The 72089-nt window shown below is 42.1% G+C and overlaps 1 protein-coding gene across 1 annotated transcript; it reads right to left on the bottom strand.

The window, feature by feature from the left end:
• Positions 1-19776: 19776 nt before the first annotated feature.
• Positions 19777-62762, bottom strand: LOC144691508 (sodium/potassium-transporting ATPase subunit alpha). Its single transcript, XM_078559651.1, has 23 exons — positions 62615-62762; positions 43844-43960; positions 43658-43717; positions 37917-38120; positions 37691-37804; positions 37462-37596; positions 36263-36380; positions 35462-35730; positions 34878-35076; positions 34062-34171; positions 32494-32628; positions 31644-31836; positions 30724-30899; positions 29227-29363; positions 28511-28661; positions 26683-26851; positions 25633-25787; positions 25163-25286; positions 22563-22708; positions 21546-21676; positions 20781-20882; positions 20531-20622; positions 19777-19983 (listed from the first exon to the last, which is right to left on the bottom strand). Exons 1-23 carry the CDS (start codon positions 62624-62626, stop codon positions 19955-19957), a joined length of 3078 nt encoding a protein of 1025 aa, XP_078415777.1. The 5' UTR covers positions 62627-62762; the 3' UTR covers positions 19777-19954.
• Between the last annotated feature and the right edge of the window lie 9327 nt (positions 62763-72089).

The raw sequence follows: 72089 nt of genomic DNA, 5'->3' as shown, positions 1-72089 counted from the left end.
AATTGTAAACTGGTTTCACGCCCGCCATGATGCCCAACGGCAACGAGCACGGTTGATTCAATGACAAGTGTCTCTCAGAATCCAAATTTAGTAAAAAAGTATGAAAGCAGTTTATGTGAATGATCTTTTGATAACTTCTGGAAAATTAATATGATCTATTAAAGGAAATTTAAAAAGCAGAGTAATTTACCCAAGTTCAATTGAAAGAACACTTAAAGTTTATTTCTTGTAAAGTTGTTAACATTAAGGTTGAAATGAATACAGAACGAATAAAAATTATTCAAGATTGGTTTTCAGGATTTTGGCGGTGGGGGGGTTGGGGTTTGGGTGGAATGCTGCACAGAAGAAATCAAATTAAAAGAACTATTTAAAGGGAAGAATGTGGAGGGAAAATGGGAGTATCTTGAGTGGATTTTTTTAATCAAGGCAATTTATCCTAGAAACAAGTTGACTGCAAAATGAGAGAATGAAACTGTTGTGGATGAAATAAAAGATTATGGTGTCCCTCAGTTGGTCCATTATTTCTAAATGCCTCAGATTGTGAGAAATCCTGATTAGGACACCTACGCTACCAGTAATGATGCTGGAAGCAAAGAAAAATACACTAGTGGACACAAAAGGTCCTAGCTGAAGAACCCTGGATACAAAGACCTAAGTACCAGCAAGAACAAATGAAAATTAGGGCAACCTTAAAACTGTTAAATGTATATTTTTATCTGACTCTTTAAAATGACTGACATTCAACTCAGCACCGAATAACACTGGGCAGCTCTGGCTAAGCTTGATACCCGAAATTGCTTCAGAAGGTACAGTCAGGTTATTATAAAACCTTGAGATTCCTGCATGTGTCCCATGGGACAAGCACATCAAACACTAAATAGTCAGAAACCCAGCTTACAAGTATGACCTTTTCTTTGGCTGGTCTGTTTTGTCCATTGAACTGGTGCATTTGGACATTAACAATATAATTGACCCAATCATCTTCGCTCTCCAAAAACTGTTGCTTTCTTTTCCTTTATAGGTTGTTTTGAAGATCAGGATCCCCTGCTCAGTTGGACCGTTTCTACAGTTCTTGATTGGACATAATTCCAGACTTTAACAGAATTCCAAAACAGGAAGGCTTAAAACATATCCTGTCCTAACAGTTAACAAGCAGCTTTGCTGCAATCAACTTAAAGCATTTTATGTTAGGCCCTATTAATTTTACCTATCATATGTGCATGTGAAAGGAACTGTACATTAAATTCAATGTTACAGGACATTTCAAACACATATAATACATCCAGTACCCATTTTGCTTCTTTTACTGCTCAGATTGAAAGAGGTTTCCTTTACAAGTTTTAACTGTTCTATTTTTATAGTTAGCCTCTGCCTTCTGAACATTCCTTATAATGGAGAAACATAAGTATTTCTTCTAACCCAGAGAGGTATGGTAGATATCACATTTCTCTCGAGCTCCTTACATAGGAAAAGACATCTCAGCGGGCTTCCTATCTTCATGCAGTGTTCCTGGTTGTCCAAAGGCTGCTAATGATGGCTCTCCACAGTCAGTGGGCTTTACATGGTGTGAAAAGAGAGTCAAGACTGAGCAGAAGGGAGAGGCAGATGTTAGGGGGTAAAACCCTGGTTAAAAACAGGATCCACAGATTTTTGAAATTGAGGTGGGAATGACAAGACATTGAAGAAGGTAGTTCTATGTGTCAGCAACTTTGAAGGTACTTCATTGGCTGTAAAATGCTTTATACATAGAAACATATGTAGAAAGTAGGAGCAGGAGTAGGCCATTTGGCCCTTCGAGCCTGCTCCACCATTCATTACAATCATGGCTGATCATCCAACTCAATAGCCTGCTCCCGCTTTCTCCCCATATCCTTTGATCCGTTCCACCCCAAGAGCTATATCTAACTCCTTCTTGAAAACATACAATGTTTTGGTCTCAACTGCTTTCTATGGTAACGAATTCCACTCTCTGGGTGAAGAAATTTCTCCTCATCTCAGCCCTAAATGGTCTACCCTGTATCCTCAGACTGTGACGCCTGGTTCTGGACTCCCCCACCATTCCTGCATCTACCCTGTATAGTCCTGTTAGAATTTTACAGGTTTCTATGAGATCCCCCCTCATTCTTCTGAACTCCAGCGAATGTAATCCTAACCGACTCAATCTCTCCTCATATGTCTGTCCCGCCATCCAAGGAATCAGTCTGGTAAATCTTCGCTGCACTCCCTCTATAGCAAGAACATCCTTCCTCAGGTAAGGAGACCAAAACTGCACACAATATTCCAGGTGTGGTCTCACCAAGGCCCTGTATAATTGCAGCAAGACATCCCTGCTCCTGCACTCGAATCCTCTGGCTATGAAGGCCAACATACCATTTGCCTTCTTTACCGCCTACTGCACCTGCATGCTTACCTTCAACGACTGGTGTACGAGGACACCCAGGTCTCGTTGCACATTCCCCTCTCTCAATTTATAGCCATTTAGATGATAATCTGCTTTCCTGTTTTTGCTACCAAAGTGGATAACCTCACATTTATCCACATTTTACTGCATCTTCCATGCATTTGCCCACTCACTCAGCTTGTCCAAATCGCACTGAAGCATCTCTGCATCCTCCTCACAGCTCACTCTCCCACCCAGCTTTGTGTCATCTGCAAATTTGGAGATATTACATTTAGTTCCCTCATCTAAATCATTAATATATATTGTGAATAGCTGGGGTCCCAGTACCAATCCCTGATATTATTTTTATTATTAATAAATAATAATTATTATTATTTAGGAATCCTTGGAGCTACCCACTGAGAAAATGTTGTCCAGAGAAGGGAGTAATTTGTTAAGAGATAAAACAGAAATATAAAGCAAATAGCAATCTATGCCATGTTAAAGGGTGCCAATTAACATTCCTTTATATTATAGCTTTCAGTTAACTGGATATTCAACGGAGCAAGATTAGAGAAAACAGCATTTAAACAAAGAGAAAGATTGGGCACATACCACTGTAGGGTGTGGAATAATGTGGAAAGCCATAAATGTGGTGCATGAAGATTGGTTGATGGTTTCTTTTAAAGGTAACTAGAGAAAATTATTTAAGCTTCAAGCCCTGACTATGCAATAATGGAACAAATGCTAAACATACATCAAATTGTAATGTGCTGTATAAAGAAAATACTCATTTTGGAAACAAACAGAACTGAATTCAATTTCTGAGAGCAGTTTGTTTTAGAGAGAAATAATTAATTTTGTAGCTAGATGCTGATACACAGGACAGGTTTATAGCATTTTATAGCTGTAGTTTTAATTTTTACATTTTGCATACACTACAATAAAGTTGTTTATTGTAAAACGGGAATTATTTTAAGGGATATTTTGATAATACAGAGACAGTTTGTCCCCAAAACACTAAGGGCCTAAAGTTCAAAACATTGTTATTGTATTTAAAGAGGAATGAAAATGCATGTTTTTAGTTCTTGGAATACATACCTGACTGCCCATTCCTCAATATCTAGTACATTTTGCATCTTGCCGGTCAAGAATACACTGATCGCAGGTCTTTATATAAAACAGGTAGGTGTGTAAGCACAGCCTGGAATGGAAGGCCTTCCTAATATTTCCTGTACCTGGACTCTATGTGAAAACAAACTTCAGAAAAATCCAGGAGCATGATGGACTCTAATCTGTGTGCACCCATTCCTACTGCATATTGGAATTCCATCACATAGGAACATAAAAATGTAAGAAAGCAGAACAGGAGCAGGCCATTTCACCCCTCAGCCCTGCTCCAACATTCAATACAATTATGGTTGGCTTGATTTTGGCCTTAACTCCACTTTTCTGCTCCCCGCCCCTCAGATAATCCTTGACTCCCTCCCCAGATCAAGAATCTGTCTAACTCAGCCTTGAATATAGTCAATGACCCAGCTTCCATTGATGTCAGGGGTGGAGAATTCCAAATGTTAATGACCCTCTGAGAGAAGAAATTCCTCCACAGTTTAAAACTCTGCCCCCTGCTTCTAGATTCCCCCATGAGAGGAAACACCCTGTTAGTATCAACCCTGCCAAGCCCCCTCATAATCTTATATGTCTCAATAAGATCAACTCTCATTCTTCTAAACTCCAATGAGCTAGGCCCAACGTGCTGACCCTTTCCTCATAAGAAAATACCTTCATCCCAGGAATCAACCTAGTAAAAACTCAGCAGGTCTGACAGCATCTGCGGAGAGGGATACAGTTAACGTTTCGAGTCCGAATGACTCTTCATCAGAACTAAGGAAAAATAGAAAATAGGTGAAATATAAGTTGGTTTAAGGGAGGGGCGGTGGGACAGGTAGAGCTGGATAGAGGGCCTGTGATAGGTGGAGATTGCCAAAAGATGTCGTAGACAAAAGAACAAAGAGGTGTTGACGGTGGTGATATTATCTAAGAAATGTGCTAATAGGGACATTATGGGTAGAAAGCAGGATGAGCAAGGGACAGATACCCCTAGTGGGGGTGGGGTGGGGGCAAAGGATCGAAATAGGCTAAAAGGTAGAGATAAAACAATGGATGGAAATACGTTTAAAAATAATGGAAATAGGTGGGAAAAGAAAAATCTATATAAATTATTGGAAAAAGGGGGGATCGGAAAGGGGGTGGGGATGGAGGAGAGAGTTCATGAACTAAAGCTGTTGAACTCAATATTCAGTCCGGAAGGCTGTAAAGTGCCTAGTCGGAAGATGAGGTGCTGTTCCTCCAGTTTGCATTGAGCTTCACTGGAACCTTGCAGCAGGCCAAGGACGGACATGTGGGCATGAGAGCAGGGTGGAGTGTTGAAATGGCAAGTGACAGGGAGGTCTGGGCCATGCTTGAGGACAGACCGAAGGAGTTCCGCAAAGTGGTCACCCAGTCTGCGTTTGGTCTCTCCAGTGTAGATGAAACCACATTGGGAGCAGTAAATGCAGTAGACTAAATTGAGGGAAATGCAAGTGAAATGCTGCTTCACTTGAAAGGAGTGTTTGGGCCCTTGGACGGTGAGGAGGGGGGAAGTAAAGGGGTAGGTGTTGCACCTTCTGCGGTTGCATGGGAAGGTGCCGTGGGAGGGGGTTGAGGTGTAGAAGGTGATGGAGGAGTGGACCAGGGTGTCCCGGAGGGAACGATCCCTGCGAAATGCCACCAGGGGGGGTGAAGGGAAGATGTGTTTATTGGTGGCATCATGCTGGATTTGGCGTAAATGGCGGAGGATGATCCTTTGAATGTGGAGGCTGGTGGGGTGATAAGTGAGGACAAGGAGGACCCTATCATGGTTCTGGGAGGGAGAGGAAGGTGTGAGGGCGGATGCGCTGGAGATGGGCCGGACACGGTGAGGGCCCTGTCACCCACCGTGGGTGGAAAACCTTGGTTAAGGAAGAAGGAGGACATGTCAGAGGAGCTGTTTTGGAAAGTGGCATCATCAGAACAGATGCGACGGAGGCGAAGGAACTGAGAGAATGAGATGGAGTCCTTACAGGAAACGGGGTGTGAGTAGCTGTAGTCAAGGTAGTTGTGGGAGTTAGTAGGCTTGTAACGAATATTGGTGGACAGTCTATCACCAGAAATTGAGACTGAGAGGTCAAGGAAGGGAAGGGAAGTGTCAGTGATGGACCACGTGAAAATGATGGAGGGGTGGAAATTGGAAGCAAAATTAATACATTTTTCCAGATCCAGACGAGAACATGAAGCAGCACCGAAGCAGTCATCGATGTACCGGAGAAAGGGTTGTGGGAGGGGGCCGGAGTAGGACTGGAACAAGGAAAGTTCCACATACCCCATAAAGAGGCAGGCATAACTGGGGCCCATGCGAGTACCCATAGCCACACCTTTTGTGCAGAGGAAGTGAGACGAGTTTAAGGAGAAATTGTTCAGTGTGAGAACAAGTTCAGCCGGCTGAACTTGTTCTCACACTGAACAATTTCTCCTTTAACTCGTCTCACTTCCTCTGCACAAAAGGTGTGGCTATGGGTACTCGCATGGGCCCCAGTTATGCCTGCCTCTTTATGGGGTATGTGGAACTTTCCTTGTTCCAGTCCTACTCCGGCCCCCTCCCACAACCCTTTCTCCGGTACATCGATGACTGCTTCGGTGCTGCTTCATGTTCTCGTCTGGATCTGGAAAAATGTATTAATTTTGCTTCCAATTTCCACCCCTCCATCATTTTCACGTGGTCCATCACTGACACTTCCCTTCCCTTCCTTGACCTCTCAGTCTCAATTTCTGGTGATAGACTGTCCACCAATATTCGTTACAAGCCTACCGACTCCCACAGCTACCTTGACTACAGCTACTCACACCCCGTTTCCTGTAAGGACTCCATCCCATTCCCTCAGTTCCTTCGCCTCCGTCGCATCTGTTCTGATGATGCCACTTTCCAAATCAGTTCCTGTGACATGCCTTCCTTCTTCCTTAACCAAGGTTTTCCACCCACGGTGGTTGACGGGGCCCTCACCGTGTCCGGCCCATCTCCAGCGCATCCGCCCTAACACCTTCCTTTCCCTCCCAGAACCATGATAGGGTCCTCCTTGTCCTCACTTATCACCCCACCAGCCTCCGCATTCAAAGGATCATCCTCCGCTATTTACGCCAAATCCAGCATGATGCCACCAACAAACACATCTTCCCGTCACCCCCAACCCGGCGGCATTTCGGAGGGATCATTCCCTCCGGGACACCCTGGTCCACTCCTCCATCACCCTCTACACCTCAACCCCCTCCCACGGCACCTTCCCATGCAACCACAGAAGATGCAACGCCTGCCCCTTTACTTCCCTTCTCCTCACCGTCCAAGAGCCCAAACACTCCTTTCAAGTGAAGCAGCATTTCACTTGCATTTCCCTCAATTTATTCTACTGCATTCACTGCTCCCAATGTGGTTTCCTCTACATTGGAGAGACCAAACGCAGACTGGGTGACTACGTTGCGGAACACCTTTGGTCTGTCCGCAAGCCTGACCCAGACCTCCCTGTCGCTTGCCATTTCAACACTCCACCCTGCTCTCATGCCCACATGTCCGTCCTTGGTCTGCTGCAATGTTCCAGTGAAGCTCAATGCAAACTGGAGGAACAGCACCTCATCTTCCGACTAGGCACTTTACAACCTTCCGGACTGAATATTGAGTTCAACAGCTTTAGTTCATGAACTCTCTCCTCCATCCCCACCCCCTATCCGATCCCCCTTTTTTCCAATAATTTATATAGATTTTTCTTTTCCCACCTATTTCCATTATTTTTAAATGTATTTCCATCCATTGTTTTATCTCTACCTTTTAGCCTATTTCGATCCCTTGCCCCCACCCCACCCCCACTAGGGATATCTGTCCCTTGCTCATCCTGCTTTCTACCCATAATGTCCCTATTAGCACATTTCTTAGATAATATCACCACCGTCAACACCTCTTTGTTCTTTTGTCTACGACATCTTTTGGCAATCTCCACCTATCACAGGCCCTCTATCCAGCTCTACCTGTCCCACCTCGCCCGCTCCCCCCCCCCCCCCACCCTTTTGAACCAGCTTATATTTCACCTCTTTTCTATTTTCCTTAGTTCTGTTGAAGAGTCATACAGACTCGAAACGTTAACTGTGTTCTTCTCTGCAGATGCTGTCAGGCCTGCTGAGTTTGTCCAGGTAATTTTGTTTTTGTTCTAGATTTCCAGCATCCACAGTATTTTGCTTTTATCAACCTAGTAAACATTTTCTGAACTGCCTCCAGTGCAAGGATATCATACCAATTCAAAATTTCTAACAAGCTGATGCAGAAGGACATGAGTATGGTAGGCATTTTGATTGCCACTTTGTTCACACCGCTGTTGAAGGGAAGTATATTTTGTGTAAAATTTAACAGGAATACAGTCAGTTTGGTGATTTTCAATTTTTCCCTAATTTCCTTCTTTCCCCCTAGGATATACCTTACCCCCAGATACACGTTTCACAAGTGTTGATGGCCCACTTAGTGCTACTTACTGACACTTTTTATGTATGAGCAGGGCTGAGCAGACAATACTGTACTATTATATTCAAATTTAACTTTGAGGCATTCTCCCCTTTTTCATTAACATTATGCTGTTGAGTGGATTTTAATTTAATAATGTTGATCTTTTCCATGGGTAACTGTGTGGAAAGTGTACCTGTAATACGAACAGTGCAAACTGCTCAGCTGTCACCTTTGGATGTAATGATTTGCCAAAATGATTAGAACTAAATTCTACTTTAATTATGCTACACATGACCTGATTTAGGCTCAAACTAGTTGTTTACTAACCAGCTATTTAATTTCCTGATGTGCTTCCTCAAATTGCCAATGCACAATTCAAATGTTTCTCCATGAAAAAGACAAATCTTATTTAATTAAAATCCGCTAAAGGAATATTAAAAAATTAATGAAGTAAAAAATGTCCAAATGTGAAATTCAAATGGAAATGGGATTTTCTTCATCAAACCTGTTCACCATCTGCTGGTAAACAGTACCGACAGCAGGCAATCCCATTACTCCTCAATTTAACTTATAAGCATTCTTCCCTTGAGAAAATCAAACATTTTTTATCTATCATGCATCAAGTTATTGGTTTCTTTTTATCTCCCTGGCACAATACATCAAACTTTAAAAAGCAGATTAATATACAGGAAATGTTTGTTTTCATACATATTCACCCCAGAACAGACCTGGGACCTTACAATCCAAGGGGGATGGGAAGCATCCTAGTGTGATCTAATTTAGAAGATTCAGGCTTAGTCTTCTCATCATCATGTCAATTGTGGATGCCAGAACCCCCTAAGAAATAATTGAGGATGATCCCGTTGACTCTTTTGTAAAGGGCTGCAAGCTGTATTCCCCTGGGAGTACAGTATCAGCTTCCATTCTGGCATGAATCCTCAGGTGAGACTTATTATCTGATGTTAATATTCTTTCTGCCATTTAACCATCTTCTAATTTCCAGTTCAGCACTTTACAGGTCATTCTGTTCCTTTTTCACACGTTTGTGTGCATGAATGTGCTTTTCCTTCCAATTTCTTTTTCAATGCTGTACATTTGTACTAGATAACAACTTGCACTGTGTATTGCCTTTAAGATAATGAAACATCCCAAGGTGTTTAGAGCATTACAAACATTTGACACCAAGCCACATAAGGTGATATTAGGGCAGTTGGCCGAAAGCTTGCTCCAGGAAGTTGGTTTTAAGGAACATGATAAAGGAGAAAAGAGAGGAAGCAAGGTAAACAAGTTTAGGGAGGGAACTCTAGGCTTGGCAGCTAGGGGCACAGCCGCCAACAGTAGAGCAATTAAAATCAGGAATAATCAAGAGGCCAGAGGTAGAGTGTGGATATCTTGGAGGGCTGAAGGAGATTACACAGATAGGGAGGGACGAGACCATGGAGAGATTTGAAAACAAGAATGAGAATTTTAAAACTGAAACATGTCTGACCAGGAGCCAGTGTAGGCCAGCAAGCAGAGGTGTGGTAGGGTGAGCAGCACTTGGTGAGAGTTAAGACATAGGCAGCAGAGCTTTGATGAGGGTGTTCTGCATTCTAAATGTTAACTGACCTGTATTATTCCCTGGGTGTTTACAGCAATTTCTCGGTTTCAGGTTTCCAACATTTACAATTTAAAAAGCTTTTTGTCTGAATGTGTCTGTTTTAACAGTGGATTATCATGTTGGACCCCAGTAAAGCTTGAGGCACAGGAACAACTAACTTTGAGAGTCCTTACTCCTCTTAACACGACGACATTTGGGATAGTCAGATGATCTGCTCCACACGGAATAGTACAGAATCTCCAACCTAGTTTCCTGGTTTTTCAATATACTCAAAAAGTTAGAATGAAAGTCTACCAATATGTTTGAACACTTGAGGTTTTTATTTGAAAGGGAGAAACCAAACCCTTCAATTCAAATGCAAGAATCCCACTGGTTTTCTTAGAATAGATTTCATTGACAGCTTTTGAGTTTCAGAGATACATTTTTAAATTTCCTTTGTCCTGAACAAATTATGTTCCAATTAAGTAATTTGTCTGAAATCATTTGATTTCTAGATTCTAAACATTTAGCAGTGACCCACCATTTAAGAATGATATCATGGATTAATGGAGCAGAAGCATTTGTTTATTTCTAGCATCCGAGGAGGGAAAGTAAACCCAGTAAAATCGATGGTGCATCACTGCTTTGGTATAAAGGTAAAATACTGCAGATGCTGGAAACCTAAAATAAAAACAGAAATTGCTGAAAATACGCAGCAGATTTGACAGCATATATGGATAGAAAGAGTTAGCATCTCAGGTTGATGACTTTTAATCATGTAAGGTCACAGACCTGAAACATTAACTCTGTTTCTCTCTCCACAGATGCTGCCAGACCCGCTGAGTATTCCCAGTATATTTTTACTTTTACTTTACGGTGTTTTGGTATATGCAACTATTTACTGCTTAAACACATTAGCTTAAGCTATAAGCTTCCAGAGTTCAATGGAATGTTTATTCTACCACCTAATGAATTTGACCAATTAAATTTGACCAAATTGATTGAATTTTTCGAAGAGGTGACCAGGTGTGTAGATGAGGGCAATACATTTGACATGGCTTACTTGAACTTCAGCAAGGCTTTCGATAAGGTCCCACATGGGAGACTGATAATGAAGGTAAGAACCCATGGGATCCAAGGCAATTTGGCAAATTGGATCCAGAATTAGCTGAGTGGCAGGAAGCAGAGGGTGATGGTCGAGGGGTGTTTTTGTGACTGGATGCCTGTGTCCAGTGGGGTTCCACAGGGATCGGTGTTGGGGCCCTTGCTGTTTGTGGTATATATAAATGATTTAGACTTGAATGTAGTAAGTTCGCGGATGACGCGAAAATTGGTGGGGTGGTAAATCGTGAGGAGGATAGCCTTAGATTACAGGATATAGATGGGCTGATCAGTGGCAAATGGAATTTAATCTGGATAAGTGTGAGGTGATGCACTTGGGCAGGACAAACAAGGCATGGAAATACATGATGAATGGTAGGACCCTGGGAAGTACCGAGGATCAGAGGGACATTGGTGTGCATGTCCACCAGTCCCTTAAGGTAGCAGGACAGGTAGATAAGGTGGTTAAGGTGGTATATAGGATACTTGCCTTTATTCGCCGAGGCATAGAATTTAAAAGCAGGGAGGTTATGCTAGAACTGTACAAAACGCTGGTTAGGCCACAGCTGGAGTGTTGCATGCAGTTCTGGAATCCGCATTATAGGAAGGATGTGATTGCACTAGAGAGAATGCAGAGATTTACCAGGATGTTGCCTGGGCTGGAGAGTTTTAGTTACAAGGAGAGGTTGGATAGACTGGGGTTATTTTCCCTGGAGCAGAGGAGATTGAGGGGGAACATGATTGAGGTGTATAAAATTATGAAGGGCATAGATAGGGTAGATAGGAAGGAACTTTTCCCCTTGGTGGAGGGATCAATAACCAGGGGGCATAGATTTATGGTAAGGGGCAGGAGGTTTAGAGGGCATGAGAGGAAGAATTGTTCCATCCAGAGGGTGTTGGGAATCTGGAACTCATTGCCTGAAAGGGTGGTAGAGGAAGAAACTTCTGTGCTGTAGACTTCTATGGCTCTATGAAGTCAGGATAGGTCACACAGGGCAACTGACAGCCAGTAAGTTGAAATAGGGTGACAAGGACTATCTATCTGTTCTGTCCCTAGGCTTCCTACAAATTAACTAGACTTTAAGCCAGGTAAAGGTACATTGATTCATAGAGAATGAAGAATTGCTTACAGGAATGATCTGAGATGCTGAACTAGAGACAAATCTGTGAAGTAAAAGTCCCAAAAAGTAACTTTTTACTTCCAGCTTTTTTTCATTCTTTCATGGAAAGTGGGTGTCATTGGCTCAACTTGATCAGTACAGCCACAGGAAAAAGGCATATATATGAATAGATTTTTGGTTAATTCAGTTGGTTATAGTACCAATTATTCTGCTTATACCATATGTGGGAAAGAGTGGACTTCTAGGACAAAGACAGAATTACCTGGAAAAACTCAGCAGGTCTGGCAGCATCGGTGGAGAAGAAAACAGTTGACGTTTCGAGTCCTCATGACCCTTCGGCAGAACTGAAGTATAGTTAGGAGAGAGGTGAAATATAAGCTGGTCTAAGGTGGGGGGCGGGGGGAGAGAGAAGTTAAGGGTGGGGTGGTTGTGGGGATAAGCAAGCAGTGATAGGAGCAGATAATCAAAAGATGTCATAGACAAAAGGATCAAAGAGGTGTTGAAGGTGGTGATATTATCTAAGAAAAGTGCTAATTAAGAATGGATGGCAGGATACTCAAGGTACAGCTCTAGTGGGGGTGGGGTGGAAAGACTAACAAAGTATTAGTTGGAGATTTAAAAATAATGGAAATAGGTGGGAAAAGAAGAATCTATATAAATTATTGAAAAAAAAGGGAGGGGGAAGAAACGGGGTGGGGATGTGGGGAGGGGGAGTTTAAGATCTAAAGTTGTTGAATTCAATATTCAGCCCGGAAGGCTGTAAAGTGCCTAGTCGGAAGATGAGGTGCTGTTCCTCCAGTTTGCGTTGGGCTTCACTGGAACAATGCAGCAAGCCAAGGACAGACATGTGGGCAAGAGAACAGGGTGGAGTGTTAAAATGGCAAGCGACAGGGAGGTTTGGGTCTTTCTTGCGGACAGACCACAGGTGTTCTGCAAAGCGGTCGCCCAGTTTGCATTTGGTCTCTCCAATGTAGAGGAGACCGCATTGGGAGCAACGAATGCAGTAGACTAAGTTAGGGGAAATGCAAGTGAAATGCTGCTTCACTTGAAAGGAGTGTTTGGGCCCTTGGACAGTGAGGAGAGAGGAAGTGAAGGGGCAGGTGTTGCATCTTCTGCGTGGGCATGGGTGGGGGTTGAGGAGTAGGGGGTGATGGAGGAGTGGACCAGGGTGTCCCGGAGGGAACGATCCCTACGGAATGCCGCCGGGGGGGTGAAGGGAAGATGTGTTTGGTGGTGGCATCATGCTGGAGTTGGCGGAAATGGCGGAGGATGATCCTTTGAATGCGGAAGCTGGTGGGGTGATAAGTGAGGACAAGGGGGACCCTATCATGTTTCTGGGAGGGAGGAGAAGGCGTGAGGGCGGATGCGCGGGATATGGGCCAGACACGGTTGAGGGCCCTGTCAACGACCGTGGGCGGAAAACCTCGGTTAAGGAAGAAGGAGGAAGGAGGACATGTCAGAGGAGTTGTTTTTGAAGGTAGTGTCATCAGAACAGATGCGACGGATGTGAAGGAACTGAGAGAATGGGATGGAGTCCTTACAGGAAGCGGGGTGTGAGGAGCTGTAGTCGAGATAGCTGTGGGAGTCGGTAGGCTTGTAATGGATATTGGTGGACAGTCTATCATCAGAAATTGAGACAGAGAGGTCAAGGAAGGGAAGAGAAGTGTCAGAGATGGATCATGTGAAAATGATGGAGGGGTGAAGATTGGAAGCAAAATTAATAAATTTTTCCAGGTCCCGACGAGAGCATAAAGCAGCACCGAAGTAATCATCGATGTACCGGAGAAAGAGTTGTGGGAGGGGGCCGGAGTAGGACTGGAACAAGGAATGTTCCACATACCCCATAAAGAGACAGGCATAGCTGGGGCCCATGTGGGTACCCATAGCCACACCTTTTATTTGGAGGAAGTGAGAGGAGTTAAAGGAGAAATTGTTCAGTGTGAGAACAAGTTCAGCCAGACGGAGGAGAGTAGTGGTGGATGGGGATTGTTCGGGCCTCTGTTCAAGGAAGAAGCTAAGGACCCTCAGACCATCCTGGTGGGGGATGGAGGTGTAGAGAGATTGGACATCCATGGTGAAGAGGAAGCGGTTGGGGCCAGGGAACTGGAAATTGCTGATGTGACGTAAGGTGTCAGAGGAATCACGGATGTAGGTGGGGAGGGACTGGACAAGGGGAGAGAGAAGGGAGTCAAGATAACGAGAAATGAGTTCCGTGGGGCAGGAACAGGCTGACACGATCAGTCTGCCAGGGCAGTTCTGTTTGTGGATGTTGGGTAGGAGGTAGAAGCGGGCCGTCCGAGGTTGGGCGACTATCAGGTTGGAAGCTGTGGGAGGAAGATCTCCAGAGGAGATGAGGTCAGTGACAGTCCTGGAAACAATGGCTTGATGTTCTGTGGTGGGGTCATGGTCCAGGGAGAGGTAGGAGGAAGTGTCTGCGAGTTGACGCTCAGCCTCCGCGAGGTAGAGGTCAGTGCGCCAGACAACAACAGCACCACCCTTGTCAGCGGGTTTGATGACAATGTTGGGGTTAGACCTGAGAGAACGGAGTGCAATGAGTTCAGAGAGAGACAGATTAGAATGGGTGAGAGGAGCAGAGAAATTGAGACGGCTAATGTCACGCCGACAGTTCTCAATGAACAGATCAAGAGAAGGTAAGAATCCAGAGGGAGGGGTCCAGGTGGAGGGAGAATATTGGAGGTGGGTAAAAGGATCCGTTGAACGGGGAGAGGACTCCTGCCCAAAGAAGTGAGCACGGAGACGAAGACGGCGGAAGAAGAGTTCAGCATCATGCCGAGCCCGAAATTCATTGAGATGAGGGCGTAAGGGTATGAAACTAAGTCCTTTGCTGAGCACTGAACGTTCAGCATCGGAGAGGGGAAGGTCAGGGGGTATAGTGAATACGCAGCTGGGGCTGGGATTGGAAGATGGGGTGGGGACGGAGGGACAAGCAGGGGTGGAGGGTCCCAGATGGGTGTTGGTGTCGATGAGTTGTTGGAGCTTGCGTTCCTTAGCACTTGAGAGAAAGATAAAAAGTTTCTTGTTGAGGCGACGGATGAGGCGAAGAATAAAATGAAACTGGGGGCACGCGCAGCTTTGAAAAAGGGTGCGGCGGTGCTGCTGGAGGGAGAGGTCGCGTGTGTTCATATGGCGGCGCATGGCACTGAGTCTGGTACATCGATGATTACTTCGGTGCTGCTTCATGCTCTCGTCGGGACCTGGAAAAATTTATTAATTTTGCTTCCAATCTCCACCCCTCCATCATTTTCACATGGTCCATCTCTGACACTTCTCTTCCCTTCCTTGACCTCTCTGTCTCAATTTCTGATGATAGACTGTCCACCAATATCCATTACAAGTCTACCGATTCCCACAGCTACCTCGACTACAGCTCCTCACACCCCGCTTCCTGTAAGGACTCCATCCCATTCTCTCAGTTCCTTCGCCTCCGTCGCATCTGTTCTGATGACGCTACCTTCAAAAACAGCTCCTGACATGTCCTTCTTCCTTAACCGAGGTTTTCCACCCATGGTCGTTGACAGGGCCCTCAACCGTGTCTGGCCCATATCCCGCGCATCCGCCCTCACGCCTTCTCCTCCCTCCCAGAAACATGATAGGGTCCCCCTTGTCCTCACTTATCACCCCACCAGCCTCCGCATTCAAAGGATCATCCTCCGCCATTTCCGCCAACTCCAGCATGATGCCACCACCAAACACATCTTCCCTTCACCCCCCCGGCGGCATTCCGTAGGGATCGTTCCCTCCGGGACACCCTGGTCTACTCCTCCATCACCCCCTACTCCTCAACCCCCACCTATGGCACCTCCCCATGCCCACGCAGAAGATGCAACACCTGCCCCTTCACTTCCTCTCTCCTCACCGTCCAAGGGCCCAAACACTCCTTTCAAGTGAAGCAGCATTTCACTTGCATTTCCCCTAACTTAGTCTACTGCATTCGTTGCACCCAATGCGGTCTCCTCTACATTGGAGACACCAAACGCAAACTGGGCAACCGCTTTGCAGAACACCTGTGGTCTGTCCGCAAGAAAGACCCAAACCTCCCTGTTGCTTGCCATTTTAACACTCCACCCTGTTCTCTTGCCCACATGTCTGTCCTTGGTTTGCTGCATTGTTCCAGTGAAGCCCAGCGCAAACTGGAGGAACAGCACCTCATCTTCCGACTAGGCACTTTACAGCCTTCCGGGCTGAATATTGAATTCAACAACTTTAGATCTTAAACTCCCCCTCCCCACATCCCCACCCCGTTTCTTCCCCCTCCCTTTTTTTTCAATAATTTATATAGATTCTTCTTTTCCCACCTATTTCCATTATTTTTAAATCTCCAACTAATACTTTGTTAGTCTTTCCACCCCACCCCCACCAGAGCTGTACCTTGAGTATCCTGCCATCCATTCTTAATTAGCACTTTTCTTAGATAATATCACCACCTTCAACACCTCTTTGATCCTTTTGTCTGTGACATCTTTTGATTATCTGCTCCTATCACTGCTTGCTTATCCCCACAACCACCCCACCCTCAACTTCTCTCTCCCCCCGCCCCCCACCTTAGACCAGCTTATATTTCACCTCTCTCCTAACTATACTTCAGTTCTGCCGAAGGGTCATGAGGACTCGAAATGTCAACTGTTTTCTTCTCCACCGATGCTGCCAGACTTGCTGAGTTTTTTCAGGTAATTCTGTTTTTGTTTTGGATTTCCAGCATTCGCAGTAGCTTTTAGCTTTTTGTTTTTATCTCTGTGGACTTCTAGGAGTCTTTTTAAAAAAAAATGAAGTTGCAGGTCAATTCAGGGCAAGGAAAGGGTTCTGGGAAATTCCTCTCCAACCTCACCCCAAAGACGATCAAAAATTAGTTCCAAGAGATAACAATCATTTACCACAAGGTACATTACCCAACCTTCCACCTATCTTTTATATGCAGCAAATCAACCTCCACCATGAACTTGCTCAGCTCCCTACTGAACGTTCACAGTAAATCTGCAACTGCTGCACAAGCAGCCAACTATTCCAAAGGTCAACAATATTTAGGAAAAGAAAAAAATCTAACACCTAACCTAATTCCAGGCTTAGACAACTTGTACACATGCCCTCTCATTCTAAAGTCTAATTCAAATAATCTGTCCACATTCTGTCTAGTCCCTTAATCAGTTTAAAATACTTTAAGTCCTGAAGTCTATTCTTTTCTACGGTGAGGAGACCCAACTGCCTGAACGTATTGTGGTAGCAAAGGAGTTTTAGGCACGGTACTAATCTGGTGGCCTTCCTGTGAACCATTTGTAGGACTTTGAATTGTACACTGTATGCTAGATGGGACCTAGCCAACTTCATTAAAATAGACGCTATGATGCTCGTCATGTTGTATTGTATCATCCTAGCTGTACAATCAAATACACTTATTGACTTTGCTGCAGGCTGATGCAGGTTGTGCATCTTTAGAGGCTTGTGCACTAGGACATCCAGATTGTCTCGTTTCAAGAGGCTTTAGAGCTCATAATTAGCCCTGTCCGCATTCATCACACTGCATTTCTATATATTAAATTACATCATATTTCTCCATTGTATCATTTTTGTGGCATCCACAAACTTGCAGACACCTTTATCCAGATGACTGTATATCATGAAGAGTAACAAACCCACCACCGATCTAAGGGATTCCAGTAGTAACTGGTCTCCACAAAGAGCCACTACCATTAATGATAGTCCTTTTGTCTAACTCAATTAATTCCCTATCCAACCCAGGATATGCCAGGGCTCTAATATCACAGTCTGGTGCGAGGCACCTTGTCAAGTTTTTTTTTGAAAGTCCGAACCTATAATGTCTACCACTAGGCTAACATCTATCAATCTATGAAGACCTAAGAAGAATTCAACCAGATTGATAAGACATTAATCTTTTTCAAAAGCTATGTTTGTGTGCTTCTAATAATCTCTTCTCTGTCAAGATGGTCATATATGGTGCTCCTACTGACGCCTTCTAGCAACCAACCTATAAACTGATGTGTAAAATGAAGTACATCTCAAAAACTGAGACATCTCAAAAATGAAATATTGGGAAGATTCAGATTTGATCTGATTATATGGAAGTTTGAAGATAAAGTTAGTCAAATTCAATTGAGGGAGACTGTTAGAAACTGCTTGTAAGCAGAGGCAAAAATAAGTAGAAGAAAACTTAATGCACAAACATCAGTTCTACACCCTACAATGTGCATATTTAATCTGAAGGGGTGGGTGGTGTAAAGCTACACAATAAAACTGGATAAACATCCAGCTAATCCAGAATACTGGTACATCACAATGCATGTTGATTTCATGATTATGCAAGGTTTCAAAAATGAGTGTTAATGAACATGAGAGAAGTCCAGAAACTGCAGTCAATGCAACTTTTGACATTCCTGTGTTCTTAATGAAAGCACATCTCCCAACAGTAAAAATACATCATTCCATCCATTCATTGCTGAAATGCTCAAAATATTACTTTCTTTTCAGGACAGCAGCTTGTGAGTCAGACATAGAATCAGAAATTGATGGCACGAAAGACAGCCATCTTGATCTACATTGGCTGAAAAAAGCTTTCCAACTTAATAAGACCGTAAGACATAGGAGCAGAAATTAGGCCATTCGGCCCATCGAGTCTGCTCCGCCATTCAATCATGGCTGATAAGTTTCTCAACCCCATTCTCCCGCCTTCTCCCCGTAACCGTTGATCCCCTTACCAATCAAGAATCTATCTATCTCGGTCTTAAATACACTCAATGACCTGGCCTCCACAGCCTTCTGTGGCAATGAATTCCATAGATTCACCAATCTCTGGCTAAAGAAGTTTCTCCTCATCTCTGTTCTAAAAGGTCTTCCTTTTACTCTGAGGCTGTGCCCTCGGGTCCTAGTCTCTCCTACTAATGGAAACATCTTCCCCACGTCCACTCTATCCAGGCCTTTCAGTATTCTGTAAGTTTCAATCAGATCCCCCCTCATCCTTCTAAACTCCATCGAGTATAGACCCAGAGTCCTCAAACGTTCCTCATATGTTAAGCCTTTCATTCCTGGGATCGTTCTCGTGAACCTCCTCTGGACCCTCTCCAGGGCCAGCACATCCTTCCTGAGATACGGGGCCCAAACTTGCTCACAATATTCTAAATGTGGTCTGACCAGAGCCTTCTAAAGCCTCAGCAGCACATCCCTGCTTTTATATTCTAGTCCTCTCGAAATAAATGCCAACAATGCATTTGCCTTCCTAACTACCGACTCAACCTGCAAGTTAACCTTAAGAAAATCCTGGACGAGGACTCCCAAGTCCCTTTGCACTCCAGATTTCTAAATTCTCTCCCCATTTAGAAAATAGTCTATGCCTCTATTCTTCCTACCAAAGTGCATGACCTCACACTTCCCCACATTGTATTCCATCTGCCACTTCATTGCCCATTCTCCTAACCTGTCCAAATCCTTCTGCAGCCTCCCCGCCTCCTCAATACTACCTGTCCCTCCACCTATCTTTGTATCATCTGCAATCTTAGCCAGGATGCCATCAGTTCTTTCATGTATAAAGTGAAAAGTTGTGGTCCCAACACTGACCCCTGCGGAACTCCACTAGTCACCGGCCGCCATCCTGAGAAGGACCCCCTTATCCCCACTCTCTGCCTCCTGCCAGACAGCCAATCTTCTATCCATGCTAGTACCTTGCCCCTAACACCATGGGCTCTTATCTTACTAATCTCACTTTCCAGCTCGTGGTCTGTACTCTTGTATGTTATAGAACTTCAATTGTATATTCATGTAATTGTAAAATGCATGTTCTTTTGGCTATCAGGAAGTGATTTCTACATGTATTAATTTTTCTTAAAGGCAGTACTGTTCAGTCTAAGGATGCATAAAATACCTATGGGCCTATTTCAGATAAGATTGATAAATGCTGGAAAGTAAAAAAAAAAAGCATGCAAATATCTTAAAATGGTTTAATACCCAATGCAGATGGTTTATATTAAGTGATTGTAATTAAGTAAAACATAAAAACATGGCACGCAAAGACTTTGACAATCAATTTATTTAAATTATACTTGTAAAAAGTTTATATAAAACCAGACATTTTCAGTTTTGTTTCTTACAAAACAGTCTATCTCCATTCACCACAATTAGCACTTTAGTAAATGTTTAATAGTTAAGGCAGACAAACAAACTGATGAAATGTATTAGCATTTGTTCTTCTAATAATACGTTTCCTGCTCCACCCAACCTAGTAACAAAAAGAAAGAAAAGTCAGGCAACACATTTTTATAAAATGTAAAGTACAGGGTGAGCAAAACTCTGAAGCAATCATGTCATTACGTAATTCTCATTTTTGTTTTGACAGTTTTATTGCCCCTGTTCTGTTTTTGTCCCCTTTGCTCTCCTGAAAGAACAGTGTGGTGATCCTACAGTCATATGGGTATTGCCCAGTAGGTACCTATGTGGCAGCTTTTTATGCCTAAACCCCGACAGCAAATGTCAGCAGGTAGATTGCAGAGGAATTTCCCAGCGAGCTGATCATGTCCTCATTCAACATCCACATTCATGCATTTCCAAGCAGACTTCACTAGGCAACAATTGGGAGCCAAGCCCTAGGTGATTTCCTATGCCCTCTGCCAATATCCCTAGCCCAGGGAAGCCAGCAGACAACCAGATTCAGATCAGCGCAGAACAGGAACACCTGATTTATATATCCCATACCATAACTCGCTAGCTTATTTACAAATCTACATTGAATACTTTCAGGCACAATGTCACAAACAGTTTTAGATTACCTCCAGGGCTCCTACGGATGATGAACCTTCGCATTTCATCATAAAGAAATATGAGGAGACTGTATGGAAAGGCACAGAACCACCAGTTAGGTCTGAAAGAAAGCAAAAAGACTGGATTAAAGACCTAACAAGGAGGATGTTAACCTAACAAGAAGGATGCTGCAGCACAGAAAATCTGAACACTAAAAGGCTCTTGTTAGGAACTAAAAACAACCACTACTCCAGGAACCAGGACAGCTTTGTTACTTACTTGAGTGGGTACATCCTCAGTGCTACATCAGTGCCAGGGCAGTATGAAAGGAAAGCAGCAAGTGCTGTTTCTTCAAACAAACCAAAGATGAGAATTTTGTTCCTGTGAAACATGGAAATATGTTATTGAGGCAAGGCAACAGAAAACACTCATCACCCAAAATACCTCTAGGATTCCCATTCCTGAACACAAACTGAAAACTGGGGAGTTTCACTGGTGCTGGCAATTTGGGGTAACAAGCTGAATGACCATTACCCATTTATGAGTCCGGGTACCAACAGGTTATTCCAAGTGGCACTAAACATGACTTTGACACTATCCTCACATTACATTCACCTACGCACTTTACTAGAAGAGCTGGGGACAATAAAAACAAAGGATAGTGACCAGTTGCAGGAAAGCTGATTGATTCTAACTCTGCCTAGTCCAAGGTGAAGATGCAAATTACAATAGAGCAACACAGGTTAGATAATTTAGTACAGACTTAGATATTGAAATTATGACATTATATGGCAACATACTACAGTATAAAAAACATTCACTTGCAAAATAAATGGGGGCTTCACATCACATTTTAGCAAGTTAATCCTCTGGTCCATAACAGATTTTTATCCAGCATTAGTCTCATTTACACAGAATACAAGAGAAAGAGATGATTTAATTCTGAAATTCTTTAGTCAAAGGTGCCAAATGTTATGACTACATTTAATGCCATTGATTGAGTGTAACCTCCCCCTCTCCTGAACATATTGGTGAAATACTTACTTCATTCCCTGCTGGAAGACAGAGTTCCTTCTGGTCTTACAGATTATTAAATCAGCCCACTGCACAATCACAATGCTGACAAAGAACGAGGTGTGGCATGTGAACTCCACAATTTTCCGCTGCTCGTAAGTCTGCAAAAGGACAGAAATATTAGAGGGAAGTTACTTTAAATTTTAAATGTGCTCAGGAATAGTCAGGGAACTCAAACTTGATATACCAAAGAAGTGTGATAAGATTTTAAAAAGTATTCATTTTATTTCACTGAGGCACACTACAGAATGAACTCTAACCCAATAATGGAAATTTACACTCACTAGAGGAAGAGAATACAACATTCCAGCTCTGTCAAGAAAGCAGTTCACCCATCTAATTACATTTCTCCTTTTGTCTTGGATCTTTTCTGAGTGAAATTATAGCTCCTTCTCTTATCTCCATTCATAAACCTTCTCTAAATTATGAAACCTTGATTATTCACTCTAGTAGAGGGAGCCTCCCACAGGAACACAGTAAATTGTTATTTGCTGATTGATTATTACACAAGCAAGTGCCTATTGACCCCAATTTTTCCATCTTAGAGACATCAAAAAATGAAATTACCAGCATCCCCAATCCCACTGTTTTCCTAAAGCCCCAAGGCTTGACAGCAGAACTGCACTGAATTAAATTCTACCAGGTCCTGGATATCCAAATAACCATTTGAATTGAAGGATCAAGATCAAGAGTCTGCTTAAATTAATTGTTTGTTTTTGTAAATTAGGCCCAAACCCTACAAAAGATTTTGTGGGTAACCCAGGTTCCATTGTAAAAGAATACAGATCCTTTCAATAAGCTGCTCTGGGTGTCGCTCGAAGTGGTTTGATGGAAAATGTGAATTGTGCATCATGGGCTCAACTATTGCAATAGTCAGCTGCCAACATTACTGAGGGATTATATTCCCCAAAGTCTAAACTGACTACATTACAGGAAACCAGCCTTTGGTTCTCACCAATACATGGCAGTAAGGGGGCGTGTACGTACCCACTGTTGACCATAGCTGTCTTCCACATCACTTAACCACCGGTCATCCCAAAACACACGCTTTCCAATTAGATCCACTGGGAGGAATCCATTTTCAGCCAAGATCACAAAATACGTGAAGAAACCACCCAAGGCCTGAATCATTCCTAGATGGAAGTAATTACATATTTGTTTTAACTCTTGCCTCTACTCATACAAAGAAAAATTGAAACAATGCATCTTCTTCAAAAAAATTAGATTGCACAGATGAGGGAAATTGGGAAAGGAAGACAAGCAACGTTGCTAAAATACACTATTACAGCAGTTGAAAGAAGATATATCAGGAAAGGTGAGCAGGCAGTGAAAACATATGCAGAGTTAAGAAACAGCAAATGATATAAGGCTAGATAATTGTCTACAGACCACCTGATGGCAGTGCTGTAGTAGGGGTGCATAGATTCGGAGATCAGAGGTGTGGCAAAAGCAATGTGGTTATAATGGGAGACTTTAATTTTCACAGATTAGGAGATACAGAATACCACAGGCAGCAAATTTCTAGAGTATATATGGAACAGTTTTCTGGGACAATGTTTGACTCCAACAAGGGTGCAGGCAAAATTGCTGTGTAACAAGCCAGAATGAGCAATCTGACAGTAAGGGAACATCTTGTAAGCAATTACCATAACATGATCAAATTTAACCTTAGTTTGAGGGGGAGAAGAGTCTCACATTAAGGTATTAAACTTAACCAAGGTTAACATTGAAGGGCTGAGGCATAAACGGACCACAGTACACTGTGCTAACTGTGGGAAATATTTGATACAGTGCAAAACTAATATATAGTCCTATAAAGGCAAAAGCACTTGTGTAATTAGGCAAATCATGGTCAACAAATGACGTTAAGATACAGTATAAATCTAAAAGAAGCTTATACAAATGAATAAAAAGTAAAAATCCAGCTAACAGATGTAAAAAAATAACAAAACAAGAAAGTTTTAAGAGTTACAAAAAGAAATATGAGAAAAAAAAACTTGCAAAGGCTAGAAAGACAAAACAGTAAAATCGTTATAACAATATTGATAAAGAACAATGTGGGCTTATAAAAGATAGACTGATGTGTCGCAATAATTGACAATAAGGGAAAGGCAGCTTGTTAAATAATTACTTTGTATCTGTCTTCACAGTAAAGGAAAAGGACAAAATAAATCAATGGGAGAAAATTGATTACAATCTGTCATTGGGGACAATGACTCAGCTGATCAGAGAGTCAGTGTGGATTTGTGATAAGCAAGTATGTTTGAATAATCTGGTTGAAATTTTGTGAGAAGATTATTAACATGTTGAATAGGGAAGTACTAATAAGACGATGTCTTATACGTACTTACAGAAAGCATTGGTTAAGGTTCCACACAAGAGATTTACTAACAAAAATGAAACCACACACAAATGGAAGCAACTACGCACCATGAGCTGGAAATTAGTTGAGAGGTGACGATACAATAGAGAGGATTGGCAGGGTGTGACAAATAATGTTCCCCCAAGAATCTGTATTGGAGCCTCAGCTTTTCACCAGATTTACCTCTTCTCAAAACATGCCACTATTAGGTCTGACAACATTGATTAGGTTTGACACATCTCACTTCTTGTTGCAAAACAGTAACATCTGAGAAAGATATTTCAGGTACTTGGAATATTTCTCAAGTTTCACTCTATACAACAGGACCATTTTAGAGAAATGGAATGAACTTCTAGGTTTAACAGCCAACACATAGCAAATGTAACTGTTTCTATTCGACAGCCATTACAGGATTATTTACTGTATCAATTTTCACTCAGCAAATTCCAACTGAACTACCTGGTGAAACAACATCCGAACATAACAGTTATAAGTGCACGTCGATCATACTTGGGGGAAATTATTTGGCATGAACACGGTGTTCCTGAGTACAAGGCAATTTTGTGCAGGCATTACAATTTTGTATAAATTGGTCCAAAAACAAATGAAAAGGGGATTTTAGTCTGACCAATACCAAGTCATTTGACCGGAACAAATAATTTGCTCCATTCAGGCGCTGCTCACTGTTCATCTTCAACAATAAAGAGTGCCTTTTGTCTCTTCCCTGGATTACATGCATTCCCCCCTTCCATCTCAAATGCTGACCCTGTACTTAAATGTGATTACCTCCATTCAACTGCAATTTGCTGTAGTGGTATTGTTACACACCTTCCAAGTACCTCATCTAAATGTCCATTCTTTAAGCTTGATAGTCCAAAGTGAGCAAGAGCAGCATATTTGAGTGTAGTGCTCTATCCAGTCCTCATGTGACAGTCACTCCAAGGGTCACTGAGCTGCAGCCCAAGGATGGACACTTTGACTAACATTCCAGCCCAAAGTCTAGTGTCATTCAAGTCAAATATAGCACCACTGAGCTTGGCTAGATTCGTCCCAGGCTCAAGTTTAAAACAGTCATTCCTGCACCAAATGGAGCTTTGAGTTTTGCCATGTTGACTGCCGAAGGCTATGTGTAACAAGTTTACAATTTTACTGTGCACAATATTTATATATTTTTCAATTTAATGAGAAGAGAAATGTTAGAATGGTCAATCAAACCATTGCTTACCAATCTGTCCGTAGGCCATACTGATCAATCTCTCATTCACCAGTTTATCTGTCCTGGGATTACGTGGCTGTCTCTTCATTATATCACTTTCAGCCTGTTCATAAGCAAGAGAGATGGCAGGGACCTGCAAAGGACAGCAAATCATTGGTGAAACGACTGTACCAAACCTCACTGGGGTAGCATCATTTATTTACATGCAACTAGTTTCAACATTTTGCTGTAATGCATTTAATTGGCAGGGCGGTAGAACAGCGGTGTGCAGGTGTCATGCAGTGCTAGCCTCAGGATCACTGCAGACAGGGAAAATAGTTAATGGGTCATTCTCCTATCACTGGCTCAAAAGAAGGATTAAACAGCCTAAAAGGAGGACATCCACAGGTTGAAGGAGGGAGAAGAAAGCACCAACACAATCAGAGTTTTAAATATCCACCTCAATAAAGTAACTACAAAAATAATTGATAAAAACTCACCATGTCAGTACCCAGGTCAATGCAGAGGATAGTAACAGTTCCAAGTGGTAGTGGGACGTTTGCAATGATGAAAAACAGAAAAGGTGTGATTTCAGGGATATTGCTGGTTAAAGTGTAAGCAATGGATTTCTTTAGATTATCAAAAATCAGGCGACCTGTGAAAAGATCACATCAAAATTTGGAGAAGCAATTAAATAATACACCCCATATCTGCAGAAACTGGGTTTTGGAAGCTGTAATTCTTATAAAACAGGAAAGTACTCTAAAAACAATTGCCAATGGACAGTTCCATGAAACACCATGGCAAGATAGACCATTGAATTCTTAATTGTAAAAAAAGCACAGACAGTTATTCAGTTCGAGATGTGATAGTGACTGAATACTCCATAGGTTTAAATATTAAGGAGCATGCCTGGACCACTCATTGTACGATCAAAAGAAACCTCTTATTTCTTTCCCTTCCAACTTTCTGCTCTTGTCCTTTATTTCAAGGTGGTATATTATGCTGGGTACATTTCCACAACTGACAGCAACCCTTCAGGACCTTGCTTCGAGGCATTCTTCATGAGGCCAGGCAGTCAAGAAGTTATTTAATCATTGAAACATCACAGCTGAGTCAATGTTATTCTGATTAAGTCACTACATGCACGCTTTTTTGCAGAGTTACTGAACACATAGGAGGAGCAGCAACTCTGCCAAATGACTTCCACCCTTCCTCACTGAAGCCTGAAACATGATTAATGTCCCACCGCAACCCAAGTTACAGTCAGCCAACTTATTCAAGTTGCGTATTCCCTATGTATTAAGCCCATTTACGTATTCTGTACTCACCTAGACCAACTAGAATACATGTGTTAGCAGAGGACTAAAAAGAGAAAAATCTACAGGTGCTGCAAATCTGAAATATAAATGGAAAATGTTGGAAGTAAACAGCTCCTTTTAAATGCTGCTGGACTTGTTCTACACCTTTAGCATTTTCCCCTTGTACATCAGAAATGCAGAAATCCCAAACACCAAAACTTTGACATTAGCTCAAAATATTACCCTCACCTTCTTCCACACCAGTGACAATGGAAGCAAAGTTATCATCGAGCAGGATCATGTCAGCAGCTTGCTTGGACACATCAGAGCCAGCAATACCCATAGCAACACCAATATCAGCCTTCTTCAGAGCAGGAGAGTCATTCACTCCATCACCTGTCACAGCTACAATGGCACCCTGCAGAAACATTAAATCAAATATTATCAAACCACGTGTCAACCTTGGCTCAATTGGTAGCACTCTCACCTCTGAGTTGCAAGTTCAAGTCTCACTCCACGACTTGAGCGTAAAACCCAAGGGTGCTCTCCACTGCAGTACTGAGGGATGGCTGTACTGTTAGAGCTGCCTTCTTTTGGGTGAAATGCTAAACCAAGGCCCTGTATACTCTCTCAGGTGGATGCAAAAGATCCCATGACACTATTTTGAAGAACACCAGGGGATTTAGCTGTCCTGGCCAATATTTGTCTCTCATCAAACACTGCATTTTTCTGGTCATTATCACTTTGCTACTTGTACCATGCACAAATTGGCTGCTGCACTTCCTACATCATAACAGTGGCTGCAGTTCAAAAGTTTTTCATTCACTGTAAAGTGATTTTGTGACATCCTGAGGTTGTAAAAGGTGCAATATAAAGGCAAGCTATTTTTTTGGTGTGATGTCCTTTGTGAGGAAAGTACACCATCAGAGGTGCCATAATTTGGATGAGACGTTAAACTGAGGCTTAACCAATCCAAGCATCACAAAGTTACATTATCTGGTCATTACGGCATTACATGCTTGGAGGAGCTTGCTGTGTGCAATTTGGCTGCCTTATTTCCTACATTACAACAGCGACTATACTTTGCCATGGAGAATGCACCATTGATGGTGACTGACAGTTAACTGCCAAGCATTGTTCGCAATTTAAACCAGGTAGCTTGACCCTGATTGACCCTTGACCCTGGTCAAGGAATTGCCCTGAGGAATGAGTCAGCGAATGGCTGTCACTTAATTTGTTTAGCTGAAACAGGTGCAATGTATGTACATGTTCTTTCTGTCTGCAAAGAACAGGGCCCTGTGCATTAATAGCTATTTCATTGGTTATAAAGCATTTTGAGATGTCCAATGGTCATGAAAACAGTGATATAACTCGAAGTCTTTATTTTCAAATAAAAATCTGCTAACTTCCTGTTTTGTAAAGCTTTATACCTCTTCTCCTAATAACAAACTTCTAACCTTTTCAAACTTGCAATCTTTCATAACTACTTCCTTTTTGAGGGGTTACATTTTAGGGGAAAAATTCCAACTTCAATTTTTTTTTCAAGTTCAGAAAGCCTGTGCAATGGACCTCAAAAACCTGTGCAGCTGAATTCTACTAAATAAACATTCTAAGTTTTACTGGCAGCTTAGAGGCTGCTGAATGAACCACGATGCATCATGGCTTAGAAGCCTACTGGGAGTGTTCTTAGGCCTTATACAAGACTGGCTCTGCAGCAAATGTTGGGAATCCCACCAAAGTGATGTAAATGACTCAAATTGAAAAGCGCATTAAGATGGGAGGCTCATCTATGCCACTGACACAAGTTCTGCCACATGCAAGATGTGATCCAAGAGCAAAATCTAGGATTTAGCATTGGTCATAAATTTCAAATTTGACACTTGCATTAAATAAATGCTGCGTGGACAAATTAATGTTCGAAATGTAAGATCATTTAAATGCAAGTCTTTCTTCTGCCCTTCCATTCTCAACTGCTATGTGGATTAAGTTGCAATATGACAAAATCCTACACAAATCATTTGATGAATGACAAGGGAAAACGAACTGCATCTCATTCACAAGTGTGACAGTTCCCTACCTGTCGCTGACAGCCTTCCACGATAATCAGTTTCTGTTGGGGAGAAGTTCGAGCAAAGACTATCTCTGTATGATAGTATAAGATGTCATCAAGCTGTTCTGAGGTTAAGTCTTTGAGTTCTGAACCATGGACAACACAAGCTTTGGCATCCCTGTGTCACAAGAAGTGCAACATGAGGTTCAGTAACATGGCAATACATATAGAAGCTATTCGTGACCATCATTCATATTTTAACTTAGGTTGTGATCATCAGGCCATCAAACCATTGAAAGAATTGCAGATGAGACTGATCCTGCCCTCACCTGACATTTTCCCACCAGAGGTCACTGGATAACAATCCTGGTTGATTCCCTCCCACTATCTCGCTTTCAGGGACAAACCTAACTTCAGTGCTGCTATCCGGAGGTCAGCTAAATCAGTTTATGCCAGGAATGGAACCTTATGATCTGTTGGGTCCAGTTACTTGCGCTTTTATTTATCAAGTCATCAGAGGAGCTACAGTGAGCTTTAAATGATAAAACACTAAGAGCTCTCTCCTCCAGTGGCTCTCAGCAAAGAGAAACTCTGCTTTGTACACTGAAAGAACTCTACCATACCCATCCAGTTCTGATTTAGTCAGTCAATCTCAGTCAGGGCGGCAAAGATATTACTATTGGCTTCAGCAACACTGAACTACAAAGGGAGAAAAATCAGCCAGGATTCCAGCTTCTTCTTACCTGGGATTAACTTGACTACTTGGAATATTCAGACGAGCAGCAATGTCTTCTACGGTCTCATTTCCTTCGGAGATGATACCCACACCCTTAGCAATGGCTTTAGCTGTGATTGGATGGTCACCAGTTACCATGATAACCTATACAGTACAAATTGAAAATATGAATCAGGAACAAAGAAAAAAATGACAGCAGCTACCTCAAAGGAACCTACATCCATATATCCTTGCTTAGAGGTAATTGGAGCAGCCTACAGAGATTTAAAAAACTTTTGATAAAGTCCCACACAATAACTACTTTATAAGATAGAGTGGGATTGGAGGAAAGATTATAGAATTATTTGTATTCTTGTAAGCAGGTGGTGTGGTTGTGTGTGACACCAGTTACCAATAGTGTCCCACAGTTATTGTGTTTCAAGTTTCTCACAATCTTTGTCAGTAATATGGATGTTGGCTTTGGGAGAATTGGTCATAAGTTCCCGATGATATGAAGAATTTAAAAATTTGGGAGAAGAAATTACCAAAATCAAATTCTGATGCAATGATGGAAATTGGCATTTGTCTGACGTCATTTAACACAGATTAAATTTAGTGTCATGTCTGTTAATTGGGCTGTCAATCATGTTTATAACATGCAACGTTCAAAACTAAAGTCTATCGAGTAAGAAAGTGATCTGAATGTTACAGAACATTAATGTTTAAAGGTTCATGAGTTGAAGCATGAGGCTATTGCAAAAACAAATGAAGTATTAAGATGTATTACAAGGATGATTCAATAGAAAGAAAAAAACACCATATTGTCCTTTTCTATTCAATACTGTGTCCAGTTTTTACCCTTTCACATAATAGATGATTGAGGCTGCTAGAAACGGTTCATGAGAGACATTGGATTAAAACCCCTAAATTTAGCACAATCAGATTAGAGTTGGGTCTGCTCTAAAAAGTGTAAACGTTAGTGAAATATAAAGGAGGTCGTTAAAAGGAAGGGATCAATCTATGTCCAACAGGCTATTTGTATTAGAAATGGGAGAGAGAGAAAAACAGGGGACATGTGTGTAAGTTATGCAAGCATAGAACAAGGTTAATGTCAGATTTTTCTTTCTCACAGGGTCACTGACTTTTGGAATGAGTTACCAGGTGGTGTAGTGAATGTGGATACAGTGCAAATATTCAAAAGGGAGCGAAATACCTCCAGCTCCTACTGAGCCTGATATCACAGTATAAAAAACAAGAGAAGTATTGGGCGGTGTGATGCATGGAACTCGTTTTGATCGCCTTTAATTGTCAGAGATTAATTTCACAGGTGCTTTTATCTTTGAATTAGCCTAGTTTTCAAAACTCCATTACGTTTTGTAACACAGGAAAACTGACCCCAATATCCAAGCTTCTTTGCTACTGTACAGTTATCACATGGCTAACCTCTAGCTAAGTAATATGTAAAGTTGCAAAGCTCATCTTAAGTTAGTTTACAGTGCTTTTGGTGTAACTCAAGAATTTTTACCTTGATCCCAGCACTTCTGCACTTGCCAACAGCATCTGGTACAGCAGCACGTGGTGGATCAATCATAGACATCAGTCCAACAAAGCATAGGTCATTTAGGGGGAAATTGGGTTCATCTCCATCAAACGGAAATCCTTCTGGATATTTATCTTCAGGCAATGGGAAATGGCAGAACCCTACAAGAGAATAATGAGTGTTCAGCAGGGAAAATTGCACTTGATTTCTCCATTATTTATACAGAAGAAATACTCACAAGTTCAGCTTAATTTATTCTTCTCTGAAGACAACGCTATTTAAAAGGTATGAAGATGTGGTAGCGAGTGAGAATTGTGTTTCGGTGGGATGTGGATTGCAACCCATTTCAGATAGAACTAAAGTTTCTCCTGCCAGCAGTTAGACCCTATATGCATTCAATTTAGGGAGTTGCGACCTAATCCCAATCTGGTACGAGATCACAGTTCATAACTACTGACAATTTGGGATATTTCAAACAGCCGCAAAAAAATTTTGCCTGCATAACATTCATTGCATGTCAAAAAAATCAATCCATTGCGAGATGTCTTGATCTAAAAGATACTAATATAATTGCATGTATTAAATTACAAATGTTTTAAAAACGGACCAATTTCCTGAAAATTCTGGCTGATTTTCCTCTCTGGCCTGGTTGCTGAGGTCAAAGGTGACAACCTTCGTTTTATCAGATCAGCTTAATGCAGCAAAGACTAAGAAACAAATCTACGACTTTGTGTGGCATTGTTACTTTTACAAGAGCATTTAAAATAATTTAATATGTTAATTTTCCTATGTTTTAGATTCAATAGACTGTATTGTGACTCAAGTGCTCAAATGTTCACTGCATTTGTGCCGTTACCTCCTCCAGCACTTCTACCCCAACCACAGACTCAAGCCTCACTCCTTACCTAGCACTCGCTCTCCCAAGCCACCCAGCTCCAAGTAAGCATTCTGGAATGCGTCTTTCATCTCCTCAGTCAATGCCACCTCTTCACCGTTCAGGAGGATTTTGGAGCAACGGTCTAGGATTCGTTCTGGTGCTCCCTTCATTACCAATAGGTAGCGGCTTTCACTGGATTTTTCATTCTCATGGATAGATAGCTGAGGGCAAAATTATTGAAACTTAGAAACGGTCAGGAACACCTCTAATGTGCACCTGCTAAAAATTGTTAAACAGAAAACCACAGTAACCCATTCACCAGGTGAAGATTTATTTAACCTCACCAAGGTCTTACAAGTTAGTTTTTGGAACCAGGAGACAGAGCAAAGAATAAACAAAATAGAACAAGTCTCCTTAAAATAAAAACTCCTTGGTTCTTGAACAAAAATGTGAATTAGTCTCTTTGCAACTGTGAAAAGATTACCATACCTGAATACAATTGGGAAGAAAAAAAAAGCAAAAAGGAAACGGTTCTGTATTTCTACCCACAGGGCCAAGTCAGTTATTCAAATAAATTTAAATGCAATTGGATGGCCCACATTACAAGGGTTGTCTTTACTCCAATCCTAACACTTAAAATTAATTTATGCTCGATTGTTAAACCTGGGTAAGAGAAGCTTTCCTTCACTAACACATGCTACTTGGTTTTGTTGAAAGAAGTAGTTGGTCTTCAGTCTCACCTCCTCAATAATCAGCAACTACAGCTGCACAGTCCCAACCTTTTATTTGCCACCCCCACCAGTTACTTAGCATAGCCTTCTACTTGTTTCCGGGCCGCCCCAAAACAGGTGCTCAGCTCTTCAGAATTTTCTCGGTACCTGATATTTATTGGTGGAGTTGAAAGGAATTTCCACAATCTTCGGGTTTCTGTCCCTCATTTGCTGAACTGACCCACAGCACAGTTCAATACACTTCAGGAGGGCAGATTCAGAAGCATCTCCAGCAACACTTCGCTACATGAAAATGAGAAGCACAATTAATGGTGGTCGATTAACATCACAGAACAAACAACTGCACGCAATGGGTATAAGTAAAACTTCCAATGCAGTAATCAAGTGTTTTCTCCCAGGAAATCCTCATTACTCAAAATCAAATGTAATAGTACATCAAGTTTCACTATGGCCTGAATTCTTCCCGCATTGGGCGGGCTCGGCAGGAGCGGTTGCGGAGCTGACCGCTGCCCACAATTGGCTCTGCACCGCCATTTTACGCAGGCGGGACTCCAGTGTAATACACGAGCGGTAGGCGCTACCTGTGCGGGCCGGGGGGATGAGGGAGAGTCGGGGGCCAGCGTTCTTTCGCGCATGTGCATGAAAGAGCGCTTCAATCTCCCTGAGTTGCGGAGCTGCCTCAGGGAGATTGAAGCGTTTTTAAAAAAATAAATAAATGGAATAAAAATTTAATGAAACATGTCCCATCTCATGTGACAATGAGGGGACATGTTTTTATTTTTCAGAAAAACTTTTTATTTAATTTGTGAAAGCTTAAGGAAACCTCATCCTGTTGGTGGATGAGGTTTCTTAAAACCGCCTGGCCTTTTCACTTGCCTGTCAACCATTACGTTGGACGGCAGCTTAACATTCATGTTAATTACCTGTTTAATGGCCTTAATTGGCCTACCAATCGTCGGGGCATGCATGCCGAACGAAACATCGAGAGACAGCGCGATGATGTCGGGACGCACGCCTGACGTCATCACGTGTCATTTTACACGTTGGCGTGTCGGGCCTGCCCCCACATGCCGACTGTAAAATCCTGGTCCATGTGTTCATGAATATAGGAGTTTTGCATATTTCAATATCTACCCCCACAAGTTATTATCTAGTATATAGAATGCAAACATGTGCAACATTACACCAAAAGCAGACAAATTGGAATAAAATGCAAAGCCTAAAGCTGCTATTATATTGGCACCACTCAATTCTGATCCTGGCATTTATGCTGCTAAACCTGACTCCTTTATCTCAATGGCACATCACTAAGAGTCTGGAAGTCTGCTATTGAGAATTCAGTTTAAAAGAGAGCAATTCATGTTGTTTTTCGCACTGCAGGAATTCAAATTCAAACAGTATCAATATAAAAGCAGCTTATATCAGCCTGTGTAAAATCCAAATCAAAAGGCTTTTGAACCACGCTCAGACGACCATTTTTTATAAAATCTCTTAATAACACAATTTTATTGATCAGAACAGACTGACAGTAACAACCAATTCAAACTTAGATCTTCCTTACAGAGTGCACCCTAGATACTTAACCATCACCTCTGGGTGGAATCTGACAAACAGTCCTCAAATTTGAGCTGCATTGTTTGTAACCTAAGAATTTCCACAGTTGTGAGCGCACAGGTTTGACACCATTGGAATTCATGTCACAGAATTAAACTCACCTTCAGAATTGGCACATTTTCTTGTCCTGCCTGGAAAACGGCACGGTTGCACAATGCAGCAACACGAGACAGTGCAGACCAAGTGGGAGAAGTCTTGTCAAAAGCAGCACCTAAAAAAGCCAGGCATAAAGAGTTAAATCTCTACGATACCACATTTTTTGGTGTTTCAAATTTTTACAATTTCAGAGCAAGCAAGATTTATGCCATTTTAACTTAAATAACTTTTTATCTTTAATTTGTAAGGAGAGTATTTAGGTGCGAGTTTTTTTTTAAAAAGGAACAAGCCAACATGAAGTAGTCTTCAGGATAGTTAACTGCACTTGCCTATGCAGTTAGTTCACATGTTTATACAGATAACAGAACAGTCCTGTGAAAAAGGAAAGGCAGTTAACTCAGCTATCCTGAGTGCTGAAAGTTTGCAAGATTCTCCTGCATTACATAAACGCTGCACGTCAACAATTCTGACTGGTTAAAAAAATAAATTTAATCTTTGCTCATCCTTCTTTTCTTTTTCGCACTCAATTGCCAAAAATGACTGCCAACTTCGCATAATTTTTACTCTAAGTTGCAGTTCAAAATTTGGAAGCTGCTGAGGATTCACTTAAACTCGGCAGCACTCGGGTAAAAGGCTCAAAGCCACCTACGATTACTGGGGATTTCTCCCCAATTAAATGCACGCACCAACTTAACTCAGTGTTAAGCAAGGAAGCCCAAAACCTTTGAGATGAGAACAGACCTGCTTATCTAAAGAGATGCAGCCAGTGAAATCTGTGAACGATACTGCACTTTGTACAGAAAAAAATCTATTCCCCTAACCTGACTGGTTTTCAGTAGTATCAGCTTCATGGATCTGGTTGTCAAACCACATGTGAGCGACAGTCATTCGATTCTGTGTTAGTGTTCCAGTCTTGTCAGAACAGATAGTGGAGGTTGATCCTAGTGTCTCCACAGCTTCAAGATTCTTCACTAGGCAGTTTTTCCGTGCCATACGTTTGGCAGTCAGGGTTAGGCACACCTTGAGAGGAGACAAAATTGATATATGAGTAGCTACTTCAGACTGCCATTATATTAACTAATATGCACGCAAGTGAATCAATTTAAATAATTACTACCCCCTTTGAAAATTGGCCAAACCTTCTTTATCCTCCTTTTATTAAAAATGTTTCAGTAAGTCAGTAATTTTTTATTACTTCAGTAGACAAGGGACTTTTATGTCAATCTTATTTGCCTGGCTTCCCTGATCATTTTATCCCTCCTACTTCTAAATTTGCCACTTGTACTTTTGAAATCAATGGAATGAACATCAGGCAGGTTCTACAACAGGTGAACAATCTGGTCCACCAGATTACTTCCTAGGTGAAGATGAAAATAAGTCCAGAAAGTGCAATGCTATCTCATACCGTGACAGTAGCAAGTAAGCCCTCTGGCACATTGGCCACAATGATTCCAATCAAGAAGATGACTGCTTCAAGCCAGGTGTATCCAAGGATGAGGGACAGAACGAAGAAAGTCACGCCAAGGAAAACTGCCACTCCAGTGATGATGTGGATGAAATGTTCGATCTCAACAGCAATTGGAGTTCGTCCAACCTCCAGTCCAGATGCTAGAGTTGCAATCCTGCCCATGACAGTGCGGTCGCCTGTACAGATGACAATACCTCGAGCAGTACCTACACGAAGAGCAAGTTTGGCATCAATATTTTAAGAAAAATCAATATATTTGTTTATAAAATGCCTTTCAAGGTCTCAGGTTGCACAAAGTACTACATATCCAATTAAATGCTCTTGAAATGTAGTCACTGTTAGATTGCCTGGTAAGCAATTTTAACACAAACCCTGCCACTAGCAGCAGTGAGAAATCACAGATCTTTTTGAGGATGTTGGTTGAATGATAAAGGCTGGCCAGGACATCAGGAGACCTCAGTGATCTTCTTTAAATAAATGTCAAGGAGTTTTTGTGTCCACCGTAAGAGATCCATCAAAAGGACATGCAGCACTCCCTCAGTACAGTACTATAGTCCCAGTCAGAATATGCAGCACTCCCTCAGTACAGCACTATAGTGCCAGTCAGGTCATGTGCTCAGGTCTCAGTATGGCTGGAACCCACAATCTGTTAACTCAGAGGCAAGAGTGCTACTACTAAGCCAAATATGACATAAAAACCAAAAGCATTCATTACTAACAGATGATATTTAGTCATACCTTCAACACAGTTGGTGGAGAAGAAAGCAATGTTTCGTGTCTCTAGGGGGTTCTCACTGGTACATTCTGGTGACCGAGTCTGAGGCTCAGATTCGCCAGTCAATGAGGAATTGTCCACCTAGGTGAAAACATAAAAAATGATTAGGTTTTGGGTAGGATCACATTGGTTTTATACAACTGAACTGCGAACTGGAATTCCAAATTCACTCGTAGGCCATATTCATATCCTCTGCCCTTCGCAAGGAAAACCTAGACCCCTTTGTAGTAGCGCTAACTGAATCAGGAACATATAGAGCTGCTTAGCATAGTTATCATGGTAACATCCTGGGGGTTACCACTGACCAGAAACTGAACTGGAGCAGCTATATAAATACTGTGGCTACAAGAGCAGTTCTGCGGCGAGTAGCTCACCTCCTGACTCTGCAAAGCTTGTCGACCATTTATAAGGCACTAGACAGGAGTATGATAGAAAACTCCCCACTTGCCTGATTGAGTGCAGCTCCAACAATACTCAAGAAGCTTGACATCATCTAGGACAAAGCAGCCCGCTTGATTGGCACTCCATTCACCACCTCAAACAGTCACTCTTTCCACCACCCATAGACAGTGCACACCATCTACAAAATGCACTGTAGCAACATGCCAAGTTTCCTTCGGCAGCACCTTCCAAACCCGCAACCTCTGGCAGCTAGAAGGACAAGGGCAGCAGATGCATGGGAACACCACCACCTCCAAGTTCCTCACAGTTCCTTTGCTGTCACTGGGTCAAAATCCTAAAACTCTCCTAAAAGCACAGTGGGTGTGGGTGTACCTACACCACATGGACTGCAACAGTTCGAGGAAGTGGCTTATCACCTCAAGGGCAATTAAGGAAGAATAATAAATGTTGGCCTAGCCAGCAATGCCCACATCCCGTGAACAAATACATTAAAAAAAAATCTGAAGCCCAGCTAAACGAAGGAAATACAAAAGCTGCATACATCGACCCCTCAATTTGTTGCATTGCATGGCCTACCCTAGAGATGACACTCTTCATTTTGAATTGTCAGTTTGGAGCTTGTTTCAATGATGGTTCCTCCATTTTAAAGAACACTACAGGTCAAGCTCAATAGAGTCTACAGCCATACTTCATTGATATGATTATTGCAATGGGAAGGCAGGGTGGGGACAGATTCTCATATTGCATCAGCCATACACACCTTGCAACCATGTGCAGAAATGATTCGCAAATCTGCAGGGATCCTGTCACCACCTTTTACCTCCACCAAATCTCCAGCAACTACTTGCTCAGCATTGATGGTACTTTTCTCACCTTCTCGGATGACAAGGGCTTGCTAGAGTGAAGAGAATCAAAATGTCACTGCAGATATAACAATTTACACTTTTCAGATCAATATCCCTTGTTTAGTTGGATCAGGCACCACCTACCTGAGGCACCATGTTCTTGAAAGAATCCATGATTTTTGAGCTCTTAGCTTCTTGGTAATACGAGAAACAGCCAGTTACTATGACCACGGTAGATAGTACAACTCCCAGATATAACTGCAGAAATCACAAAATATACAGAAGAACAAGAAATATATCAAAACCAAGATGGCAACATAATTCTCTCAGCATAATTTCAACTTTAGGGCAGGAAAATGGTTTTACTCACATTATCATTTGCTGGCTCATCCTCCATTGCAGCCTGAATACCATATGCTAGAAAACAAAGAATTGCACCAATCCACAGTAAGATTGAGAAGCCACCAAAGAGCTGTCTACAGAACTTTATCCACTCAGGAGTGGTGGGTGGAGGTGTTAGTGCATTGGGACCATCACGAGCAAGAACTTCTCTGGCACGAGCATTGGAGAGACCCTAAAAGGACAAAAATCAAATAAGCACCAATGAAACAGCAGTTTTCTTTCATAATTTCAATCTTCAATTTTTAAATACTTTTTCTCCCCTCTTCTAATGGTACGACATCTTTATTCATTTGAGTTCCAAAGGCATCAGATGCCTCCCTCCAGCTGGTCATTCTTCATGGATAAATCCAAGCAGTTAAGCGTCGCCTTGCTAATCAACCACTAGGTCTTCACAGTCGAACCCAATTCTCATTCGCATCAAGGCATGCTCTTTTGCAGCACCAATCACAGGAAAACGATAAAGATTGGGATCCTTAGCCAATTCCACCCTTGACCCTAGCTCATGAGCTCTGTGGTGCCTCATCAAATTCTTAGCAGTGTATGACTAAGGATTAAATTTGGGATCTTCATGGTCTACATGACATTGTTCCACAATGGGCAATGTATTTATCAGCGGAGTCATTAGAGCTACAGTTACCAACTGAGTAAGAACTGCTCCCCTGACCCAAATAGTCCAATGGGAAAAATAATAGTAAGCATATGCTGGTTGGACAAAATGAATTAGGACAAAGGGTGCAAAAACAATGCTGTTCTTTCCCCTCCTCCCTTCACAACAAACACACAGAGATAATCCCTAGTGCGTTTGAAGTTTCTTTGGTTGGCTAACCTTTAGCAGAACTTTACTGAGTCGGAGGCCAATAATCAATATCACCCAACCAAGAACTGACTGCAGAAATATTTGTTTTCAGTTTGAGGTTTAGGAATGTTATTCTGAACAGTTGTAACTTTCCTGTGATAGAGGCTGAAAAATTTGCCCAACTAGATTCAAAAGAGTTATGACAGTCAATCAGTCTCTGTTTTAGCTAAACAGAATAGCTTAACCTGCAACAAAAACAAAAACAGAAATACCTGGAAAAACTCAGCAGGTCTGGCAGCATCGATGGAGAGGATTGTTTTTTCCAATAATTTATATAGATTTTTCTTTTCCCACCTATTTCCATTATTTTTAAATGTATTTCCATCCGTTGTTTTATTTCTACCTTTTAGCCTTTTTAGTATTCCTTCACCCCACCCCCACCCCACCCCCACTAGGACTATCTGTACCTTGTTTGTCCTGCTTTCTACCCTTAATTAGCACATTCCTTTAGATAATATCACCACCTTCAACACCTCTTTGTCCTTTTGTCTGTGACATCTTTTGGTTATCTCCACCTATTACGGGCTGCATGTCCCAACAACCCTCCCCACCCTCCTTAAACCAACTTATATTTCGCCCCTTTCCTATTTTTACTTAGTTCTGTTGAAGGGTCATGAGGACTCGAAACGTCAACTGTGCTCTTCTCCACCGATGCTGCCAGACCTGCTGAGTTTTTCCAGGTATTTCTGTTTTTGTTTTGGATTTCCAGCATCTGCAGTTCTTTGCTTTTATAGCTTAACCTGCAAGATTAGTTTTCCAAGATCGTGAACCAAACAGTTTTTAATGATAAATATCACAGTAAATCATCACGGAGTGTGACCAGGCAACAAATTAGATAAGGGTGAGATCTGACAATTTTTTTGAGGTCCCACTTAGCATGTGTGATATAAAACTGACTATACATTGCAAACTGATCTGTAAGACTCCATGTCAAGAAACTTCCAAATATTGAAAACAATTCTCCCTTAACTAGGCAATCAAGTTAAGAAGCAGAAGGTAGTCTGTTGAAATAGCCACTAGCTTTAAAGTTCTCAAACGGGATTACAAGGATTTAAACTATTTTGCAATAGATAATCAGCAGAACTAAGCAGGAAATGATGTGCAATACAACAGGTTTCAAAATTCCAAATCACTAGGCCAGGAAGTCTTATCATGGCTGAAACTACTGACACAAACTTAATTGTGCATGTGATTCTTCAAGTAAGAGGACACAATGGCCTTGAACTCCTGAACCCTCCTGTCATTGTATAAATAGAACTGCACAGGCAGTTTTCCTTCAGAGGTGAAAAAACAGTGTGACTAGAATTGCGGTAATTCTTGAGGTTAGAAAACATTCCGTTGCAATTAGTCTAGCTTAACCTGCACATTGCAATGTCTCAGTAAAAACTGAAAGTCAATGAGGATTCTGCAGTACACACATTACATGTGAACATCACTGAACTCAGTCAACAACAAATTCTTTGGTTTGATTTTAAACCGTCATTTTAGTGACACTGTAAAAGCCTGCCCCTATGGCTGCCTTCTAACTGGAGTAGAGTACTAAAATCACACACTTAAATAGATCACGATCAATCTTTGATTGGTGCAAGATACAAAACACCTAAACAACTAAAAAGTTCCTGCTCCAGACCACAAGCCCCTACTGAAGAAAAACATATTTGAACATCAGGCAAGGGCAGGGCAATGCTCAAATGTGGTGGCTCCTCAGAGTGAAACAGGTTCACATTTACAATGAGGCCACTTGGGGAAGATATCAGAAGATTGCCAATGCTTGTGCGAGTCGCCTTCTGCAGGAGTGGGAAACATAGTGAGAGGACAAAAGGGGGAAGCAACTGCGTTTTCCACCCCACACTTTGCTGTTAATAACTTATAGAAACCTGACCTTAAATGGTTTTCAAAGTTAAAAGAACAATTGGTCTTGGTAAAGTAGAATCATATGAATCATTATATATTTAGTTACTAGATTGGTGTGGAATTGTAAATCAAGATTCCTGCAACCCACCAATGACACAATTTTAAACGAGCTTAATATAAAAAGCAGCTATGCACCCAGATTTCATCCTTTTAAAAAACATTGTCAACTGACATTAAACTCTCAACGTATTCATCAGACATTAAAGACCACACATGCATTTTGTTAAGAAAAACAAAGTAGGTAAAACTTAAACTTTAAATTACCGCCAATAATTTTCATTTATTCTTGAGCAATTAAGTATGTTAAGGCATTTTGGGGAAATGTAATTCAACAAAAGTGTAGACAGCCACAAAGGAAGATATTTGGAGTTAGGCTTTAGGGTCTCAAAGGAAATAGGTCAAGAAGTTTTGTGAGTGACTTTCGACTTCTAATGGCAAGGCAAAATGACAAAGGTTGGAGGAGGGATGAAATGCACTACAACCAATTAATGCAGAATTCTGGGAGAGGGGCTGGAGAAGGTTACAAAGATAGGGAGGATCAAAACTCAAAGGAACTTCAAACTCAAGGGAAGAAATTTTAAGTAGGTGGTGTTTGGGATTCAGGAATCAACCTTGGTCATCAACGACCAAGGTGATGGGCAAGTGGACATGGTGCGAAGACAGGATATAGACATTTTGATGGAGTGAAGATGTAAGCAGAGGTCAATGTGGAACAGGATGCCAGGCTTGCAAACTGCATTGTGTTTGGGCAATAATCTCTGGGTTACTATCTTAGCCATGAGCAAATTGGCATAGGATAAATAAGATCATAGAGTTGAATGCGTGGCTCAAAGGTTGATGTGGGAGATTGGTGTGGTTTCAATTCATGTAGCACTGGCAGCAATACTGAGGAAAGGAGGAGCTGAATTGTTGGGATGGCCTTCATCTGAACCATGTTGAGGCCAGTGTAGTGGCAAACTAGGGCTGTAGAGAGAGCTTTAATCGAAGTCGTGTTTGTTTGGCCCGGTGTGGGGGGGGGTTCACGTGATGGGAGGATGGGAGATTTGGAAAGCTACAAAGGACAAGGCAATGGTGCAGGGTAGCGATCCAGATAATGACAACCAGAGTGTGACAGGAAGGGACAGAGTGTACAATCATAAGAGTGTGCCGGCAAATAAGGTCAGAGTAGGGAAATCTGGTAAAAAGACACAATTAAAAGCTCTTTATCTGAATGCACACAGCATTCCTAAAAAGATGGGTGAATTAATAGCACAAATAAAAATAAATAAGTATATGATAGCTATTACAGAGATATGGTTACGTAGTGACCACAGTTGAGACCTGAATATTTATGGGTACTTGACATTTTGAAAGAACAGGAAGAAAAGAAAAGGAGGGTGGGGTACTTCTATTAATCAAGGGTGAGATCAGTAGAGAGAAATTATCTTGGCTTGGAGGGTCAAAATGTACAGTTTGGGTGGAGATAAGAAATAACAATGGAAGTCAGTCACAGGTGAGTGCAGTTTATAGTCCCCCTTACAGTAGCTACACTGCAGTGTTAATCAAGAAAATAATAGGGGCTTGAAGAAAGGTACTAGTGGTGATTTGAATCTTCATTTAGTTTGGGTGAATCAAATTGGCAAAGGTAACCTGGAAGATGAGTTCATAGTGTGTTTTCAGGACAATTTCTTAGAACAATATGTTCTGGAATCAAACAGGGAACAGGCTATTTCAGACTTGGGTAATATGTAACGAGACAAGGTTAATAAATGGCCTCTAGTAAAGGACCCTCCAGGTAACAGCACCTTCCAAACCCACAACTGTTACCATCTCAGAGGACAAGGGCAGCAGACACATGGGAACATCACCAACTGAAAGTTCCCCCCCAAGCCACTCACCATCCTTTACGGCTGCTGGGTCAAAATCACGGAACTTCTTTCCTAACAGCATTGTGGGTGTACCTACACCACACGGCTTGCAGTGGTTCAAGGTGGCAGCTTACCATCACCATCTCAAGGGAAATTAGGGACAGGCAACAAATGCTGGCCTAGCCAGCAATGCCCACATCCCATGAGTGAGTGATCATACCATGATAGAATTCCCATTCAGTTTGAGGATGAGAAATTTGGGTCTGAAACCAGTGTCTTAATAAAGGCAATTACAAGTGTATGAAGACTGATTTGGCTAAACTATAATGAGAAAATAGGTTAAAAGGTAAGACGGCAGAGGAACATTGGCAGACATTTAAGGAGATATCCCATAACTCTCAACAAAAATGTATTCCATTGACAAAGAAAGACTCTACAAGAAGGATCCACCATGTGCCTAACTAAGCAAGTTAAGGATGGTATCAAATTGAAAGAAAAGATGCACAATGCTGCAAGGATTAGTGATAGGTCAGAAGATTGGGGCAATTTTAGAAACCACCAAAGGATGGTCTCATTGAAACCTACAAGGTTCTGAGGGGCTTGACAGGGTAGATGCTGAGAGGATGTTTTCTCTTGTGGGGAAATCTCGAACTAGGGGGGGACAGTTTAAAATTAAGGAGTCTCCCATTCAAGACAGAGATGAAGAAGAATTTCTTCTGAGTGTTTTTGGAATTTTCTGTGTCTTTGGAATTTTCTTCCCCAACGAGCAGTGGGGGCTGAGTCATTGAATATATTCAAGGAGTTGGAAATTATGATTTTGGATGCCCCAATATTTAAACTGAAAGAAATTGAAGCACATTCCAAAACAGGGTATCAGGCATGCAACTGGACAGTGCAGAGACAACAGAGGAACTGAGAGAGATGGGAGAGGCAGAGCTGAACGTTGGTAGTGTGCCAATGAAGAATGTAGAGTGAAAATAATACCATATTAAAACTGCACACGCCGCTTTTACTTTGCAACGGAGCAACATTATTTATAAGTCCATGAGCTAAACATTACTGAATAAATAACCATCGTTGAGCATTGCCTACCCGAGTCAGGTCTGTACCATATCTGCACTGAAGTTCATCCAAAGTGATTTTATGATCATCCTGGAACAGGAAAGTTGAGTATTAGGCAATCTCAAACAGATTTCATTTGGATCAGGAAGACAGTAAAACATTAAATAAAATTAATATGCCCAATATCAAGACAAAAAAAGAAACATTATTCTATACCAGTGATACTTCCTTCTTAAGTTCTTCCAAATCCTTTTTTTTAGATTTCTTATCTTTCTTCTTGGATTTGGTGGCATTTTCTGATGTTGCCGCAGGCTCATATTTGTCACTTGCAGTCTGGAGAGAACATAATTTAAATATATTATATGGCTGCATATGCACAGAAAATATCACATCCCTGGAAAATCTACCTGAAAAACTACATGAATTCTACTTTTAAACCCCAGGCAATTGTTAAATGGTTAGATTAATGCCACAAAAGTCCGTGCACCATGCAATTCACTGCTGCAAGGGGTCATGCATTAAGCCCAAGGAGATATTTGCAAGATATTGGGAATTTTAATATCATTGTTTTCAGTTCCCAACACCAACTCCATCCTCTTCATTAGATCATAAGAAATAGAAGCAGGCCATTCAGCCCATCGAGTCTGCTTCGCTGTTCGATAAGATCTTGGTTGTCATGATTGCAGCCTAACTCCACTTTCTTGCCTGTTCCCCAAAACCCTTGTTTTCCAAGATACTATTCAAAATCTAATGTTTTGCAAAATTAAAATTCAGTCCTAGCAATTATGATTTAAAAAAATAATTGCATTCCCCTTTGACCTCCCCAAACTATAATTTTTTACTAACTTAATTCAGCCCTGCCCATCACCGCTGAAGCAGCAGCTTAAATTCCATTGCAGCTGAGCATACCAGTTTGGATCAGTATGTTCACTCTACTCAATGAAATGCACTTTGCGTACTCAAAGTGTTTGCCAGCTTAGCCTCTGAGTTCAACTGTAGCTATTGTATACATCATCCTCCTAATGGGAAAGGAATCAACCCAAGTTGTTGCCAGTTATGCTGCCTGTTGCCCTCCACTGTTCAGATTCTGAAAATCCTCTGCTTTACAATGATATTTCTTCCTGTTTTTGCTAATCTTTTTTGCAGAGTCACTTTTTCCAGATTCTCCACAGTTCAAAAGTAAAGCACACATTTGAACAAATGGGTGAACATTAATTGTGTGTCATAGCTTGATTCCAAACAATTACTGGAATCATCCAGTTACTTAAAAGCACAGCTGAGTGAACCGTTAGTGCACCGTTACTCCACCGGCTGCCAATCAGAGCTGCTATTTCTCAGAGATTTTTCTATACTAAAGTCAAGAAGATTTAAATGGAGATAAAATAGCAATCAAAAGTAAGGTTGTATATTAGATTGCTCTAGTGTAAATTACAGATTTCTTCACGTCTTGCTTCTCGACCTTCAACTCTGAATAGAAAATTGGTGAAATTATATGATAGAGGCAAAATGGCAATAATAAATTTGTTGTTGGAGATACAGCTATCTACAGCAGCCGACAACTGAGGGATTTTAAATGGGAGGTCAGGGCCAACTTTCCCACACTTCTTCACATTTTCTGCCTGTTTTTCACTCTTATTCTATTTCTAATTCTTCCTCAAGATTGTTTAGCATGCTTCTGTTTTTCATAATTTTCAGTTTATTTTGTCCATCATAATATCTTACTGGCTGTCTTGATCTCAATTGTTTCCTCATGCCGCACAGCAGCATTGAACTATTTGATTTCCAGCTCAAGTCACTGACACTCAATTAGGAGCCAAAAATCAGTACAGAAACAAGTAACTAACTATTGGGACGTGCTGATGATCAATCATAAAGGTTTGTATATACATGACAGATTGAAACCATTCTGGTTGCAGGTTTAGTCAAGTATTTGGACATTTTATCATGGACATAAATTTATGTAACACATTTTATGTTGTAAAACATCTTAAGGGGCTTAACAAGAGTGGTCAATAATAAAAAAAAACAAACCACATAAGGAGTTATCAGAGATAAGGAGATATCAGAACAGATGTCCAAAAACATGATCAAAAAGGTAGGTTTTAGGGAACACCTTAAAAGAGAGAGGCAGAGAAGCAGAGTTTTAGGGGGAAAATTCAAGCGCTTGGGGCCAAGGTAGCTGAAAGCACAGCTGCCAATGGTGGAGAGATTAAAATCAGTGATGCACAAGTGGCCAGAATTGGAAAAGCGAGACATTTCAAAGGCTTGTAGGGCTTTAGGAGGCTACACAGATGTGGGGGGAGGGGGTGGGGCGTTAGGCCATTTAAAACTGGGTCATTGCCAGACTGGGGGTCAGCAAACACAGGGGTGATGGGTGCATGAGATTTGACCAAGACACAGGCAGCACAAATTGGGTGTGGGGAGATGAGAGGCCAGCCAGGAGTGCATAGAGATAGTCAAATCTGGCACATGGGGGTTTCAGCAGACGGGTTGAAGCTGCAGTTCAGTCAAGCTAAGTTACGCAGGTAGAAGTAAGCAGTCCTGGTGATTGTGCCAATGTGTGGCTGGAAACTCATCTTGGGTCAAACACAACACCAAGGTTGTGACGTCTTACCCAGTTTAATAGAGACACCAGAAATGGACATTACGGTTATAGAATAGAACTTGTGAAGGAACCAGGGCCATTGGCTTTAGTCTTCTCAATATTTAGTTGGGCAAAATTTCTACTCATCCAATATCGGATGTTGGACATGCGATGCGACAAATCAGATTGAGGGGAGGGATTCAAAGTGGTGAAATAGAGCAGAATGCTGCTGGCACACATGGAACCGGATGTATTTTTAGATGATACTGTTGAGGGCCAGCATGTAAATAAGAAATAGAAGGGTTTGCAAGGATAGATCCTTGGGTGACTCTAGAGATAACAGTGCAAGAGTGGGAAAAGATATTGCAGATGATCTTCTGACGATGATATTTTGAAAACTGAGAATGGCACCAAGCAAAGGCAGTTCCAGTCAGCTGGATGAAAAAGAGGTGTTGGAGGCAGATGGCACGATCAACTGCGCCAAAAATCAGCAGATAGGTCGCGAAGGATGAGGGAGGTTGGTTTGTCATAGTCATATAAAATGCCATTAGTACAAGCCGGAAACCTGGCTGGGGGTTTCAAACATAGAATTGCCGGAAAGATAGGCATGGATTTGGGATTGGACAAAATATCAGAGGTTGAAGAGGGGGCCTGCAGAAGATGGGAAAGAATCTACAGGAAAATGAAAGATCAGGACCTGGGCACCAGGGAACATTTAGGAAGTTTGACCTAGTGGGCTAGGAAAAAAGAGAGAAGTAGCAAAGACAGCTGATTGGATGGTTATTTCTTTGGGGACAAAAACATCCATAAGTTCCTTCCCATTCATTGGTGGAGGTGCTGGTGAAGAAGAGAGGAGGGTGGTTTAAGTGGATGCTTAGTGGTGAAGAAAAAAGCTGTGGATTACCTTTGCATTCCTAGATGATCTTACAATAGTGAGCAGTTTTAATGATGGAAAGCATAATTCGATACCGCTTTAAGTGGTTCAAGCAGATCTGGCCATGGATGATTAAACCAGCTGTTTGCCAATGATATTCAAATCTATCTCCCTTGATTTTAAGAGAGCCAAGATGAGGGATATGAGCCAAGATGGATGAATGAAAACAGTGAAAAAGAGCAAGAGTTCTAATGTGGACAAGGGCATTAGAGGGTGTGATTTAGGAAATTAAGTTAGATTTAAATCAGTTATAATGGAGCCTGATGTAGACTTGTACATCTATAAGTTGTTATGGATTGAGTTTTTACTTTGAGGGAATAGAAGGGCTTTAAGTAAAAAGGTCAGTATAACAATTGTAGTGCTCCATATTTAACTCAAGTCAGAGTCTGGACCAATTGGATTGGTACAGCCCTCTACCGTGAGTGTCAAAAATAAAAACTTTCACTTAACAGCTCCACATGTTTTTGGGCCTTACCCTCAATCAGCTAATAACTCCGACTGTGTGGACCATTGGTTTGAAAACATTACCTACCATTTGCTCTACAACATGTTCCACTATTAAATTGAAAGAACATTTCCAACGTTAAGGATTATGAGATTCAAAGGGTTTGCATTTTTCCCCTAAGACACTGCCGTTTTCTCCTGCTCTTTTTATTTGACAGTACATACTCCTAGCTGGCGCCTTAGCTCCATTGGGTTTAATTACCATTAAACAACACCCTCAATTACTAAACAGGCTTCAGCAAACAAACTACTTCGAATCCAATACAAATGCAAGATATTGTGGATACTGTCAATCTAAAATTCAAACAAAAAATGCTGGAAATACATAGCAGGTCTGGCAGCATCTGTGGAGACAGAAACAGTTAATGCTTCAGGTAAATGTCATCAACCTGAAACGTTAACACTGTTTCTCTCTCCTGATACTGCCAGGCCTGATTTTGTTAAGAATCCAAACCTGACCTACAACTTGTGGTAGCTTTATAGTTGAACTACGCTGCAATCTCTTACTTAACAACCAGACCTCTTCCAGTCCCTTGCATATTGACAGCAGTCTCGGGGTATAATTTATTCAGATGTAAAGTATAAGTGAATGCTGGTAATGAGCAGCCTATTTTGCCTGCACTACAGAAAAACAGCTTAAATCAGAACCTGCCCCCTAAGGACAGGGATTTCTGCACCTGAGAACACACTGTATACTAAAGCACCTCCCGACAGTTGCCTAATGCGAGTGATGCTTAAAGGTGGAATTGGTCATTACCATGTTTTACAATTTTAGCACACAGTTCTCAACAGGTACAGGGGTGGATTCTCGAGGGGTCATGAAAATTATAATCATGATGTTAGAAAGAAAGTTTTTTGCATTTGGATTAATTATGGCAGTTTCCAGCTTTCCTTCTAACATCAAAAGTTCTACTGTAGATTAAACAGTGGTCATTCAGCCATTGAGCCTGTTTCACAATTCATTTAGGATCATGACAAACTATATCCCAGCTCTATGTCCTTGCCTTTGCTCCCTATCACTTGATACTCTTACTATATAAAAAAATCAGTCAATCTCACACCACACCAACATTATTTATTAGTACTTGAACATCTTACAAAATGTACTGCAAAATTATGTCCTATGGAGTGAAACCAGAGCATGATTCTTCAACCTACAATCTAATCTACTGTACTAAATTGTAAAATTGTGTTAAAAATTGACATCTTAAGTGCCTAGTTTCCTTACAACAGTAGTGTATGCCAATAAAAGTAGAACTTGAATAGTCATTCACATTTGATAACAATCATTTTTCATAGTGATACAAGTTACTCAGCTAAATCTAATGGATTCAAATGTAGGGAATATCCACCGCTTTTTGTTTTTAATTTTAGTCGCTTCAGAATGGCAAGGACGATTCAAGTAAATTTTCTGCAAAAATTGGTTACTTAGAGGGAAAAAAAAATGCATTCAATTAAGACATAAACTGCCCTCAATGTCAGTACAAGACAGAAATTTTAATCTCTGGCTAGACTGCAAGGGTTATAATTATTTTTTTTCTGTGAATTATATTATTTTCAAGTGCCTCAGTCTAAACATGAGCTTTCTCAGCAAGTTCTTATAGATAATAGCTAAATGTTTTGAAAACTGCAACCTTTGCATCCCACATATAAATACAAAACCAAAAATAAACATCAGGGAGCAGGAAAAGTTTGAAGGAATTTGGTGAGCTAGCCCCCACACTGGACAAAAATATGTAATGGTCTCCCTCTTCTTACATTAAGTGAAGGAGCTCAGAGATTTACCCCACTTGGCACAGACTCATAGCTCTGTCAAATAAAAGGGCATTCAGGACTATGAACACCGAAAAGGCTGCCTTTTGAGGATTAGATTCTGGGAATTGAAATTTGGGTCAATTTAGAAGTCAGCTGGTACACATTAAGTAATCTCTTTAATTAGCCCAGAACACACCATTCCACCCCTTTCGAATAAATAGCTTGATTGAATAAGATTTTATTTTTGAAAGGTGAAAAATATGGCCAACTGCACAAACGTCTAAAATATTGTGCAGGCCCAGGGAACATACAATCAATTTTCAGTTCGACCGGGGTCAGTACACTTGGAGAAGCAGAATTGATCTACTAGCTTTAATTATGTGGACATGCACTGTAAGCGCCAGGTCACAATACAAGTATACATTAGATGCACATTAAAAGCTGAAATTGGCAGCCATACAGTACATTGTTTTGGTTCTGCTCATTCCCCTCTGGTTGCTAACTCGTGCCAGGACAGTATGTCCAATAAACATGTCAGTTTTTAAGAATACTGCCTTTTCTATACCTGTGGGGTTACGTGAGCACGCAAAATTGGGAGATACTGGTCGAGTATCCTTTATCCATAAATCTGAAAACCGAACACATCCAAAACACCACTTTTTTTTTAACCTCACCAACCTTTAGCATGGTAAGTCTAGTTATTTGTCTGCACGGTTCACCTTGCGATTTTTGTGGCGAATATGTCAAAAAAGAACTTTCTCAGGTACCCTGTATTTATTATTCGGTTATACATCTTACTTTTCCAGCCATTTTATTTACTTTAGATTATAGCTAGCCTGGGCGTACGCTATTGTAATGTAAGTTCACATGCAGTGTCCGAAAACCGAAATTATCTGAAATCTGGAACGCAATCACCCTCGAGTTTTTTGGATAAAGGATGCTCAAACTGTATCAACCTCGCCAAGTTTCTCAATTCAAGATGAATTGTCAGGGGTATTCAGTTAGTTCTCCCACTCACTGCGTATACTCACATAAAAGTCAGATTTTTGAGACTAATATTTTAGGCCAACGTTATGGGGTCAACTTTTGCATGGGTGATGTTTTCAAGAATGCTCGATTTGGGTCCAAAATAGACCAGCGCAATGGAACAAAGTAAAAATGAGCAACACTAAACAATTCATATTAATCATCATTCATAATCTGATCACTTTAATTACTTAAATAAAAACAAAACTTAAATGTATAAATGTTTTTAAGCATTTATTCATTTTCATTAGTATTCATGGATTTACAATGAAATTGAATCATGAACATCCCCAGGGTTATACCTTAGTTCTGAAATTTTTGGGCTTTGCCTAAAAACTATGGTCAGCTTTTACTCAACGTATATGAAAAATTACGTTTTTTTAGGCCAAGAATCATGGGGTTGACTTTTACATGACACAAGTATATGCAGTATGTTTGAAATGCATACATCAACAGTTACATTTCAGAAATTCCACCAAAAGTTCCCGGATAAAATTTAACGAAGAAATGAGTGACGGCCCAGGCTACACAGCACCTTCAAGTCTGCATATTGCAGTGCCCACAGGATGTTCTGAGGGTGTGAAAAGTGCTACATAAATGCAAGCTCGTTGTTTCATTCCAAATGCAAATTTGATCCAAAAGCTTTGTAATCTTCCTAACCCTGCCATATCTTATCGCGCCATTTGCATTAAGTTTCGCACCCCCCTAAGTGTTCAGGAAACACATTTGTATTGGGATAAGGTACCATGGGATTAAATTGTCCTCTAGTACCTCATCTCACCACCTATCATTCATGACAACGCCAGTGAGGAGGGGGAAGAATGACAATCGGGGCTAATCCTGTCCTCATCTGATATCTACACTTACATGCGTACTATACAACAGGAGGCATTGAGCAATTACGAGCATGAGCGCTAGATGATATTGTTGCCCTAGCTTCGGTGACCAAGTAGAGCACCCTGATCAAACCATAGCTGAAATTAACTAAGTCCGGACACAATCAACCCTGGGATCTCCCTGTATGCATAACACAACTCCATTCTATTTATAATTGTGACTTTGGGCAAGCTTGAGGGTGAATCTTCACTGCATTATAGCACTACCGTGCGAGACAGTGCTGAGGGTGGCCCTTTGAGTCCGTGCCAGCTTTTTGGAGAGCTATCCAATTAATCCCGCTCCCCTGCTATTTCCCCATAGCTCTGTATTTTTGCCCTCTTCAACAATTTTATCCAATTTCCTTTTGAAAATTATTACTGAACCTGCTTTCACGACCCTTTCAAGGCAGCACATTCCAGATCACAGCTCGCAGTGTAAAGAAATGCTTCTGCATGTCACCTCTGGTTCTTTGCCAAACCCCTTAAATCTGTGGCCTCTGGTCATTGACTCTTTGCCACTAGAAACAGTTTATCCTTACTTTGTCAAAGCCTGTTATGACTTTGAACATTAAATCTATTAAATTATTAAGTCTATTAAATCTTCTCAAACTTCTCTGCTCTAAAGATGACAATCTCACCTTCGCCAGTCTCTATAAAAAGTTGAAGTGTCTTATTCCTATATCATTTTAGTAAATCACTTTTGCGCCCTCTCTAGGTTCTTAGCATCCTTCCCAAAGTGTGGTGCCCAGAATTGACCACCACACTATAATTATGTTGCCATGCTTTTAGCAATTGAGCCACTGACAGAAGCAAAGTACTCCACTCTCAGAACGACATACACAAGACTCCATTTTGTCAACCTAAAACTCATACATAAACAATACTCAAACTGGGAAATGCACAGGCTACCAGTAGATACCTTTGCCTTTCATCAGATGCTTATACCTTTGCAACCTTGGTGTCGTATTTTACTGAGTTGAGATTCAAAACCCTTTTATTCTTTCATGAGATTTGAGCATCACTGGCAAGGCCATCATTTGTTGTCCATCCCTACTTGCCCTTGTGAAGGTGGTGGTGAGCCTCTTAAACCTCTTGATCAAATACCAGCTACTTGTATCTCCGTAATACCATCCATCTCTGCAATTGCCTCAGGCCACCTGCTACTGAGACCCTCATCCATGCTTTGGTTACCTCCATATTCAACTATTCCAATCCTCTCCTGGCATGTCTCCCATATTCTACCCTACATAGACTGGAACTCATTCAAAATTCTACTGCCAGTATCCTAATTCGCACCAAGTCTTATTCACCCATGACTCCTGTGCTTGCTGGCCCACACTGGCTCCTGACCCACCAACACATCAATTTTAAAATTCTTATTTCGTATTCAAATCCGTCTATGAGCTTGTCTCTGTAGTCCGTCCAGCGCTACAAGATTCAAGCTCCGCATTCCTTGAACTTTGGTTTATTATCCATTCGCCATTTCCTCTGCTTCAAAATAGCCATGCCTCCAGCTGTCTAGGATCCAAAGCTCTGGGATTTCCTCTACAAACCTTGGTCACCCTCTCCTCCTTAAATTCTACTTTTTTTTTAAGTGTTTGATCATCTGTCCTATCGCTCCTTGCTTGGCTTGGTGTCAATTTTTGGCTGACATGTTCCTGTGGAACATCTTTAGATATTTTATTAATTTGAAAGGACTCTATAAATGCAAGTTCTTGTTGTTAAAAGACATTTTTTAAATACACAGCACATGAACCATATTTACTTAACTTTCCAAGCAGATATGTCTTTTGCAAATAATTCAAGCATTACCACTGCTTGATTAATTAAAATATTTTAGAAAAGTAAATCTCTTTCTTTATGCCAAACATTGATATTTGAGAGCTAACTTAAAAGTAACTACCAAAAACTCAGCTTCAACAGCAGCATTTAATCAGGATCAAGAGCTTCTATGTACAACCAGTAAACAGGTAACATTCATAATACCCAAGTTTTTGAGAGAATAAAATTAACTTTGCTCCACCTAAATTTTAATCACTTTGGACACACTTTGAAAAGTTGGGCTATGACCTCACACCAGGCCACATTTACAGTCTTGAGACTTAAGTTTACAGATGTCCCTTTATTGTATTAGTTATATCACACTCCCCTTACGTCAGCTGTTTTTTGGTAAGGTCGACAGCAGCATGAGTCTGAATCACCGCCCTCTTCCTGCCTTTGAACAGTCTGCACTGTACAGACTTGTTCCTGTTCACTCCACACCACACCCAATATGACTACGGTGAAGTGCCTCAGGAGAGCGAAATTTAACCAAAGAGACTTTTAAAGGGTTGGTCATTTGAGTGGTTTTCTGATTTATTCATGATGTGCTTAATAGTCTTAAGATAATGAAGAGAATTCCAGTTTATTTTTTGATCTTGACCTAAAACAACTAAGCACACGAACAAAGGGAATTATAATTTACCTGGTCAGAAAGACTGAAGCAAACTTTGAACTGTTCTTAAGTGCAACAGCAATCAAGCAAAAACATAGTTTGTGGTTTGCCAAGAACAACATGGATTACTTATACTGGAATCTCTACTTATTTTGTGATTTAAGGAGTACAGTAAAGAGCCTAAGTTGACCTGTTTTACAGTAATAAAAGAGATACCCATGGGGAATGTTTGGCAAAACGTCAGCCTTGTGCTGTGCTGGCTAGGCCAGGCCAGCAGCAGCAGTATATAACGCCTGCGTAGCATTGTACACAGCAAGTTTGACCAAGGCAATGTGAAACACATACGTACTTCCCTTATGACAGAATGATAGCTTTCTCTTGCTAATACTGCTATACAGCTTCCATTCAAAGGTTGTTTATATTTTGTGGCTGGTAAGCAGTTTCCAAATTTCTTTTCTATTGCCTAATGCAATCAATTCAACCTTTGGCATTTTTTTGTCTAAATTAGAATGTAACCATTTTTTCACCTTTATATCTCACTTTTCTCTGTTTGAAACACTAGAGAAATAAAAGACAATTGTCTTAAAGGCCTTGCCAGCTGATTTCATCCATCTCAGGTTAATAAACTAGACACACATTTGCAAAGTTGTAGCCTAGCCTACAAATATTTTTTCAAAAGTAGAGCCGAACCCAGTATCCATTTCCACTTTAAGCCAATTTGAAAAATATTCAAAATGCAACAGTCCAGTCAACTCGAAGCAGACAAGCAGCACCAGACTCCAACAACACTGAATTATATTGTTCTCGCATATATAAAGGACATAGAAGAAAGGAATCAATAGGAGTTTCTAAAAATCAAATGATCTAATCTCCTGACAAAAACTAGGAAGTCAGGTGATTAATTAATTCCCCATTTACTGACAAATTTGTGAAATTTGATTAACTCAAAAGACCAGTGGTTTCCCTCAATTACTAATATGTTAAGGACTACACAGAAATGAGCCCTACAGATCAGAAAGTCCTAGCTTTAAACCCCAAGGTGTGCTAAGTTAGCTGACCATAAGAGAACTATAACCACCACCAGCACCTTTAGATGGAAAATGTCTTGTGGACTCTTGGATCAGGTGTAGCTGTGGTGGTCCCATACCCAAGCAATATAACAAACTTCACCTAGGACAAAAAGCCATTTAAGTAATGGCGTAAAGGATAATCTGCATTGCATTAAACCAAACCCCAACAAAAATCAATGCCTTACATTGAGGAGTGGAGCAAGGTTGCGAAAGGATATCATAGCCAGGACTGTATAAATTAATCCTCCCAAGATATGGAGAACTACTTTCACCTGTCACACCATCAAATACACAGCAATAGAGCTGGCATTTGAACATTTTACTTTAGTTACAGCAAACAGCAGCAGTTATCTAGAATAGCATTAATGGTTAGGAATAGATAAATACTTTGAGCATGAGTTCTTCTCTACAATGCCTTCATTACCAGCCACATAATTTAACACTGAGCTTAGCCTGTACTATTTTCGTCCTCAAGTTTGCCAAGTACAGGATATTGCACATCAGATCAAAGCCACATTCCACAGAAAACAGATGTTCTTAACTTTAGTACTGTTTTGAGGAGTGCAAGTATCTCAATGTATGCAACATTCCTGAAAGCAGAGAGTATGCAAGTTTAACACAAAGTTGCTTGTACGATCCAATGACTCTCCCCTGCTTCAGTGTGTAGAGGTTTGTTATACCAAGAAAATACTTCAGTAAGCATGACTTGCAATTACTCCCTTACAGGTCACAGATACATTATATTTTTCAAGGTCTAAATCCTCCCTTGAATTAACTAAGTGCATGTGAGGAATTGGCAGTCTTGTATGAACATCTCTGCATCGCAACATGAATGCAGATTTAAAGGTAAAGCTGAACCAACAATCAATCGCTGACATTCCAGATCTTTTCAGCAACATTTCTTCCCGAAGTCGATGGATAAGACAGCTTGCGCTCTTGTCATATGCTTCCTAGTGGTTATTTTGAGAACTCCGTTTAAAAGGTGTATTATATTTACACGAACATACTAATTAGGAGCAGGAGTAGGCCACTTGGCTCCTCGAGCCTGCTCCGCCATTCAATAAGATCATGGCTGATCTGAATGTAACCTCAAACCCACATTCCTGCCTACCCCCGATAACCTTTCACCCCCTTGTTAATCAATAATCTATCTAGCTCTGCCTTAAAAATGTTCAAAGACTCTGCTTCCACCACCTTTTGAGGAAGAGAAAAAATAGAATGTATCAGAAAAGATTTCTCCTCATCTGTCTTAACTGAGCAACCCCTTATTTTTAAAGTGACCCCTAGTTCTAGATTCTCCCACAAGAGGAATCATTCTCCCCACATCCATCCTTTCAAGGCCCCTCAGGATCTTAAAGGTTTCAATTAAGTCACCTCTTACTCTAAATTCCAGTGGATACAAGCCTAACCTGTCCAGCCTTTCCTCACAAGACAACCCATCCATTTCTTGTATTAGTCTCGTAAACGTTCTCTGAGCTGCTTCTTATGCATTGACATCTTTCTTTAAAAAAGACCAGTGCTCTACACAATACTCTAGATGTGGTCTCACCAGTGCCCTGTACATCAAAGGTATAACCTCCCTACTTTTGTAATCAATTCCCCTCACAATAAACGATAACATTCTATTAGCTTCCCTAATTACCTGCTGTACCTGCACACTAATATTTTGTGATTCATGCACTAGGACACCCAGATCCCTCTGAATCTCTCACCATTTGGATAACAAGCTGCTTTTTTATTCCTCCCGCCAAAATGAACAATTTCATATTTGCCCACATTATACTTCATTTGCTAGATCTTTGCCCACTCATTCACCCTATCTATGTCACTTTGTAGCCTCCTTAGGACCTCTTCACAATTTACTTTCCTATCTTTGTGTCATCAGCAAATTTAGCCACCATTCCTTTGGTCCCTTCATCCAAGTCATTTCTATAAGTCGTAAAAAGCTGAGGCCCCAGCACTGATCCCTGTGGCACACCACTCATCACATCCTGCCAATGAGAAAAAGACCCATTTATGCCAACTCTCTACTTCTTGTTAGCTGGCCAATCTTCTATCCATGCCAATATGTTACCCACTACACCATGAGGTTTTGTTTTCTGCAATAACCTTTGATGTGGAACTTAATCAAATGCCTTCTGGAAATCTAAGTACAGTACATCCACTGGTTCCCCTTTATCCTGGTTGGTCACTCAAAGAATGATACCCTGGGGTTAACAACATCACATTCATGGGAGGGATTAAAAATTAGTTCTCTTTTGCTCTGGAAAAGCTGAGGATTGTACTTTCTCACTGTCAAATTAGAATTTATGCATGTGTTTGTCACAGTAATATTCAAAAGCAAGCTTAGGCTTGTTTCACACAGGCAAATTGGGATTTTTTTTCCCCTGAACAACTTCTTGGGTTTAGGCCAGAGGCTGCATTTGGTTTTGAAATCCTGCTGCTGAACAGATCTGGAATGTCGGTGATTGATTGTTAGTCAATAGTGAAGGCCATCTGGACAAATCACAGTCAAGATTTACTGGCCCTTGGTGGGTAGAAGGTAGTTATTCAAAATGATACCAGGGTTTAAAGGGTTAAATTATGACGACAGGTTGCAGACAACGCTCAGTTAAGAGGCACAATAAGCTGTGTAGATGACAAGAGGAGGTGAAAGAGATATTAGATAAGAAAAGCAAGTAGGAAAACTATGGCAGATCAGAGTTAAATATGGAAAGTGACAAGCCATCCACTTTGGATCTCAAGAAAATATGCTGATTTGATTATCCAGTGGTGGAGATTTGGACCTGTGGAGAAGCAAAAGGGGTTAAGTGTCCACATATACAAATCACTAAAAGCTATTGAATAGGAACACTTAATCAAAAAGGTTAATGGAATGCTGGCCTTGATTTAAAGAGGACGGTTAGTCAAAAGTGAAGGCTATCTAGACAAATCACAGGAAAGATATACTGGCCTTGGAGGGGCAGAAGGAGGTTATTTAGAATGATACCAGGGTTTAAAAGGTTAAATCATGATGACAGGTTGCATAAATTTGGCTTGTATTCTATTGACTTTAAGCGGTCATGATGTGGTCAAGCGGAGGTGTTTAAAATGATCAAGGCATTCAACAGGGTAAACATTGAGAAACGAGTACGAGAACTCAGAATGAATAGGCACAATTTTAAAAACTAGAATTAGTGCATTTAGAAGTGCAATTAGGGAGCACCTTTACATACAAATGCTACTGTAAATCCAAAACTCTCACCCTAAAAGGCTGAGGATTCTGGGTCAATTAAAATTTTCAGAGTAGATTTTTCTGGGTTAAGGGTAACAAGGAATATGGAGCAAAGGCACATGAATGAAGTTGAGGTTCAAATCAGCAACGATCAAGCTGAAAAGCAAAACAGGGTAAAAGAGCTGAATGGCCTATTCCTGCTTTTAACGTCTCAGAGTCACGTTAAGGCTGCAAAACTAAAGACTCAAGTTATTTTTATGTTATTGGTTTATCAGTGTACAAAAGTAAATTATATTTTGCATCTCTTACTTCGCATTGTTATCTGTTCACGCGATTCAGAGGCTGGTGGAGTTATAAAAAAGTTTAAAGAATATTGCAGGAAAAAGATATTAAAACTTAAGAGCTGGTCTCCTGGAAAAAGAAATGGAGGGAAAAAGGCGGCTTTTTTCTTCCGCTCAGACAAAGAAACTTGATTCAGCGATTGTTCATCATATTACCACATCAGACCCTCAGAAGTTGCAGGATGACAGCTTTCAAAGCCATTACCAGAAGCAATCCTTTCAAATTCCATTCAGTCTTACACACAGCCATCACCACATCTGCACCATGTTTGAAATACAGGGAGAATTTCGCTATAATCCCTCTGCCCACACTCCTCCTAAATGGGCTCCTAATCAATGCCGCTGAATATCATGAAATGATGGGGATTGTATAGAACCATGATTTGCATGACTTACCTCTAACCCAATAAAATTCGCTTCATTTTTAGGAGCAAGAGTTGAAAATATTTTCTAAGTTGCTAACAGAATGGTTGTACAGGAATGGTATGGCAATAATTAGTTGGATTTTTATCTAAAATGAAGTGCAAGTCCTTTGCTCCCATTGAAATTATGTTGCTGAAAAGACGGACATGTCACTGAAGCTTTTTGTCCTGCTCTCATCAGGACAAACACAAGAATGCTAAATTTCAAACAATCACAACAATTTACACACAGTAGAGAAGGGGGCTGATTGGTTGGCAAGTCGACTCTGATTGGCCAAGGCATTGCCATGGAGAAAGCAACAGGGGGGCTATAAGCTCCCAAGTTCCCTGGTAATTTGAAAAGGCAGAAGCCTTAAACATTTTTCTTTTGTTTTCACTGAAGGGAATCCTGCGTATGAATGTATGTTGCTTCTAGCTAGCTTAAATGACATCACAGGTTTGACCAATTATCTTAAATTAGTTGTTAGTATAACTATTAACACACTCAGGATTGTTCAGCAGTATTACCTAATCGCAGATTCACAACTAAAATAGGTGTTTTATTTTGAGTTTTGGAAGAGCGGACTGGTTGAGTACGGTCTGTACTCTGACTATTACAAACAACTGAAAGAAGATGCAGGAACTCGAGTGCCGGTGCAGTGCCAGGTACGTCCCAGCAATTGGCTAATTGGATCAAACAGCATGTTCCTTCGGTTGTTGGTAACAGGCAGTAAACAGACCATACTCAACCAGCCCATGCTTGCAAAACATGTCTACTGTTAGATGTGATTCCACAATTGGGCAATACCTGAACAATCCTGCGCTAATAGTTACACTAACAACTAATTTAGAATAATCAGTCAAACTCATAACATGGCTCATTTACACTTGCTAGAATCAACATATGCAGGAATCCGTTCTTTACAAACAAAAGGAATATGTTCAAGCCTTGCACCTTTTTTGGATTACCCAGGAGCTCGGGGAGCCTAATTTCCCCTTGCGTTCTCCGTGGCAACACCTCAGACGATCAGTTGACTTGCCAACCAATCGGCACCCTCTCTCCTGTAGTTTAATTATTCTGATCGTTTGAAATTTGGTATTCTTGTGTTTGTCCTGATGAGTGCAGGATGAAAAGCTTCAGTGACATTCAAGCAATATTCAAGTTCTGTACAACCAGGCGACTGTTTTGAAATTATGTTACCACTGTATTTGAATTGTGGCACTGACTATGGTAAGTGTGGAACCAAAAGGCATGAAATAAGAATGCAGTAAAAGCCAAATGGGATAGAGCCTTCATTTTTCAGCCTGGCACACTTTAAAACTAAGTTACAGATCAGAACTCACTATGACTGCTTTAGCGAGCACAATGACATGGGTTTGCTGGAATTAAACTCACGATTTTAGAAATGAAAACAATCAAAGTTACAAAAGGTCAGAACTTCTAAGGACTGGCAATCATAGTTGGGTTGCGACTCTGCTCCTTTTTACTTACTTACCATAGTCGGGAGCTGCACATTTTGCACCCAATGTTCTGGCTTGTGCCTCCTCAGAAAGGTGCAATGCAGCGGGTTCCCGAGTCCTTCAGTCCAGGACAACAGACTCAAAGGAAAGGAGGCCACGGCCCCTTTTTACGATATTAACAGGTGTAAAGTAAGTAAATTTAAAGGTCCCAGCGACTTTGAGAAGCCAGAGAGAAGGCAAGAGTCTAAGGTAAGTGGGTGGGATGGGGGAGGTCGGATGGATCAGGGAGGGTGGGGTAGTCAATTGGATGGCGGGTCAGGGAGGGTAGGGTGGTCAATTGAAGCAGGTAGGATTGGTTGAGGGGGTGGTCAGTCAGAGGAGTAGGATGGATCGGGTAGTCAGTCGGGTGCCGGGATGGTAGTTTGGAGGGGTCAGGAGGGTAGTTGGGGGTTTGGGAGGGTAGTTGGGGGGGTCTGCAATATAGTTACTGAGGGGTTAGAAGTGGTTTTAATTCTTTTAACTTTTCCTAGGTAATTATTCTGCTAAGACAGTCGGAACCATCGGAGTCTCTCATTTAAATTGGAGTATTAGGTGGTTCCCACTGCAGGGTCATGAACCTCCCAGGCAATTCTCATGTAGTCCCTGTGTGGGGGCTTCTGATGGGTCGGGGGTGGTGGTTCCCCCAGTGCATCTTCTGGGGTACCTCCAGGAAAACCCCCTACAGAACGGAAGTTATGGGCAAAGGACAGCACTGATACAGACCACTTCGACCAACAAGTTCATGCCAATGCATCACACGAGCCTCCTTCCATGCTTCATCTAACCCCATTCCCTCCAAAGTGAGGGGAGAAAGAAACATAAACTATGTGTACACCAAAAGACACTTCCCAACTTTGTTTGTTCCATTGGCTATTCCTTTCCCCCATCATGCTTCCTTCTAAATACATCTAATGCTAATTCACCTCAATTACTCCTGAGGTAGCCACTTCCAAATTCACTCTCTGGGTAAAGAAATTGCTCCTAAATTCCCTATGGATTTATTACTGACAATCTTATATTTATGGCCTCTAGTTCTGGCCTCACCCAACAAGTGGAAACACCTTCTGCCTCATCAAACCTTTTCATAATCTTAAAGACCATTATCAGGCTACCCCTCGATCTTCTCTTTTCTGGAAGAAAATGCCCCAGCCTGTTTGATCTTTAATGGTTACAACATCGGTGTTCTGTTACTATAACAAATTTTGCACCTTCTTCTGTGTCTCATATCCTTTTAATAATTTGGAGTTGAGAAATGTTCACAGCACTCCAAGTGTGCACTAAACAAACAAGTTTGACAAAACTCTCTCTTTTGAATTCTATGCAGGCTGAAAATAATCCCAGTGCTTTGCTTGCTTTTTGTTGTGGCCTATTTGTCATTAGTCTTAATGATTTGTGAATCTATCAGTCCACCTCCTACCCCAATCCTTCTGTTCCTCTACCCCATTCAGACACTTATTTTCCAAGGTGCATGTGGCCTTTCCTTATTCTTGCGGCCAAAACGCATTAACTTCACACCTCTATGTTGACTTTCATTTGTCAATTACAGACCTATTCTGCAAGTTTATGAATACCTTCCTGTATTTTGACTAAGTTCTACCCAATATTAACAACACCCTCTAATCAGTGCTATGTAACTGCTCAGTGAACATTGCCCAACTTGTAACACTGGGAAAATATCAAACATTTAAACAGTGTCCCTTTCGTTAAAGACAGTTACACAGGAGACCTACTACCAGTACCCTGCCCCATGTGGTTCAATCATGCTGTTAACAATAGAACTAATTGGACCATTCACTCCCAAACATTCTTACCAATTGTAGCCTTCACAATACAATCACCACCTAATCATAAGCGTGGCACAAAAATACAGTACTCCTCTATCTGGAATGACAATCTGGAAATAAGTTACCTTTCCCTCAGATACTTTGTAACACATAACATTGACATGACACGTTAAACGTGCCTGCTGGTTGTGAGGATGATCCAAGCTTTAGAGGACGCCCAGTGTAACCTGTACCCTTCCCGTCAAAAACCTGATGCTCGTTTAACTGGAGAAACAGTTGTCAGCCTCCCCCGAATTCAGATTGCACTGGCTCCAGAATTAGTAACTTGCAATTCCTCTCGGGGCTATTGTTCCTTCAACTTGATCACAAAAGCAGGGTAGATACACTTGACTCACTTTTACGGTACACAACTTATCCGGCTGCCTGACTTTCAGTGCAATGAATCCTGCCCCATTGCCTCAATTATCCCGCCCGACTCCGGAAACTATCCTGTTGCAGCCCCCCCCCCCCCCCAACCCCAGCCACTTAAACCGGCTCCACACATGCAAACATCGCCTTTACTTACCCCTTTCCCCATTGCTCCTTCGGGTTGCGATCAGATTATAAATAAAGTTTTTTTTAAAAAATAAATGTTAAATAAGCTGAAATGAAATGCTCTTTTTTTCCCCCCCCACACGTGGCCCCCCAAAAAAAAACTTCCTCCACCACCGGAAGCGGATGAAATGTAGCGAAAGCGCGGGTGCCGGCCATTAAATAAACTCTCCACCACCGACCCCGCCCACCGGGGCACGCACCAACCAATGGCAATGCTGCATCCTCCTGCCGACCTGTCAGGTTATCCAATCAGTGGGCGGGCTTGTGCCGCGAGCGGAGGGTGATTGACAGGGCCGCCCCTGTGGAACATTGAGCGAGCCCGCGCCATCGCGAGCCTGGCCTCCAGAGTCTATTGGCGGAGAGACATTAAAACAGCAGATAAAGTATTCATTCAAGCACCAATACTTCCCCGGGGAGGGGGAGAAAGAAACACAAATTATGTGTACACCAAAAGACACTTCCCAACTTTGCATGTTCCATTGGCTTTGAAACTTGCTGGGGGGGGGTGGGGGTGGAAGCAAAGCAAAGCAATGCAAAGCAATATTTTCCACTTGGCGATGCACAACCCACATTCATTCCGGGGCCCAACATACACACAATGTTTGCAATGGCTCCTGTTTCTCTTCAAACTATAACTTAGGCTTGTGTCCCGGTGTCTGGGAGAGGGAGGGGGGTAGCGAGTTTACAGTGAATTGAAAGTCTAGGACTTCAATCCTGAACAGGAAACTAAGACACAAGTTTATGAAGAAATGCGGAGTCCCTTGTAACTCATTCCATTTCAGTATTGTGCAATAACTATAGATTTCTTTTCACGCAATTATGAAACAAGTCTTAGAAATTATCATGTGTTTTAAAAGTCATAAACCAAAATGTTTCAATCCATTTTCTTTGCAATTTCTAGGGAATGGTTAGAAAAAAAAAAAGCCTTTGCCCACGGTGGTAATCGCCATCTCGAAAGAGCATTGGAAATCGAAGCGAGCCTCAAAAATCTCATTGTCAATAGGACTGTAATTAAAGTTCTTAAGAGAATGATTGTCTTTGTTCGCCCTCTGCTGGAAACAGCCCTTTCTGCACAGAATCTATGCAAATCGTTTGATCGCATGCTTTATAGATCAGAGCTCATACAGAGGTAGCTCATACAGAGGTGCCTCACCTGAATATCCACTCTTCATGTTCCTAGACACTGGATAACAACATATTATCTGACTGCTATCAATGTTTTGGTTAAACCCAATCCTGTACTCAGGACCTCACCTATATCTGCAGATACACTTTCCAACATGAGTCACCAGATAGCAATCAGGAAAGGGAAGCTTGAATGATTTATTTTCCCTTTCCCTAGTCCAAGGATGCTGAGACAAATTGTAGTATTGCTAACATCATCCGGAAGATTTGCACAGACCAGGAACTGAAACTGCTGCCTTTGCTGTTCTTTATGGTTTACTGTACACACCGCACGAGAATCGGCAGCGTTAGAGAAGTTACAGCACAAATTTTTGATCTAATCAGACAATAGACAGTTAGAAGCTGAAAAGGAGTTGCTGCCTACATGACGCTCTCACTAGCAAGAATATAGAAATATTAGAAAAAAGTTAGATATCCTCTCTGGAGCATGCTTCAACCCCCGGTATAGTTCAGCCACAGTCACAAACTCCAGTTAACTTGCATATTTCATATTGGTTATTCACTCAGAGTCTTGTAGGAAAGAAAAACCATGGAACTGATTCACATCATGTTTTTTTTAACAAAACAAGCAACACAAACATTCATCAGATGCAGAATGTTGTTTATTTATTCAAACATATGTTCCTCTGTTGAAATCGTCAGTGGGATAATGGTTTGGGATTGGGACTGAAGACATCTATGCTACTGAAAATGAGACTACAGCTGTTACAAACCTTGTGTTTGTTTCATCGTTTTCACATGTTAAATCGAGCTAGGGAAATATATGAAACGGCTAGGCATTTCTAAAACCAATGGATGCCCGTTGTTCCCATTTCCGATTGATGAGGAACAGCACCTCATCTTCCGACTTATAAATGTTCACTAGCAGGGGAGTGAGAGGGGAGGAAGTGCCTGCCAGGATTTTCATGGTGGCTTGAAATCTACTGACTTTTAACAGTTCTGACACTAAACTAACCAGTTGTATAGAGTTGTTGCACACTGGGACTAGTGAATAGCGCAGTACTCATACGTAAGAACATAACATATGAACATAAGAAATAGGAGCAGGAGTAGGCCATTCAAGGGGCCCTTGAGCCTACTCCGCCATCCAATAAGATCATGACTGATCTGATTGTGGCCTTAACTCCACTTTTCTGCTGTTCCCTCATATCCTTGATTCCCTTGCCAATCAAAAATCTGTCTAACTCAGATTGACGCACCAACCAGGAGCAGCACTATTTTCTAAATGGCCCACACTTGACCGTCACTTGACAGGCGCTTGAAAATGTATTCAATGACCCGGCCTCCACTGCTTTCCAGGAAGAGAATCCCAAACACTAATGATCTGCTGAGAGAAGAACTTCCTCCTCATCTCTGTCATAAATGGGGGACCCCTAATTTTTAAACTGTGCCCCCTAGCTCTAGAACTCATGAGAGGAAACATCTAGTAGACAGTGGGTGTGTTCAGCTTTCAGCTGGGACATTAAACAATGTAAAGGACTTGCTGCACAGTAAGTAAACCTGCAACTTAATGCACACTGCTCTCCCGGGGTCTTTCATTTTTAATACAGTTTGAAATTCATTTTTGCTGAAAAGGCATTCAAAACTGTTCTTATTTGTGAAGTTTCAAGCTTGGGGTGTTTGTAAAGTGAAACACATGCTTCTTGGAATGAAATATGTATGCAGTAAACAATATTTAATTAATTTATATAGAATAACTCAGTGTACAGAGAAGGATACACCAAACATCATGGCCAGAATTTTGCCCTTGACAGGTGGGCGGGCCCGACCAACTTGGCGGCGAGCGGGTGGCCGATTGCCACTGCCAAAACGGGCCGTGCCGCTATTTTCTGTGGGTGGGCCAATTAAGGCCCACCCCGCGGGTAAGCGACTCCCGTAGAGGACAGGAAAATAGTCGCGGAGGTGAGCAGCCTCAGACTGCCGGTTCCAATGGGGAACAAGCAGCCTGGAAAAGGGTGGCCAGGCAGCCTGCGAGTCAGTGCACCATGGTCACTCGTGGAGAGAGGGAGGCAGCTGTCAGAGGACAGGAGCGTGAGCAGGAGGAATGGGGCAGGCTGCAGGAGAGGTCAGCGAGTGTGCCCCTTGCTTCTCCGATACATGCCTTGCTGTCCTCCTCCAAGAGGTGTCCAGCCGTTGGGATATATTGAAGCCAGATGATGGAAGGAGGAGGGCCCCCCATGTCACCAGGCAGGCGTGGAGGAGGTTGGTGACGCTATAAGCGCTCATGATGATGTGCGGTGCACAGGCACACAGTGCCGCAAGAGATTCAATGATTTGCTGCACTCTGGAAGGGTGAGTACCATGTCGGCCTTGGCCATTTTACCCAGCAGGTAGCCTTAGCCTTTGAGCACCGCCCCCCCGTCCATGATCATGCTTACATCAGCCTTAGTGGTTGAGGAGAAGATGGGTTCTCCCCACAGCATATGTTGGTGTTTGTCGCATTAGAGTAGTCTGGGGGCAACCTGCAGGGGAGGCAGCTAGACACATACTCAGAACTCCAACACATGTCATATTGATGGTGATGAGATGGTGGAAGGGGAGCCTAAAGGTGTTGTGGCCAAGAGCCATCTGCTGGCCTCGGCGCCGCACCTAGTTGCGCCTCCTTGCAATGGGCGCTAAGACCCATGTGTTATTCAAAGTGATGGACGCCGAATGTGTCCAAGGTGTCCATTGGGGGAGGGGTTCGGGACCAGCTGTACTATCTTCTGGTGACTGATCACCAGTAGTGTGGACAGGAGCCACTGGAGGCCTCAGATGGGCCACTGTGGTTGGGGTGCGGCGTGCGCGTGCAGAGTACATGAGCAATCAGCCCCAATAAATGCTCTTCTCTGTTCTGCAGGGTAAAACTGAACACAATCAGTGGGAGCGCCAGCCAGCGCCTCACGACCTTTGAGGAGCAGGCCATGGAGCTGGGGAGGAGGCAGGCAGCCAGGTCGGCAGGTATCGGCGAGGCTGGGGTTCAGCGGCCAGGTATTTGAGGTCCACAGTCCCATCCACTCTGTCTGCCCACCATCCAAACCACTGATGGTTGCTGCAATCATTAATGCTGCAACACAGCTCATTCACAGACTGAGACACTCTGACGTGTGGGTCATACACAAAAGTCCCTCAGCCCCTTGAGGATTCGCGTCTCCACCACCTTCCAAAGTCACCTTATCCCATTTGTGACCACTATCCCCATGGCCTAACATGCCATGGCATCGCTGCTGCAAAGCCAAAGACTTATTGCATCTTAGGGGGGTTGGAACCTCCACCACCTTTTCAGCCAGTGCGTCCCATATTACTCTGTCCAAAAGGTACTCAGTACCTCAGCTGTGAACCTCATGGCACTCAACTTAAATAAATGCCACCACATTACTCATCCCTGCGCCTTGAGGAAATGTTGCCTTCTGCCCACCCAGTCTATGCCCCTCATAATGGTATGAAGGTCAATAATGTGACCTGTCAATCTCCTGTGCTCCACGGCAAATGTCGCAAGTGTTTGCGATGTTTCCTCATCACCGCAACTATCCAGGCCAGCATGCATCCAGGTCAGGAACCTCTGCACTCTCCCCACTCCAATGGCACATAACGTTCCATGTGGCATTCCTTAGGCCATCTGACCAGCCTGTCTGTATGCGTGTCTAATGTTTGGGCCTCCTCTTGACTCTTTTCCACCCCACCAATGTTTGTCTCCTTAGGGTCTTGAAGGGTGAGTGACTTATGAGGCTGGGGGGGAAAGGGATGAAAGGTGTTACTGACTGTACGCTAACTGATGCACTATCCTTGTTGTTAATTTCAGCATCACCACCGCATGGCCGCGCCCATAGATACCGCAGCCCCCCCTCCACACCTAGCCGACGGTGGGCCCAAGACGTGCAACTTGCGTCACATCATTTCAGCCAGCCAGGCACCAGCGCAGACACAAACACCTCGGTGGGAAATTTACCGTCGGCTAGTGTCCCGGGTTACAGTGGAGAGGGCTCTTCACAATCGCTGGAGGAGATGGTAGAGACAGAGAGTGCTGATGGCGCCAGCAGCCGGAGGACTGCAGGGGACCAGGCACATGCTGAGTCCGGCACTGATGATGTGCCTCTGGAGTTGTCACCAATGCAGCAGCTGCAGGACAAGCAGCAGGAATCGCGTTTGCATCTGGCAGGGTTGCATGAGGGTGTGCTTCAGTTGGTCTCTGTGGTGGAGGAGTCCAGGCAGAGTGCACATGAAGGCATGAACCTCAAGACAGAGCTTCAGGCTTCCTCCACTGAGAGATTGGCGACTCTCATGGAGAGGGGGTTCGATCAGATGGAGAATCTTCTGATTGGGTCACGCTCTGACCTGCAAGCCGTCACAATGGTACTGGCCACGGGTGGTCATTCCCAATGTGGGAGATGTTGTGGGCACCAAGCGTCGGCGCTCGGTGCCCATGCATGTGCGGTGAGCAAGGAGGTAGATTTGGACCTCAGGTCGGAGCAGCAGCTGCCTGCCGTCGCTGCGAGCTCCTCTCATGGTGCTCTGGATGAGGGCAGCAGCTCCTCCACCCCTCTGCCAGTCAACGTTGCTTCCGTTGAGGCTGCGACAACTGGGGAGGTGCCAGTTCAGGAGCTGGCCGCTCCCTCCCAGGCGGGGCCATCACAGGCTCCATGGGCCAGAGGACGCCTGCCAAGGTCATCAACGCCAACAGAACAGCAGAGCCAGCAGGCTGTCTCACAAGCTTTAAGGGCTTTAACGAGGCCTTTAATTATTGGTGGGTGCGCGTCCCGCTGCTGTGCGCGCCCGCTGACCGAAATATCACGATGCCGCACGCTGATGTCGGGACGCTCGCGCGCCATTTTAAGCACTGACGTGCGGGCTCCACCACCCGCCCGTCAGCCAGAAAATTCTGCCCCATAGCTTCTCTCCCCTTGGGTTGTTAATTGAGATTTATAGTAAAGTTGCAAGTTGAAAACTTCCATATGAAGGTGGGAGGGATGGATTTCCCAGTGGCAATGTTGAATTGCTAAGGAAGCTGTTTTAAACAATGTGACTGCTTTCTGGAACAGCTACCATAATTCTTACCATCAACCTATTTTACAGATACAATATTTTAGTGCAGAACAGATCATGGACATCAATTTTTAAGTTGAAGACAGTGCAGTGGTTCAGGAGCTGATTTTACTGCTGGCATCCACCAGTCAGCCAACCCAACTACTATAGCAAGAGTTAAATAGTTACTGTGAATGAGTTCTTTTCCACATTTCTCTCACTGGCAGGAATGACTCCCGTTAATGTGTCAGTGTCAGCAGGATATTCAGCTCTTGTGTCCAAACCTGTCGTCACCTGACATTTGTATTTTGCAATAAAGTCATATGAGGAGAGGAGAGCAATGGGCCAGATTTAACCATAGAAATGAGGTGAGGCTAACAATGCTCACGGTTATTTAAATCGGACAGCAACTTCTGGTGAAATTGAGCTTGATTGACAGTTAATTGTTAAGGCGAGGGGTTTGCGAGCTCCTCACCTTGGCCCTTGCTTTGAAAATTGTGGGATGTTTTTGAGGTGTGGGAAGATTGACACACCATCCAGGAGCACTATTTTCGAAACCTGATCTGGCCCTGACAGCTGCTCCTTGGCAATATTAGTCTGGGGGCAGCCTTAATTGCTTTCAGAGTGGGACTTCCACCAACATAGGAGAGGAAGCCCTGCCCTAGAGAGCTGCAGTCCCAGCAGTGTCAGACTTGAACAGTGGCCACTGCTGAGGCTACAGGCAGCCCCTGAGGAAAGAGACTGATGGAGCCCGGAGTTAAAGGTAAATCTGAGATTTTGGACCGGCCTGGCTGTTGGACCCAGGAAGGGGGTAGGGGGCCAAGTTTCAGAGGCTGGTGGGGAGGGTTAAAGGGGGGAGTACAATCTTGGAGGCGGTGCCTCCAATGGACACAGGGAACCCCCTGCCTGGGAACTGGGCTACCCGCCTTGCCTCAGCCTTCTCCTGCTGCACGTAAAATTGCAGTGCAGGCCCCACTCCTCCCCCACCCCTCCCTACCAATTAAGGTTGCCCCCAGTGTAATATTGCTCCACAGCAGCTAGGCTTTGGGCGGTGGGCTGACAACAGACTTTTTGGTTCGGGGAGGCACGGGGCATACAGTGACGTGTAAAATCCATCCCTTTGTTTCTTATCATTTTCTTTTAATTCCATCTTTCTTTCTGTAGCTGTTTTGACATTTAATTCAATATTTAACTAACATTTTGTTCACCACTGAGAACAAAATTCAGCCCATTGGATCGTGAATTTCCCAATCTGTATACCCCAGTACCACACCACAATATTTAAATACACTATCAGGATAAACAATTGATAGATTTTATTAGTTGTTTATTACTCTCTCAGACCCCATGGGCTGGAATTTCAAATGCCTGTCAGGGTGAGGTCAGGTGCAGGCCATTTTGAAAATAGCACTCCTGGATGGTGTGTCAACAGTCCGCCACCTCCAGCACACCCTTCAATTTTCAAAGCGACGGTAGGTCAGGGGTGGGTGGGAAAGCAGTGGGACAGCCACGTGTTTATTTTACAAGCCCCCAACCTTCAAATGTGTTGGCAGGGGGGAGGGGGGCCATGAAATCCAGCCCCAAGAAAATGTAAAAAAGATGCTTTTAAAAATGTTGTTTAATCTCCAACAATAATTACAGTCTGAATTAATGAGATCCCACACTTGTATAAGTTCATTTTCAGTACCAGAGAGGTTGTCCAGAACTGTTTAAGAGTCATCATGCCATTAAAGAATTATTTACACTGAATGGACAAGCCCTAGCTTTCTCTGGCAAGTTTAGTGTGCATATATCACATAAATCTGGCAACTTCACCCCGTATTTCAATGATATTTCTCTCAGAAACTGGTGTAGCAGATCTTCTGGAGAATTGAGGGTTAATAATTGGACCAAAGCCAGTTGGTTGCCTAGGAAGCATAAGTGACCATGAATAAAGAGGGCCTATTCCACACCAGATACCTGCTTATCAACTGGAATGCGAGGGAGGGCTGGCTAGAGTACATTAACCTTAAGTGAGTATTGTAGAATAATGTAGCACTGTGTTTCTTAGTATAGATGGTATGAAGTAAACAAGGAGTTTAATCTCAAAAGAGTTAGCAAGCTGACAGCCTGTCTGTACATGAAATACCAACTTTGTGGTAAACAACCAGTGTATAAAGAGGGGTGGAGTTGCAAGGCTAAGTCAGATAGTTGGGGAAATTCAAATTGCTATCTTTGTATTGTATGGTCCGTTCATCTATACTGCACAAATAAAGCCTTTTCTGTACATTCAACTGTCTCATGCTCACTCAAAGTGTGTGCAAGAACCCAAGTGAAGGAGGTTAACAGTTACCAGGTAGTTTTTACTGTTTTTCTTTTCTGAAAGAATAGCAAAAATACTGATAGCAATGCTTCTTATTAATTTGCAAACAAAATGCAAGTGCCATAATATTCCTCATCAAGATGATGAACTGCAGGCTTGGCCAGCTCTCTTTTTCATCATCAGAACACCGGTGAAATACATAATTCATGCCCAGTATTTTCCATCTTTGTTTGTCTTTCAAGTTCTTCCTATTATCTGGTCTTTCCTCATGCACTCATTAAAGGAAGAAATAATTTACATCTGTACAGCACCATTCATATCCTTAGGATGTTTCAAAACACTTCAAAGCCAATTAATAAATTTTGAAGTGTAGTCACTGTTGTTTCAAAGATGCAGGAGCTAATTTTTACACAGAAAGACTCCACAAGCAGCAACAACTTGTATTTATATTTAATGGAGTAAAACACCCTGAGAGTCTTCACAGAAACATTATCAAACAAAATTTGACACTGAGTCACATAAGGAGATATTCGGGGGAGGTGGCAGATGATCAAAAGCTTGGCCATGGAGGTAGGTTTTAAGGGATTTCTTAGAGAAGGGAAGAGCAGCAAAGAGGCAGAGAGGTTTACGAAGGAAATTCCAGAGTTCTGGGCCCTGGACATTTAAGGCACCGCCACCAATGGTGGAGTGATTATAACTGGGGTACTAAAGAGGCCAGAATTAGAGTAGCGCAGATATCTCAGTGGGTTGTAAGGCTGGAGTGATCACAGAGAAAAGGAAGAGAAATGATGAAAACAACAATGAAATTTTAAAATCGAGGTACTGCTTAACCAAGAGCTAACATAAGTTGTGCGAACAAGGGCAATGGGTGATTTGGCTAGTTAAGACACAGACAGCAGAGATTTGGATGATTCATGTTTACCTGAGGGTAGAGCATGGGATGCTGACCAGGAGTGCA

The sequence above is a fragment of the Cetorhinus maximus genome, chromosome 16 (assembly GCF_964194155.1).
Source record: "Cetorhinus maximus chromosome 16, sCetMax3.hap1.1, whole genome shotgun sequence".
NCBI classification, from domain to species: domain Eukaryota; kingdom Metazoa; phylum Chordata; class Chondrichthyes; order Lamniformes; family Cetorhinidae; genus Cetorhinus; species Cetorhinus maximus.
Note: the sequence above shows the minus strand (reverse complement) of the source record. Positions and strands in the feature narration are given on the sequence as shown.

What these genes read in the sequence shown, in the direction of transcription:
- LOC144691508 (XM_078559651.1), bottom strand. An exon ending in AGTAGTCAAGTTAATCCCAG is followed by an intron (nt 28,662 to 29,226) that starts GTAAGAAGAAGC and finishes CTTGTGACACAG; the next exon opens with GGATGCCAAAGCTTGTGTTG. An exon ending in TATGGCCTACGGACAGATTG is followed by an intron (nt 22,709 to 25,162) that starts GTAAGCAATGGT and finishes ACTTCCATCTAG; the next exon opens with GAATGATTCAGGCCTTGGGT.